General features: G+C 40.7%; 5 protein-coding genes and 1 pseudogene across 6 annotated transcripts; 2 read left to right on the top strand and 4 right to left on the bottom strand.

Moving 5' to 3' along the window:
• Positions 1-3,874: 3,874 nt before the first annotated feature.
• LOC5503934 lies at positions 3,875-16,466 on the bottom strand. The gene is made up of 21 exons (XM_032372176.2): positions 16,314-16,466; positions 15,832-15,977; positions 15,227-15,473; positions 14,068-14,303; positions 12,925-13,034; positions 12,346-12,613; positions 11,583-11,892; positions 11,038-11,312; positions 10,261-10,473; positions 10,022-10,152; positions 9,578-9,738; positions 9,286-9,331; positions 9,024-9,120; positions 8,635-8,825; positions 8,210-8,327; positions 6,820-7,004; positions 6,357-6,506; positions 5,825-6,037; positions 5,580-5,632; positions 4,778-5,326; positions 3,875-4,375 (listed from the first exon to the last, which is right to left on the bottom strand). The coding sequence occupies exons 2-21, from the start codon at positions 15,974-15,976 to the stop codon at positions 4,270-4,272; spliced, it is 3,804 nt and encodes a 1,267-aa protein (XP_032228067.2). The 5' UTR covers position 15,977; positions 16,314-16,466; the 3' UTR covers positions 3,875-4,269.
• Positions 16,467-16,510: 44 nt separating this feature from the next.
• On the top strand, positions 16,511-31,313 carry LOC5503935 (protein MCM10 homolog). Of its 2 annotated transcripts, XM_048720399.1 has the most exons (19): positions 16,511-16,637; positions 16,771-16,959; positions 17,404-17,490; positions 17,653-17,858; positions 17,913-18,004; positions 18,354-18,519; positions 18,912-19,073; positions 19,146-19,276; positions 19,815-19,895; positions 25,305-25,471; positions 25,916-25,979; positions 26,075-26,148; positions 26,300-26,493; positions 26,901-27,027; positions 27,351-27,490; positions 30,038-30,151; positions 30,414-30,565; positions 30,970-31,012; positions 31,086-31,313. In XM_048720399.1, exons 1-19 carry the CDS (start codon positions 16,631-16,633, stop codon positions 31,167-31,169), a joined length of 2,280 nt encoding a protein of 759 aa, XP_048576356.1. In that variant the 5' UTR covers positions 16,511-16,630; the 3' UTR covers positions 31,170-31,313. The 2 variants fall into 2 exon arrangements, with proteins under 2 accessions (XP_048576356.1, XP_048576355.1); XM_048720398.1 differs by having other exon boundaries at positions 17,653-18,004.
• Positions 31,314-38,888: 7,575 nt separating this feature from the next.
• On the bottom strand, positions 38,889-40,448 carry LOC125563061 (melanocyte-stimulating hormone receptor-like). The gene has a single exon (XM_048727766.1). It carries the CDS (start codon positions 40,446-40,448, stop codon positions 38,889-38,891), a length of 1,560 nt encoding a protein of 519 aa, XP_048583723.1.
• A 6,618-nt stretch (positions 40,449-47,066) lies between these two features.
• Positions 47,067-48,052, top strand: LOC5503925 (annotated as a pseudogene).
• Positions 48,053-51,271: 3,219 nt separating this feature from the next.
• LOC5503926 (carboxypeptidase B) lies at positions 51,272-68,876 on the bottom strand. The gene is made up of 11 exons (XM_048725709.1): positions 68,751-68,876; positions 68,125-68,200; positions 67,431-67,646; positions 67,162-67,266; positions 56,550-56,654; positions 56,017-56,130; positions 54,563-54,647; positions 53,371-53,452; positions 52,912-53,032; positions 52,716-52,803; positions 51,272-51,763 (listed from the first exon to the last, which is right to left on the bottom strand). The coding sequence occupies exons 1-11, from the start codon at positions 68,822-68,824 to the stop codon at positions 51,582-51,584; spliced, it is 1,248 nt and encodes a 415-aa protein (XP_048581666.1). The 5' UTR covers positions 68,825-68,876; the 3' UTR covers positions 51,272-51,581.
• On the bottom strand, positions 59,641-62,230 carry LOC125561388. Its single transcript, XM_048725714.1, has 2 exons — positions 61,930-62,230; positions 59,641-61,785 (listed from the first exon to the last, which is right to left on the bottom strand). The coding sequence occupies exon 2, from the start codon at positions 60,782-60,784 to the stop codon at positions 59,759-59,761; it is 1,026 nt and encodes a 341-aa protein (XP_048581671.1). The 5' UTR covers positions 60,785-61,785; positions 61,930-62,230; the 3' UTR covers positions 59,641-59,758.
• Positions 68,877-71,056: the final 2,180 nt, after the last annotated feature.

Below are 71,056 nucleotides of genomic sequence, written 5' to 3'. Positions count from 1 at the left end.
TGGCAAACACTTCCCCTCGCAGATACAGTCACGCTGATGTTTTAGAAAGGTAACTCCTCGAAATTAATTCAAACGATAATTTATTCTATTTTTGTCACTAGACGGGCAATTTTTACAAAAATTCGAAACATTTGAAGAGGTGACAATAGCAAGAGGCGAACAATTAATCAACGTAGGTATAAAATATCACAAGTTAGGCATCGGGCCCAAATGATTCGCGATTGCTATCAGCCGAAGACCGGCTTTGGCATGCCTTCTCCAGCTGGGGAATAAAAATACCGATAGATGACTTTATTTATACTGTGTAATGCGTGCCGAAAGACAAACTGCTTGCAGACGATTCTCCAAATATCCAAGTGGTCTACTTTCCACTTTAAATGGGAATATTTCTAATGACAATTGCCAACAACTGACTGCATTTGACAGCATTTCAGACAAGTCTACATCCGCTGTATCGCAGTAAACTTTTCCATTTATTTTTAGACACGTCCGCTTAGAAGGGATGGGCATATAGAATTACGGGGTGGGAGCTTAGCCCTTTGGTCTTATTGCTGCCCTAAAAATATAGGAAATTCACGGTGTGAATCAGGGTGCTTCAGTACGGTACCCGCAACCAATACTACCATTTTTGTAAGAATGCTAAGCCTGAGATAACACCAAGTTCTAAAAACATGCTAAAGGTATGTCGAGGAAGCGAAATATTTGCGTGTGCGTGTGTGTGATGCGTTTAAAAATTGAAGAACGCCCTGAAGAGCATTTCCAGCTTACCCAAAATGCTCTCAAAACAAGAGAAAAAATATTCTCAAAACAAGAGAATGCTCTCAAAACAAGAAAAAAATGCTTTAAAACATGAGAAAAAATGCTCTTAAAACAAGGGCAAAAATGCTCTCAAAAAACTGTCCAGCCCAACCTGAAATTATGGCTTATTTATATCGTTCTTGCGAATACTTCTGAATTCTTTTTCTCATTTGCAATCGCCTTTTTCTTAATGCTATTTTTTATGGAGTTTGTTTCTGTAAGACATCCTCCATGATAGTGTGTTTTCGCGCTCTATGATTTTTGAAACGTCACTTCGCCCCCTTCATTTTCTTGCACATGAGAGTCTCGTTCAAGCTCAAATAAGTCACAGTATGCGGACGTCGATTAAATGAACTCATGTCTCACGAGCAACTGAGGCAAAATTCTCTTCTGCTTGAACTGTGAGTTTTTGACCTCGCGAGGCACTAAGCAAAGTGCACGCAAGAAATCTTTTTTTACCGTGTGCGCCGCCGAACTTTACCGCGTCTATCGGCAGTGCTGGCATCGGCCATTAAGGTTGAACCCAAGACAAAGGTATTACAGATGAACCACCACTACACTTGCCAGTGCGTTACCAAACAACTCTGCATAATGATCCAAAATGGTGGCACAAACAGCGCGAGCATTGCTGTGTTTTGTTCATACAGCAATACCACTATCTTGGCATCAAAACTGGCCACAAAACTGACTTTTTATTTCCTTGAAGACCCGAGGACGAGCGCGAAGCTGAGGACGACTTCATAATGCCGCGCACAAGTGCTGATCAACTTGAAAACATAAGAAGTAAGACCAACGTCTATACTAATTTCAACCGTTGCGACCGGTCGATATACACATATTACGCACATATATTACTAACGTAGGAAACAGAAAAGACCAGAAAAGCGAGAGATCGGAGAATCCATGTATCGTAACCCGCAGTGCATTATTGGTAATCAAATACATAAGCAAATAAGCGTGAACAAAAACGAATCCAGGTTTTAAAGCTTTAGAATTCTTCCTGTTAACATTCGCATGGCTTTCAGATACCAGGATTCAGTCATTGATATGCTACCCATGAAGTACTGTTGTTTACGTTACACCAACTTCAAAATATAATATATGTTCTGCACCTCTGCACCTTTGGGTTGGTGCTTCTCTCCCCTACACCGATGAGTCTATGGGTTCGAGGCTTGAGCTACTAATATATTTGTATGAATCGTTTTTCCCCAGCTCCTACCGGCGGGATGTCCTTCAAGGACCAGGAAACGGTGCGTGACTCACGTGACTTATTTCTGGCTGTTTGAGCTTGACCTTACAAAGGAAAGGGGGTTATCTCACTGCTGAACATACTGTATTCTCGAGTGTCTAGTTGCGTTGCGAACGATAGGGTTGGCAAGAGGCATAGATGGGGTTGCTTTGGTCCCCGTAGTTGTAGCTTATGGACGGGATTATCTTGCGGGATAACTAAACTTGTTCTTGTTCCTACAGCTTATCCAGGAGTTGAAGAAGGAAAACTTTGATCTCAAACTTCGATTATACATGGAACAAAAGGAACGGGAGGTAGGTATCTGGTAGAGTTCACTTCATTCCACCCTTAAAAACAGGAATATTAGCATAGCCAGGATTTGACAGGGCGAAGGATGGATGTTTGTGTATAATTCGGGCAACCTTTCTAAACGAAACGGGAAGGATGCTTGTTTCCTTAGCACTTAGCCTCGCCAGGGGGGGACTTTGTAATGAGTGGGTAGTCTATTTCCAGGGGTTTTAACCGGGATTTCTTTGTTTGGAAAGTGCGGGGTTCTAAACGCACCATAGGAAACCAGTGGGAGCAGACCGAGCAAAGCAAGGAAACATGCAGCTGTTTTGGCCAACAGAGGTGTTGTGCGTGCGGTGTGCATTAGTTGGTAGTCCGTATAATTTTTTTTCTATTATGTTCTCAGCGCCTGAACGACGACTTTACCCAAAAAGTACTTGTTCTGGAGACGGATTTGACGGAAGCACTAGACGAACTGAGTGACGCTTTGGAACGAGAAAAAGATTATGATATTTCGATCAATAACGCGCGTCGGCGCGAGAAATCCCTCATGACCAAAGTAAGGCGCCTGGAAGAAACCATGAGAGAACAAGACGAGGAAATCAAATATCTCTCAAGGCCCAACCTCAACGAGATCGGGCAAGACGTGGAAACATGTGACGTCATGATTCAGACAGATCGTCCCTCGTCGTCACCGTACTACGAGGAGCGAGGCGTCGATGTCGATAAGGGCTCGTCTCTTAGTCGTGAGATCGATCGAAAAAAGGTGGATTATCGTGATCCGTCGCCAAGTCCTCGGGAGCATCCCGACGGCGTTCCGGACGGTAAGAAGCAGCCTCCCGAAGGCGTTGATCTTCTGAACCACGGCGCTATCTCCCGAAAAGACGAGATTCTCGGGGAGGCGAGAAGAAGACGGACTTTGAAAAAGCAAAAGGATAAGAAAAGGTGGAAGGGTAGCACGATGGCGCTGGATGAGATGCCCGAGGTAGACCAGACGCACCACAAGCAGAAGAAAGACAAGAAGTCGGCGCTGAGTAAATTCTTGTGCTGTTGCGGTTCTAAGAGTGCGCGAGAGGAATCTTATGAATACAATATGCGTACGAAGCGGTAAACTGATACATTCAAGATACTCACTATTCAAAAGATCATAGAAGAGCAGTCGAAAATGAACTTAACTGTTTTAAGTCATTCACTGAGATGATTTATCATTGAGATGCAAAAATGTAAAATAATCAAGGGGGGACTACTTATTCGTTGACCCATACGTCGAGTCGCCATAAACCTAAAGAAAAAGCCAGGAAATGTTAAGATCAGGAGCGCGCTTAAATGAAAAAGTATCAAAGAGTTTATATCTGTACATTATTATGCCTTGATGGCACCTCTTTGATATGACAGAGGCTTGAAACTAGAGTAAAACTAATGGTCGAAGAGGATATTAGACTATAAATCACTTCAATCTAAAGATCGTCGTTACAAAACATCTCCGTATTAATGATCGCTGAGTAGATACGTGATTCCAGACTCGAGCAAAACAAGGACACATCTAGAGTTAGACACTGCTGCTTTGTAGAAATGATTTTATTTGCGTTAGGTGTCCACAACCAGTGCATTAGTCCGTAAATTAACACTTTTAATATTGCACTATCGCCCACAAGTGTTTAACACTTACATGGAAACCATTATTTCTATCCAAACCAGCCTCCCAAGGTGTAAATTATTTTACGCTACATATCCCAAACACGGCTATATGATATAGATTTTTAATGCCCAAAAGAGTTGAAAATTTGAAATACATGCACATGTATAGAAAATTATTTAAAGATAAAATAGTTTTATGTGGAGGTCCACCCAAAACAATTTGTAAATAAAATATGCCATTCGAAATTCTGATTATTGCCATTTGATTGCCGTGAGATGGCCAAGCCCAAGTGCAATTTGGCGCCCCTCCCCTCGTGCTAGCTACAGGGTTTCGCCACGGCGAACAGGTGGTTGTCGCGATCCTCTGTGGTCAGCGGTTGAATCGGTCTCCGGTACAGCATTTCATTATTTCTGAAGTACACCCTGTAGAAAAGATACCGCATCAGACCCTCTTCCATCCTTTCCCTACGTGAAATCTCGGTTACGGATTAAACAGGGATGCAGGCGACATTATTTGGAAAACCTTCTAGCCCCGCCCCCTGACTAAATGGGAAACTTTAGCAAGGACGTGCCTGGACAAACGATGGCGGTAGAAAGCAGAGGGTTGGAGAAGATTAGTTTGCTTTCATTGGGTTGGTGAACCAAAACTTTACAATAACAATAAACTTATTCTTGGTTCAGTTTCTTTATAATAACCTGGCTAGCCAGCCTTTCTGCTTACTATTCGTTCTATTTACCGTGGTAGTTCCCCTCTCCTATTATTAGTTGCTAGCTTGCTCGTGCATATTTTTATCCCATTATAATAAAACACATTTCGCGACTTACCGGAAGTCTTTGCCTTTCAAACTCTCGTACTTCCTATGTTCGGGATCCAATATTGGGATCTTATTCTTCTCCAAGAGCCAGCCTTTATCCTCAAAAGGTCCCGGATTAAAACCGCAATTCTTCTCATTTTTAAAGTCACTGTCCTGTAATTCTAATTTCCCAGTATCCCTAGCGAGCGTGTCCACACTGGGGTTCATGACCACGGAAAGGGGAGGCACCCCACTCAGCGATAACCCAGGTTTTGTGAACGTTATTTTCTTGCCAGCGTCTTTGAGCAGCCCAGTTAGTTTAGCGAGCTGGTTCGAGGCCTTAGGTCCAGAGTCTCGCATTTCGGTCTCCGTGAGACAACGGTGTGTGCGGAATATGGGATCATCTACCACTACCCGGGTTCTCCACCAGTTCGCTTCCTGCTCCTGTGCACGCCGCATCTCTTCCTCCTTGGTGTCTCCCGCAGAGTGGACCGACAGTACGACGTTAGGGTCAAAGAATGGGGGAGGCTTAGTGATCAGGTTCAAGTCCCGGTCCCGGTACGGCCATGTAAAGATATCCCTAAGTAAAAACATAGAAAAAAGAGTCTCTGTTAGCCGCCATTTTGTAATCTTAGCAATATACCATCTCTTTCCATCAGCGGATTTTAGGAAACTATTGCGATAGTTTCCTAAATAGATCAAAAGGGAGGAATACGTTGACTTTGTGCTCTGTATTTTTGCCGCATCTAGAAAGTGTTCACTAGGCCCTTAGGACAGTTAGGACAGTTAGCTGAGCCCCCGCCATACTAAACGAAAGGAAACATTTTTCTTACCGGTCGACCGTTGGCTTTAGAATGTTGGAATGAAGAATGTTCTCTTTCCACGGCTTAAATAAAAAAGCACAAACAAATTTAACTCATATTCACAACCAAATACTCTACTAGTGCTCCCTGACATCATTAATAATTTTACAACGGATCCAGTCATTGAGCTCAAGTGAGTATTCCCAGTAAATGTACATGTAATACCCATACTTTGTCTAACTTGCAAGTATTCCCAGTAAATGTAATCCCCTTACTTTGTTTAACTCGTCGGCTCGTGCGCTGTTTGGTTTCTTTGGATGTACATTAGACGCCAGTGATGTCTTCTTGCCCGGGTATATAAACCCGTCTGCTGTTCTCCAGTTTCTTACTGACTCTAGCTGAGACGCTTTTTTAACGGAATCTGGATCAACAGGAAGGACCGTAGCGGAATGGTACTTGGGGCAGTACGTAAACCGACGCTCTTTTTCCTGTGACATAAGTAGGAAGAGTGATATAACCGTCACACAAGAGATCGAATAGCTTTTAGCAAAAGAGAATAATCTCTTGCTGTGGATTTGGTATAGGTTTGTATCTAGTATTCGTTAATGGCAAAGTACATTTCTAAATGGGAAAGTTAACCGTATTAGTATATGTAACCATTATAACTTTAAAATTAATAGACTGTGCAAAAACCATTGAAATACTAAGAGCAGAGATCTACACTTCAACAACTCGTTCACTTGTAAGCATGAAAAAGTGATGTAATCATTTTTGTATCCAGAAGAAACATATAAAATATAGACCCACCTTTGCGAGTATTTGTCTGAGCTTCTCCCTCGCTAGTTCTGTGGAGTTCAGCGTCTGGATGCTGTAGTTGTGCGACGTTTGGTTATGTAGTTCTGATGTGTCGACTGCTATTGTGTGAGGCCTTTCCCGCGGGACGGTTCGGGTCTTCAGCTACTCGAAACAAACGCCTGTATTAGCAATCTAATATCGCGAGTAATGTTATTATGACCGCAGTTGAACCCCGATATAACGATTTTCTGGGTATACCATCAATTTCTGGTCCCGCCAACCATAAAGTTTATATGGAAAATAATATATAATTGATGATATCCTCGATATATATAACGATGCAATGTTTCAGTCCCTTCCACATAGTAAAAAACAATAATAAGTAATTTAGGACGCAATGAGTCCCCCATTTTCGTAGAACAGGATTCGGATTCTTTCTGAGGTAAGCCTCGAGGCGCTGTTGTGTTACACTCACGATGTTCTCCATGATGAAGTCCCTCTTTTCCTCGCTGGCCACCGCTTCTCGTTTCTTTAGCGTTTCTTCGTAGTTTACATTGTGAGTTTGGATATGCATCCATGGCCGGGAGGTCTTGGGCCCTGGTATCGTAAGTCGGGTACCGGATCCAGCCTCGTCATCATTTGGAGCCTCTGACTCCAACTCTACAAAGACAGCGCAGGTTGAATAAGAGAAGCAGAAGTAAAAGGAAACAATACAGTTTATAGTGTGAAACGTGTTACCTTAGTCAGAGTACGATTCAAGTTTTAAGATAGTCAGCCAATTAGCATATGAAAATCGAGGATTTGACACGATTGATACGATTTTCGCAATTAGGAAGTTACTGTCGTTTTCTGATACAAACTGAGACAACTCTTTACCCACGTTGATTGGCTAGGATATTCCGTGCTAATCAAGTCGTACATTTCTCGTATTCTTATTGGCTAATTTCCTAAAGCTTTCACGGCCACATGTTAACCACGGTAGCACGAGTCTCGTTACAATCCCAGAAAGCGGCGTGATTGGTTATCTTCAGCGTAAAGGAGTAGCAAAGTAAAAGGTATCCACAGGAAGCATTGCAAAGAAAGAGTAAGATAAGAGACAGACTTACACCAAGACGAGTTCGAGAAAGAAGTGACGAAAAGAAAGATTGAAGAGCAGAATCCCTAGACACGAGAGGATAGAATACATAAAGTAGAATACAGGATAGAATACATAAAGTAGAATACAGGATAGAATACATAAAGTAGAATACAGGATAGAATACATGAAGTAGAATACATGATAGAATAGGGTGGAATGCATGAAGTATTTATTACGATATAAGAAGAAGAGAGAAAAGAGATAAAGCATCTTTTGCAGAAGATCTTATTCTCGTGATGTAGTATGGTGACAAAAAAAAATGAGGGAACAGTTAAACATGTTATTTGTAACCATGGAGAGAAAGAGGAACTAAGTTTTTAGTGAAGCGACTTAACCATGTACATTCTTTCCTTTTGAATATACACCTATTTCAATAAAGGTTGTCAGTGCAAATGGCGATTGGCAAATGGAAGTTCTACTACCGAAAGTAACCATGCGTCTCGAAGAATATGGATATATCAAAACAATTACCCATTAAAGGTTACCAATGTTTGGCACTGACATTGCTGTACTTTATTTAACACCTTTTATTTTACGATTAATTAGTACCCATAAAACCATTTGCCATTCGCCATTTGCACTGACAACCTTTGGTGAAATAGGTGTATGTGAGATTCGCATAGAGCCTGATGTTATAAAGGGGGCGGGACAAGGTAAAGGTAACAAAGAGGCAGAGGTCCTCGCGACGTCTGGGGTGCTAGCATGTCTATGATCATGACTTACGAACCGCCAAAGTCTTCTGCAGTGAGTGGGACGCCAAACTCCCGGCTCATAGAGATGACCATGTCAGCTGACGGGAAGAGATCGCTTCTCGTCGCTTCTCGAAGTTTAGTCACCCGCAACATCTACACTTAAACGAAAATGGTTAGTTTGGTGGTCACTATTTTTAGCGAGGCTAACAACAACAATAACTACCATCATCTTCGCGTCGTTTTAACGTTTCCAAAAGCATTGCCACGAACATCAGATATAATCAAAATAATTAATGACCATCATCACCACTGTAATCGTTATCATTAACAATACAAAATATTAACATTATCATCAAGCCATTATCATCAGATCACGTCAAAATATCACATCATTACCATCGACGTCATCATCATTATCCGCAATTCTTATCATTGTGTTATCGACAGAATTTAATCTAACCTTGTCTAGCTTTGACAAGGCGTCGAAGCAGGGTCTCGGCACCAGGTCTCTCACATACAAAAGAGGGTTCTGCACTATCACGGTCAGCGGTTCGTGGAGTCGTACTCGACACAGGTCCACGTCTAACGGCGCGTACAGTCGATTGGAGAACCGCATCTCAGAGTTGTACAACACGTTGAATTTGAGCGAGTCTGCCGAGTAAACGACACAAATGGTAAGAGCACGTGGGACACTTGGTGGGATAACTCAAAGAGCCAAAGTGCCCGCAGGCTCAAAACAAAAACATTCTCAATCATCTGCAACAAAACATTTATCTATCAGAAAGAAAGTGCGCCAAAACTTGATGATTTGCTAGTGGACGTCCTAGAAATATTGGATCGACCTCCTACCTGGTTCTTCTGGTCTTGTTAAACTTCCCCACAACTTTTTGACGCCATGGTCCGCGAGGCCTTCCAGCACAAAGATATGGAATTGACCGTCCAGCACCTACAATGACAAATAAACCATTAGAAACCATTACACCTCAGTCAATTTGGTCAACATGAAAATGACAACGGAGGGTATTTTATGAGAGTCTACCCCGAAATTCCAACAGTAGTTCAATTACAGTGAGAGCACAACTGTAACCTGATTGGTTGGATGGCTTTTTACCTGGAAACCGGTGATGATGTCCAAAGTCTTATTCTTTCTCTGCTCTCTGCAAACAGAACAGGCAAATTAACGAATGCAATGGTATGCGTTGTTTTGTAGCAAATTTATTATACTGTTAATCATCCCAGTTTGATAAAATATTCCATGCAATAATGGAAAAAGACGTGTGTAAATAGCTAATCGGAGATAACCGGGAAATTTGTTTGAAGTAGCCTCCTCATAGAAAAATGACCACCTTTATATAATCTTATCATATATGCTGTTCAACGCGATAGAGATGAAGATGACATACTCTGACAGCTTGTAGGTAGAGAGTGCAGCCTCGATCACATGTTGTGGGAGAGTGCCTAGTTCCAGTGCCTCCGCGTTGATATCGGTCACTTGGTTCTGAAGCTGACGTAAGAACTTGGCGTTTGAATACTCGAAGATGTAGACGATTCTGCCGAATGGACACTACAACAGAGAGTGCGACGGAATGGATAAGAAAAAAGCTGTGACGGAATGGATGTGAAAAAAGCTCCGATAATGGGATCTCGTCTTCACAAAAGTGCGCGTAAAAGTCGGGAAAATGTTAGCGTAATGCTGGGGTCGTTTTGAGCACACAGATGTTGAAATTTGGTATAAAAAGTTACAAAACGTTGATATACTCCACGTAAAAGTAAAAGGCTCGCTTTCGGGCTTTACCACCATCGGTCCCCTATGATCAGGAACTCAGCACACATTCACAGGCCTTTACCTCTGAGGTGGTTCGCTCTGTAATGCTGGTCTTGTCCTGTGTGCTGGCGTTGATGGGATAGGCAAGCTCTACCTTGATTTTTAACTCGCTACCAGCTTCGAGATAGTTAGCCGCAGGGTTAGGAGAATCCTCTGTACAAATAAAACGAAATAATAAGGAATTACTTAGTCGTGCTAAAACCCCCCAGGTTTGATACATCCTACCTAGCAGCTCTACTTATTACAACAGCCTTTACTCACCCGGTCCATCTACGTTTCCAAGTTGTCCGACTATTGGGCCATCTTGCTTCTCATGTCCGATGTTGATTTCAGGTATCGGGCAAGATTGGATGGGGGACCGGAGCTGGAGCATTTTCTGTCCGACAAGCAGACCGGACAAGTCAAACCTGGCGATACCATATGGGTCCCAAGTCTTGCCTCTGCCTTCAAACGGATTATGAGTGGTACGGCGACCTGAAAATGAACATGCGATAAACAGGTTATGTATATTTTCGAGAGTTCTCAGGTTTGCAGAAATGAATATTTATTAAATCACTAGCAATCTGTAATTATCTCGCAATTAAAATGTAGAAAGTCTCCAGGGATAGCCAGCGAGCAGCCGGCTTTCTAGTTGGTTGATTCGGAAAAATGGTTTCGCAAACAGCCTTTCCAAATGAACCCACTGGAGATGATTGAAATAGATGGGATGTCATACCATCCCAGATAAAAAAAAACACCCCATCGCACTAAAATTTGGAACCATTCTCGCTAACAATAAGTTGCAGAATGGACAATAGGATTGCTGCATAAATAGACTGTGAAAGAGCCTGATTTTGAGAAGCATCGACAAAAATCCAGTGAAAAAAGTGATATCACTAGTATAACTAGGTGGCGTGCTTGGGCGTTGTGGAATCAGGGAAACACAACCTTAGCTGTAGTTCCAAGCGTTAGTCCTTCGTTGACGAGGAGCTAACACTCGAAACACTCTTCAACCTTGTGTCGATTTATTTCCCTAATGAAGATGGTGTTTGTATTCACCTGCGATAAGCGCCACATTGTTGATCATCTCGTCTTCTGGATTCTCGCCAAATAGGACAGGCTTTGTTTTCTTGTCTTCAGCTTTACGATCTCTGTCATGAACCTCTATCTCTAATGGCGGCCCTCGCAGATACTCAGCAAGCACCTCTTTGTCTATGGTACCAAGTAGGACGACATTCGTGTCCTGCCAATAGACCTCTCGACCGTGGTCACGACCTCGACTATTGTGGGTTGGTTCCTTGAAGAAATTGTATTGTACTCTCACGGGCTGACATCTGTTAAAATACAATATTGAGTAAAAACATTTGAAATAGTTTGTAATACTGTTGCTTCGACATACAGTCTATCTGTAAGAGAGTCTATATCTCTAAGCCAAATAGCAAAACCACGAATATGAGATGTTTCAAGGACGTTGTTGAAAGAAGTCTACAAGCAATAGAACATAGGGTAAATGTGTTGAAATCCTAAAAAGCACTTCTTCCAAAGAAAAAAACCATACCTTCTGAAGAAAAAACGCTTGAAGCATTTAGGTAAATCACACTTACTTTTCACTGAGCTGCTTGAAGTTCAAGGGCTTGTTTGGCATACTACTAGCAGAGCAGACCTTGATGACCATGGGGTTGAGTTCTTGTTTTTGAGATTGTGACAGCAACTGCTTGTCTAGAGCAACAGAAAGGTAAAGGTCCTGTATCTGCCCTGCGGCCTTTTCCAGTCTGGTTGTCATGGACTTCATTCCAGAGAAGAAAAGAGACATTTTGATAGCAAGGGATGCTGTGCCGTTAGCACGAATCTGAGCAGCAGCTGCTGCAGCTTGCTCACGCTTGGCTTGGCTTTTCCCCCCTGCCTTCTTGGCTTCTGGAACATAAAAAGATATCAAATTACTGTGGATTGAAGATATCAGATTACTGTGGATTGAAGATACCAGATTACTGTGGATTGAAGATATCAGATTACTGTGGATTGAAGATATCAATTACTGTGGATTGAAGATATCAGATTACTGTCAATTGAATAACTACTGGGCGCCTTCCAGATTTATAAAACACAACTGTTTTAGACTTCTTAAGATAACTTTAGGTAGTTACTAAGATAAAAACTGATGGTCTCCAGGTTCGCAAAATAGTTGTTAGAAAGTGAGATAAACTATGCTACTGTAGTATGTTTAGCCATAAATGATGTTTAGCCATTCCAACAGTACTATCGATACAATAGAAGATAGATCTTAGTATCATGCATACGGTAAACATAATCATGCCAACTTGATACTGATTTGGAACTGATATATGATATAACTCAACTTGCACTTACTGCTGCTTCTTTCATGTAAATCATCTGGAGTGATCCTACTACGAACCCGCTTTCTTGATGCACTCTCGTCCACTCTAATCTTAGAAATGCGACTGCTCTCAAGGTCTCTTACTGCTTCTTGGGTCATGGGTGGAGTAACTCCGGCTAAAGTCGCCAGTCGGCCAAATTGTGGAGTCTGTTGATCATCCACTCTGACTTGCACCTTGACTAGACTATGCATACCGAGAGTAGTTGGTGTCTCGGAGGAAAAAGAAGTGGAGCGGAATGTCTGAGGGAGAGGAATTAAAACAAGAAAAATTATAATGTAATCAGAATAAACTATTTATATGTTTTTCTTGCTCTTTCATGGCCTCCCATTGTATAATATAGTACACTTTTGTTATGTACCATTATAAAGGACTAGCCTGCTGATGAGCTTCTTGTTTGATGCACTCAATTCTTTCAAATACAATAGATGGAAAGAATGCCCTTAACCAGGAGCAGATAAGCTAGGCCTAGTTCTATAATGGTGATGACACAGGTAACCATAGAATATTACATCCTGCCACAGTGTTATATGTTTGGATACATTTAACTTACAGATGGAGCTGTAATGGCGCGACTATGCTCTGACTCTTTGCTTTCACATTTCCTGTCAGTCTGAAAGGTACCTGGTGCAGTTTTGGAGTAACGTTTCTCCTCAACATCACCTAGAAATTGATACAAAGGCAAGTAAATCCCCTGGTTTTTGTAGAGTTTTCCAATAGTTAGAGGGGACTGGAAGGTTTTTTTTACAATTGTTAAAAATTTTCAATCAACCTTTAAAGTTTATACTGTTATGACCCTTAATGATATGGAATTCAATGATAACAGGGAACTTGTTTTTAGAAGCTATTTTAATGGGTTAATCTGTTGACCATGCCTAAGGACTTAGGCATGGTCATTAGATGACTAAGCTTACTTTTAATTTATCACAAACCCCTTTTGTTTTGTAAGGATTCCTGGTAGGATGTTAATTAGCCCAGGGTCACATTTAGCGGGGTCCTGCCCCCTTTCCTTTTGTATAAGATTTTTTCCACTCATTTTTTGTTTAAAATACTGAATGAAAAATTTCTGGCTCTGCCCATAAGCCTTATATGTTCATAATGAAGTGTCACCCCTGGGGCTATATAGAATCCTTCTCATGCACCCCTGAATGACATTTGGGGAAGCACGGGTGGCCTAGTGTGTGCCTCTCACCGCTGTGGCCCAGGTTCGAATCCTGGCTCAAACTGGGGATTTTTCCGGGTTTCTGCCTTGAATCGAATTTGTCACAAGTGAGTTGAAGTTATTCTCCCGTGTTTCCAGTCTTCTCGGATAAGGACACTAAACCGGAGGTCCCGTCTCTTCAAGCTGCACTACACTAACCTGAACCGAAGGGACGTAAAAGAACCACTGGGGACGCAATAAACCCTCTGGCAGTGACCACCCCCAGTGAAGTGCTTACTAACCGAGGGCCATATGTTAGAAAACTGTATATTCGGTTAAATATGCTACCCTCGATAAAAACAAATAAAAACAAAGATTACAAATGACAGGCCCAGGTCTAGGGATGATTCTTCACCACCTTTTTGTAGACAAATTCTAGCACACAACATTTCTAGCACACTCACTCTTTTTTCTTGACCCCCTATAACATTAATTTTTTACCCGTCTTTTTTTTAAATCCCCCCCCCTCCTTGTGAAGGTCATTGAAAGTCTTACCAGGGAGGAGGACAGAAGGCTTGGGCTGTAAGTTGTTATAAGCAACTGATTGCCTCATGACGAGGGACCTGACACCGCCATCTTCATCATCATCACCACCAGCAGGTAAACGGAAGGCTTTAGGGCGATCAAACCTAGCCCTGGGTGACACCTTATCCTTCATGTCCCAAATCTTCAATTCCAGTGTGTGGTTAAACATCTTGAGAAGAATCTCTTGAGTGATGACCAGTGTGTGACTGTAAATAGAAAAAAATGACAATAATTATTTCACCAGGGGCTCCATAGTGATGGATCCCAGATCTTAGTACAGTTGAACTCTGGTAATACGGACACCCTAGGGGCTTTCATAAATGTCTGTATTATCGGGGTGTCCGTATAAAGCGGGCTGCCATAAAAAAAATTAAAAAATGCATTTTACACACTCAGAACTCATGCTACAGAAAAACAACATCTTTAAAACTTGTGTATCAAGTAACATTTGGATGAAGTGTACTTCTGCAAACTAGTGACATGTTCCCGTTATTTCTTTATTACTCAAATTCATAGCAATATTTTTATAAACAACAACAACAACAACAAATCGTCCTTGCGATTGCCAATTTCAACTCAATTATTCTAACTGAATCTGTTATACTGTAATTCAACAAAGGTTGTTAAAACTCTGCTCAGAAGGCATTTTGTACACTCTGACTTTTTCTAGTCTATAGTCTGGTACGCTAACTTAGCTTTGTGACTGTTCTACACAGCACTGTTTACTGTGTTCTGTTTTATCTTTTAGCATACTTGATGTGTCTATTTGCTTAAGAGCATTAGGTTAAGAAAAGCTTGATAATATCCGATTAAGAACTCGAGAAATACAGTACCTTATTAAAAAGTGCATCAATCTCCTGAAAGACTCAAATTTCTTTTGTCCTTAAACCGGGGTTATTTTTTTATGAAAAATGTCTTTTGGGTCACGTAAAAGTGTCTGTTATCCGTATTTACGGGTGTCCACATAAAGCGGGTTAAATTATAAGAGAATATATGAGACTTATGTTGGGACTTTGAATACTTTCCAGAAAAACGGGGTGTCCGTATTGAGCAGGTGTCCGTAAAGCGGGGTTCCACTGTAATTAAATTAGTTGTGAGCAAGGAACCCCTTTCCTAAGCATTTATGTACCTGTGTGTCCAGGCTATCCAAGTCTTGTTACCATCTTTCCAGGTTTTAAGAATTTTTGAGTCACTTTCCATGTAGATTTTAGCAGCTACTCCATATGTCACCACATCTGTCTTCATGGTCTCGGCATCATCAGGCATCAGTTTGTACTCAAGATGGTAATAATTATGTGGTTTTGGTGCCTCAAACACCCGACGCTTACCCTTGAGCCCCCCAAGACCTTTGAGATTTGGTTTTGGCTCATCCTCAACTATTCAAACAATGACAAATAAAGGAAATTAAAAAGCAGTGGAATGATTTGAGCCAGGCAAAACTTTCATTGAAGCATCACCAAGTTCAGCAGATATTAAAAAAGTACATTATTCCCTCCCTCCTCTACTGCAAATCCTGGATAGCCAAGTTTATTGAACCCAAGACTGACTAATGAAATGATACAAGTATCAAGACTCAAATTCAAATGTGTAGTATACATACTGTATATGTGTGTGTTTTCTAAATAGGCCAGCGAATAGATAAGCGTTCCTGTAATGATTGTGCATAAAAAACCTAAACCCCTATTGCAGCAGTCTGTACTCTCAAACATGGTTGCGAGAGATACGGTTACATACTTGTCTGGAATGCTTTGGCGATCGTCACGGTGAAAGTCACTCTGTGGTCACCATCAATATCGCCTGAATTCTTGATTTTCAACTTTTTGGGTTTTTCGTTCTTCTCGGGAGACGGTTCATATTTTTGCTCAGCAATGTCTTCCATTCTGTCAAAATAAATGACTTTATTAAACTTTTTCATTCTAGACGAACATACACACAAAGATAAAGTACGATATTTCATGGGTATAGAATTACAGTCAGCGCAAGATTCCACGTAAAACTAAATCAATGATATTAAGAGTGGTATATGATTATGAGAAGTCTATAACAGTATGTTAAGGGATTTTTTGGTCTAAGAGGAAAGCTGTGGATTATAACGAGTGTTTTGATGCTAAACACGCGAACTCAAGGACAGAACATTTGACATTGCAACCCAAAATGACCATCGATCTTACATAGCACCTCAAAAAGAACCAAAAAATAGATTCAAATAACAGTACCTTACTGACTAAAACCCCTTCCTTGCAGTCCTGTGTGTTGAGATAAAGCTGGTGGTTCAAACATAATATCACGGCTTTATTTTTGGTCTTCCATGGCTTTGTTGTAGCATGTTGCTAAGGTTCAACAATCGAGCGCATAAATTAGCCCACGAATATCCTCAGTGGTAACACAATGAAATCATTTATGCGCCTGAATGATCGGCCAGCGGGCTTCCCTCTAAGCGCGGGAAAATCAGATTTGATTCAGGCAAATCAACAAAGAAAATATTTTATTTTCTTAACCCTAAACTCCGTGAAAAGTTCATATTTATACTGAAATGGAAGGTGGGTACGCTATTGATGAAATCATAAAGTTACCGTTGTATGAATTGGATTCTGAAATGCTAAATAATGTGATAATCACAGTCTAAAAACTAACCAGCATAAAATATTTTTGCTTTTCCCCATTTGTTTTCAGGCGAGGACGATCTTGATATCTTAGCTGCTCTGCTAGACAATGACGATGATGATGAGGGGATGCTAGATGCTTCGAGTAGTAGCGATCCTGCTGTAAACGAACCTCAAATCAGTACAAATAACACGGGGCGAGATTCAAACTGCTCTGATTCTAGTACTAGTCCGAAAGACAGTAATGTAGATATGACAGGTATAAAACTTGTCGCGTAAGACGTGTTAGCACTTTATTGTCTTAGTCAATAGATAAATAGATATGGCTGTCATTGCTACTTGTTAAACCATTGTGAGTTCACAGTTCATGGTGGGGTACACCATTGCTGGTACTCTACTGTGGGTGGCTGGGGAAGGGGGATAGTTAAGGAGTTGCCCTCCCTTCCGCCACAACCTTCTGCCCTCTATTTACGTGCAAGCTAGGTGGTAGTGCAATTGTTGTTCAGTATATCTATTCAACAAATAGACTTTTATGAGTCAATAAGCTAATCAAATGTTAACATTGATCCAAATGTCGAAAATCCACGTATCAAAACCAATGAAATCCTCTAGGGAAATCATATCTTCTTCAAATAAAAAAAATATTCCGGCAGCATCAAACCACTGCTTTAACCGCCCTTTGACATCTCTCGTGTTTTAACAGAGCAAATGCAGCTGATGGCAGAAAAAATCAAGCAGCTGGAGGAAGCCTTGAAAGAAAAAACACATAATGAAACACAGAAATTAGATCGTATCCTTGCGTAATTCCAACTGCTAGTTAAAATTCTGAAATAATTACCAGCCCTCACCAGTAATAGACAAACATTATTATTGATTTATATATTTATTGTTTAATTTGCTTAGATTACTTTATTGTGCATGGTATAAATAAAAACCCTTGACACATCACTAGAACCTGCCATCAGGAAACAAAATGAAGTTATCAACTCGAAAAGCATCAGCCATGAGTCAAAAAATACACAGAAGAGAAGTCCTACATTAACAATGACAGAGCATTGTAAACAGAAAACATCAGAACCTATGGAAGCATTAGCATTTTTTGGTGAAAAGACAAGAGTCGCCCGTTCCAGCACTCCATTACAGCAGAGCGGAACAAAGGCATCTGCCAAAAGTAAAGCAGAACCAAAGAAAGCTAAATTGATACAGCCAAAGGCACAAAATTACCTACCAAAGCAGCAGAGACAGCTTCCTGAACATGATGATAAAGATGTCACTAAAGAACGATTTTCTGGGTTGAGGATAATGTAAGTACTAAAACAGGCTTGTAAGCTAAACATGGTTCTATGGATTTCAATTAATCTTAACTAGAAACTCTGCTAAAAACAGACCTTTCCACTCAAAATCCAGGTTATGGGCCAAAAAGAAACACCAAATTGTTTGCAGAAAAGTTAGTTTGCGCATACTGAATTATGAGTGCATTTGTCACAGTTGGTAAGTGGGAAATTCCAGAACTTCAGAAAGAAAAGAAACCTTGGGGGGGGGGTATATGCAAGGTACCAAAATGATTTGTTGTCATTTTTCTGTGATACAGTTGAGTGGTTAAAAGAATACAGAGCTCTTTTTATATGTTACTGTTGATGATATTGCTTTTAGAAACCCTCTGATCTCCTCTACTGTGATGGCTCAGAGAATGGAAGGTCGGAAAATTGTCCCCATATCCCAAATAGAGAGCAAACTTTCAAAAGGAAAAGAGAAGGACATTGACTGGGTGACTATCGGTGCTCTGGCATCAAAACTCCCCCCAAGGACTAGCAGTAATGTAAGTTGAGAAAAATCTAGATAATCAATCAGTCACTCCGTCAACCAATCAATTATCACTCAATCGTGAAATCCATTTAGCAGTGTACACTGAAAACAGGGATGCCAGCTTATAAGCATTGAAAGTAATATGAAATAAAATGTATTTATTGTGATAGGTTCTTGCTACTACTGGGTAAGAAGGAAAGGAACCGGAGGTTTCTACTGGGGATTAATTTCTTTAGACTAGTGTCTCATATCTGTTCGTTGACTGACAAAGTTAGCACATGATTTTTGCCTCATGCGCCCAGGGGTTTTAGGCCAGCAAAAAAAACAGTGTTCCCTGGTACATTGTATCAGCGTGAAAAAACCCTTTAGTGTCTTGTTATAATTAATACTGTGGCCAAATTACAGGGCAATACTTATGGTATTTGGAAGCTGTCCGATCTTGGCCTGACCACTGCTAATAACACTGTTGCACTTTTCCTATTTGGCGAAGTTTACAAGCAACACTGGAAGACGATAGAGGGGAGTGTTATTGCTTTGTTGAATGCTAACATCATGCCAGCTAAAGAGGTAACTTTAGTAGTTTCCTGGTTTACATCTTTGGTTGTATTGTGTATTTGATTTGTTATTATGTTCCCTTAGAAAAATTCTCAAGATGTTGCTCTGAGTCTGGACAATCCCAAGAAGCTGATGTTAATGGGCATTTCGAAGGATTTAGGTCACTGTAAGGGAATAACGCGTAAAGAGAAACCCTGTACAAGTATTGTGAATAGGTATGGTTTATCAAACAGTTACTGCCCATTTTGGAAAGCAATATTTGAAAACAATATTGTTTCTAACCTGTGCTGTAGGTGGTTAGAAGTGCAACAAGGAAGTCACATTGATGATGATTTTGTTATATGTTAAAACCAATTATGTTGTTGTGCAGAATATTAATGGTTGTTAATGCTGTGTTGGGGCGACAGTACTCTGGGGCGATCATACTGCAATTCGAAATTCGCATGATGGGAATTTAATCTATTTACATAGTTTTATAACTCGAGCCAGTCTTATCAAAATGCAAAGTAAGTCCAAAACAAGACTCACCTATGATTTTAACTGATTTTCTACTACCATTTGTGATTCGTATAACATTACCTTGCATAAAAGCGATTTCAAATATAATGGCCCAAACTATTCCAGTTTATGTGAGTTTTACTGTATGTTCTCTGGTACGAGATCGCGACAGTTTGGGCTTTTTGATTCTATTGGAAAACGTCAATATTACACATAGTATAGTATTTTATAGGTAATCTCTTTTAATCTGAACAGAGAATATGGAGACTTCTGTGAATACCATGTTAACGCTGCCTACAAGAAGATTAAGTCCAACAGAATGGAGTTCCAGTCAGGGTGAGTGGGGATAGTGGTCACCATGGCAATTATATCTGCCATGACAACTGAATAATGGCAGTAATACATATAATCATGATCACTATTTACACCTTACCTTTTGGGCAACATCAATAACCAACAACATCACTGCCATGATTACCAGTAACATCATCAATATTTTATAATATTATTTGTCTTTGTCATCCTAGTCATTCCTATCACCATCATTATCACCTTCATCATCAATATCAATACCAGTCATTTATTATCTGCGACCTCGTAAACAGCAATGCCTACATCGTTAACACCATCACCATCTACTTCATCAGCATCAACACCACCACCGTTTTCATTATCATCATCTTGATAATCATTAATTAATTATGGCTGCCAACGAATTGTGCTGCCTGAAAGCAGCACAAGAATCAAGTCGGTGTAATAAAAGGTGTTTACTTCAATATTCGGTTGTTTCTTTTACAATAAAGCTCTACAAAATCAAATCTACCGAGTGAAAAAACTACAACATAAGACAACGAGGAGCCCCATCCTCGGGGGGGCCCATAAGATAAATAAGGGGCCACAGGGGGCCCAAAACAAATAATATTATAACATCTCCCTTCTCAACAAAGTGTTAGGTTAAGTGTTCAATAAATGTTCTTAACAATGTTCAATAAGTCTTTGTGGTTTTTTGATAACCCTGCCAGATGCTGTGCTCATCGGTGTCGTCTCGTGTTGCCTCTCAGAAGACTTTGGTGGTGTAGGCGATGCTGTCACATTATTGCTTAACTGTGTGGGGTTGTTGGTACTTTCTGGTGGTAGTTGAGGAATGGCTGGTATAACAAAAGGACTTGTGCTCATCGATTGATCATTAGGTGTTGAAATGATTTGTCGTCGATTTCTCCTGAAGACACGCCCACGCTCATCTCCTAATAAGTACGATCGGGGCAATACTTCTGCTTTCCTCCACTCAGCCTCCCGGTTTGGACGGATACGCACCTTATCTCCAACTTGTAAAGGAGGGAGATCATGACTATGACTATCATAATACTTTTTTGAAACACTCTGACGATGTTTCAATGTCTTCACAACTTGATTTGGGTCAACAGGCTGAGGCAGTAGCAAACGTCGATGAGTCGGTAGTTGGGCACGTGTTCTCCTACTCATTAGCAGCTGAGCTGGAGACACACCTAAGTCATCAAAGGGTGTATTCCTGTATTTGAGTAATCCTTCAAAAGGATCTTTGTTGTCAGCAGCCGCTTTCTTTAAAATCCGTTTTGCGGTCTGAACTGCTTTCTCGGCAGCTCCATTTGATTGTGGATACTCTGGAGAGCTTGTGGTGTGACGGAAACCCCACTCATCTGCAAACTTTTTGAACTCATGTGAACTATTAAAAAGGTTTCTAGTGTTACTGTACTGGGAGCCATTGTCGCTCAGAACTTCCACCGGGATCCCAAACCTTGCAAAAATCTTCTTTAAGTTATTGATAACACAATTAGCAGTGGTTTGGCGTAACAACTCAATCTCAAAGTACTTTGAATACAAATCGGTAACAAGCAAATAGGAATGTCCGGCATATTCAAAGATGTCAGTACTGATCACTTGCCAAGGCAATCCAGGAACCTCACGTGGTAGTAGGGTCTCTCTTGGCTGTTGGTTTCGGAAGGCATTACATATGGAGCAGGAACTAATCTTGTCTTTGATCTGTGCAGTCATTGAGGGCCAGAAAACATATTCTCTTGCAAAACTGAGACTTTTGTTCTCACCCATGTGTGCGCCATGAATTTCTTCTAGCACCTCTGCCCTCAACGATCTCGGGACAATGATTCTGTCTGCTTTGAATAACAAACCATCTTCTACGCTAAGTTCCTCTCTAAAACTCCAGTATTCTCTCGCTAGCTCATCAAGTTGATGTTTTTCTGCTGGCCAACCTTTAACGACATATTCCATGACCACTTGAGAGGTAACATCGCAGTTTGATGCTTCCTTGAATTTTTGCAAAGTGCTTGAATCTACACCAAGACTGTCAATTAAGTTGATTCCAATCATCTCTTCTGGTTCACTAACTGGTTTAGTGTCACTAACTGGGGCTCTGCTTAAGCAATCTGAGATGAATTGTTTCTTTCCTGGCACATAACGAACATCAAGGTCATACTTTGTCAGCTTTAACAACATCCTCTGCAATCTCGGTGGTGCTTCATTCAAGGGCTTTTTGAAGATGGCTTCTAGTGGTTTGTGGTCGGTTTCAACTACAACACGACGTCCATAAACATAAGTATGGAACTTTTCAGTTCCCCAGACAATTGCCAGAAGCTCTCGCTCGATGTTGGCATACCTTGTCTCAGCAGGTGATAGTGTTTTTGAGCCAAATGCTACAGGTCTTTCGTCCTGCAGAATCACAGCACCTAATCCCGTGCCACTTGCATCAACATTAAGCACTGTCTCTTTGGTGTTGTCAAAATAGGCTAAAACTGGCGCTGAGGTAATGACTGCTTTGAGCTTGTCAAATGCATGCTGTTGAGGTGTCTCCCATACGAATGCGGTATCATTCCTTGTTAGCTGCGAGATAGGGCCCTGGAGATCAGCTTTATGTTCAATAAATTTATCCAGATAGTTTACAGTTCCTAGGAAACGTAGTATGCCATCTTTATCGGTCGGGGCAGGCATCTCGTTGATAGCTCTTACCTTTTCAGGATCAGGCTTTAAACCGTCTGCAGTAAATAGGTGTCCAACGTAGCTGACTTCAGGAACTCGAAGTTTGGCTTTACGTGGATTGAACTTTAGACCTATCTCACGGCTCCTCTTCAATACTGCAATCATCTTGTGATCTAGCTCACATTGATTTCCACCATGTATCAAAAAGTCGTCAACGATTATTTCTACTGGTACTCCTGCGAAGAGTCGGTCCATCTCTCGTTGGTAAATCTCGGGCGCGGAACTTATGCCGAATGGGAGCCGCAGGAATCTGTATCGACCCCAGGGGGTATTGAAAGTCAGGAGCTTCGAGCTTTCTTCGTCTACTGGTAGTTGCCAAAAACCGCTGCATGCATCCAACGTTGAGAATATTTCAGCACCGGTGAGTTTGTTGGCAACCTGTTCCACTGTGGCCATCGGATAATGGGGTCTCTTGAGGGCTCTATTGAGGTCACGTGGGTCTATACATATTCTGATGTTGTCTTTGGTTGGTGGGCTTTTCTTTTCTTTGTCTTTTCGTTTATCGATTACTAACATCGAAGAGACCCAAGGGGTATGTTCTTCTTCTTTAACAATGATCCCATCTTCTTCCATCTCTCTCAGCTTCTGTTGAGTTGGGTCTAACATGGATACTGGGATCTTTCTGGGTGCGTGTATAACTGGAGTTACTGCAGAGTCTACCTCTAGGTGTACTTTGTTGGGTAACATTCCTGGTTTGTTACTGAAGCAATCAAGGTAATCTTTCAGAACAGGGTCACTTGTGAGGGTTGTGGTACTTTTGCTTTGTTCTCTGGACAAGTCGATGTTTGATGTTTGTGCTGATGGTGAATCTAGCAATGTGAGATCCATGAACTGTAGGACTTCAAGATCAAGGCAAGCCTCACAACTTAGTAGTGGGGTGAACTCTCCATCAACTACAAGATATAACAGATCTATCTTTCGATCTTTGTACTGTGTTGGAAGGCGGACACATCCTTTAGGGTAGATGGGCTTAGTCGCAAGCCAGCCCTTCAAAGGCTGGTGTACACGTTTCAACGGCTTGTTGGTGATGCTCTTGTACAAGTTGTAGGGGATGACAGTAGCCTCCGCACCCGTGTCTGCTTTCAGTTTGACCTCTTTTCCTGCTATCATGACTTTTATCAGGCTCTTTTTGGGTTGCTGGTTCTGTAACACGCTTCCGACTTCAATGGATCCAAAGTATGTGTGGGTTTCGTTGCTGTCACTTGAGTCATACTCCTGTTCCACCACATGCACTTCTGGATCTTTTTTCTGTTTGTTTTTACACATCTTTGCAAAATGGCCTGTTTTGCTACAAATCTTGCAATTCCTTTTAAAGGCTGGGCATCGTGTTGGGTGTGCAAATGAATGGCGATATCCACAGAACTTACAAGACGGCTGTTCTTTCTTAACTTGGACTGGTTGTACAGACACTGTTTTACTTGGGACTACTGTCTGTGGAACAAACTTATACTTCTGCAGCTCAGTCGCCTAATAAGTTCTGCAGTAATCATGCGCGGTTTGTAGGGTAAGGTCTGGCTTTTTCAACAACTCCCCTCGCAATTCATCGCTGGTTACTCCCCCCACAATACGGTCTCGTATCAATGAATCTCTAAGTGCTCCAAAGTCACAGTTTAATGAAAGCCGTTTTAGCTCACTAACAAAGTTGTCAATTCGTTCACCCTCCTTTTGGTTTCTAAGATTGAAGAGCAGTCGCTCATAAATGACATTCTTAGCTCCTCGACAAAGTTCATGGAACTTTCGGCACACATCACCATAAGATTCATTACTCTCGCCTGCAGTATACACAAAGTGGCTATACTCTTCAATTGCACTCGGTCCAGCACAGTTAAGTAACAAATTAACTTTTAACTTATCTCCCTTGTCGTCCTTTCCTTTTGCAACCAAGTAAATTTCGAACTGCATTAGGAACTTTCTCCAATTTTCTGATGCATTCGCATCCAACACCAAAGGTCCCGGAGCTCGATGATACATTTCCCCACTTTCGGGCATCGTTTCCTTGTTTTGTCGACTTTTCTTTAACAATTAATATTCTCCAGTGGTTAACCACTTCTGACACCATGTAATAAAAGGTGTTTACTTCAATATTCGGTTGTTTCTTTTACAATAAAGCTCTACAAAATCAAATCTACCGAGTGAAAAAACTACAACATAAGACAACGAGGAGCCCCATCCTCGGGGGGGCCCATAAGATAAATAAGGGGCCACAGGGGGCCCAAAACAAATAATATTATAACAGTCGGTTGTCTTCATTTTTATTGATAATACGACGTTTGAACTTAGCCTATGCTGTAATCCATCTAGCTCTCAGGCAGCACAATGTGTGTATTCTCCTTCGTATACACTAATTTTAAAAAACTTTGCCTTAATTAAAAGTTTTTTACTTGATTTTTCCCTCTATTTAACTGTTTCAATTTCCTAGCCAAAGGGCAGACAAATTGCCAATCCTGTTAGCATCAGAACCTTTTTTCAAAAACTTTGTCAGTGCAAGCGGCATTTCCCTGGTACCATGCGTCTCGTGTTTTTTAACTGAATGCAGGACATCAAATCAAACGAAAATCTAAGGCCATTGATGTATAGCTCTGACAGCTTATTTATAAGCTCCTTTCCGAAATGCCATTCGCCGTTTGCACTAACAACGTGTATCGGCTACTTGAACGTTTACGAAAAAGCAAATAATACAGCATATATCTAATCATTGCTTCAACTTTTATGTAGCTATGGCGCTCCCAACAAAGGTGCCCTAATGAACAAGCTTCAGAAGAACATGTCCTCCTCATCATTCATGTATCAGGGAAAAACGTTAACACTAGGAGCACCTGCGCCACAGAAAAGCAAAAACGTGTCTCTGAAAAGTCTAGGTATTGCTGGAGATTCTGAACAAGGTATGATAACTAAATAGATTTAGTTTCCCATTACTTGGGCTTGTTGTGTGAAAACGCCGAAAACTGAAATGACTGATAAAATATGGCATAAAACTGCTGCTTTTTATACATATTTTTACATCAGTATAGTGGGAAACATTTGGAGAAAATAGTATGAAAAGGCGATGAAACGGTTTAAAGTTTGCACAACTTTGGCAAAAAAGCTAACCCGTTTTCTGACACTACGGTACTACGTACTTTTCACACCATTCGTTATATCACATATATTTTAGACTTATTTTAACACCTTATACCTCAGTAGTGCCATTTCCTATCCAGAAATAAACAGAGGTTCATTTTCCAACTCTCCAGCAACTCCATACAGTGCCAACGTGGGTCTCTGCACATGCGCCCACACTTCGTCGTCATTGAAAGCCTTCTAAAGAGTATTTTTGTAATGTTTAGATACCTCCATCAAGAAGACGAAGACAGCGAAGCCCAAGCAAAGTGAAGCTGCTTCTGATTTCTTGTGAGTGATCTACGATGTTATGGTGCAGCTTTTCTGTTTGAATGGCAATTCAACTTGAAACATTAATTACACTCGGTGTTGTTGTTTTTGGTCAGGCGTGATCTTTTAGCACTACCAACTCCAGGAACTCGAAACCTGATCAAGCATTTGCACAAGGACGAGGAAGAAAGTATGTCACAACCTTATTCGCAACTAGTTTCATTTGTAAGAAAAAACAAATTGTAATTCGCTTACACAAGCGAATCTTTATAAACCAGCCATCATCTAAGTCCTACCTAACCGTAGCACTAGCCCTAACCTTAGCCCGTGTTTTCAAACAGGAAAGCCCAAAGAGGAGAAGACCCCTGCAGCGTCTGCATCCCAGCTGCTACGAAACCATCACAAGGAAGTGAATAACTCAAAAAGGCCAGCGACAACAAGCAGTGAACCAAAGCTGGGGCGAGGCATTTACCCAGGGCTAGACATCGTGTTTGATGCACCAACTCCACCACCGAAAACGACTTCGTCTGCCAAGGTATAAAGGGAGACCAACATTTGCTGAGTTGATGTTACAGGTTAGGGGTGGAAATAGAGGTGGAAATAGATTAGTTTTGTGTTTTTACGTTCCCACATAGATAGTGCTGGTGTCTTGTTTAAACCCGAGCGCGTACGTCCACCTCCATTGAGTTGAGAGCAAAACTTAACAAAAAAGGAATTTCTAATTGCCGTCCGTCTTCCAGAAACAAGTCCCCTCATTCACTGTAAAATGAGGCCCACTGAGGCTAAATCATGCTACACATACTTTTCGCACAAGGGGTATATCGCGGGGAAAAAACTCTGTTTTGCGTTACCTTTATCACCAAGCTCTACACCCTGAGAATAACGTATGCATGTTTCCGTGAGATACCCATGGAAGCTAACAGTGCTTTGTTACTCTTTCAGCTCCGTGCCCTGTCGGTTGTAAAACAGAAAGGACCGATTGAAAAAGAGGATCCCAATGCTGTAAGGAAAAAACGTTCACCATCAGCAATCCAAACAGTAGGAAAGCGAGTTGACAAGGACCAATCAGGTATTTGCTGCAGGGGGGGAAGTAGAGGACAGCATTTAACAAATAATTGCGATCGCAATGAGACATGCGATACCTCGGCGCTCAGATAAACCTTCCAAGAAAGCTAGCAAACAGCAAAATAAGGAAATCGCATAAATAGGTCTACCATAAATGCTGGTTTTCCCGCCCTTGGTGCTTTTAAGTTAAATTAAAATTTTTGAGGTCATCGAGAGAGCGCTTATTTCTACACATGTTACTCACACCCTGTTTGCAATGCTAACTGGCTGTTTTCCCACGCAATGCTGTTACTGTTTTGAACAGGCCTTTATGATATTATATTCCAGATGGTGAATCCGACATCGGTGAAAACACCCCTAAAAGACGGCGACTTCTTGGACCTGAGTTTAGCGGGATTGACTTGAATTCAGCTGAGGGCAAGAGGTTGTTGTGCGCAAGATCACTTCATGTGGGACAAGTGGAAGAGGTGCGTCTTGTTCCATGTCTAGTGTAGTTAGGGGGTTGTTGGTATGCATGGTGCGTCTTATTCCATGTCTAGTGTAGTTAGGGGGTTGTTGGTATGCATGGTGCGTCTTGTTCCATGTGTAGTGTAGTTACGGGGTTGTTGGTATGCATGGTGCGTCTCGTTCCATGTGTAGTGTAGTTAGGGGGTTGTTGGTATGTATGGTGCGTTTTGTTCCATGTCTAGTGTAATTAGGCGGTTGTTGGTATGCATGGTGCGTCTTGTTCCATGTCTAGTGTAGTTTGGGGGTTGTTGGTATGCATGGTGCGTCTTGTTCCATGTGTAGTGTAGTTAGGGGGTTGTTGGTATGCATGGTGCGTCTTGTTCCATGTCTAGTGTAGTTAGGGGGTTGTTGGTATGCATGGTGCGTCTTGTTCCATGTCTAGTGTAGTTAGGGGGTTGTTGGTATGCATGGTGCGTCTTGTTCCATGTGTAGTGTAGTTTGGGGGTTGTTGGTATGCATGGTGCGTCTTGTTCCATGTCTAGTGTAGTTAGGGGGTTGTTGGTATGCATGGTGCGTCTTGTTCCATGTGTAGTGTAGTTTGGGGGTTGTTGGTATGCATGGTGCGTCTTGTTCCATGTCTAGTGTAGTTAGGATGTTGTTGGTATGCATGGTGCGTCTTGTTCCATGTGTAGTGTAGTTTGGGGGTTGTTGGTATGCATGGTGCGTCTTGTTCCATGTCTAGTGTAGTTAGGATGTTGTTGGTATGCATGGTGCGTCTTGTTCCATGTGTAGTGCAGTTAGGGGGTTGTTGGTATGTATGGTGCGTCTTGTTCCATGTCTAGTGTAGTTAGCGTGTTGTTGGTATGCATGGTGCGTCTTGTTCCATGTCTAGTGTAGTTAGGGGGGTGTTGGTATGCATGGTGCGTCTTGTTCCATGTGTAGTGTAGTTAGGGGGTTGTTGGTATGCATGGTGCGTCTTGTTCCATGTCTAGTGTAGTTAGGGGGTTGTTGGTATGCATGGTGCGTCTTGTTCCATGTCTAGTGTAGTTAGGGGGTTGTTGGTATGCATGGTGCGTCTTGTTCCATGTGTAGTGTAGTTTGGGGGTTGTTGGTATGTATGGTGCGTCTTGTTCCATGTCTAGTGTAGTTAGGGGGTTGTTGGTATGCATGGTGCGTTTTGTTCCATGTCTAGTGTAATTAGGCGGTTGTTGGTATGCATGGTGCGTCTTGTTCCATGTCTAGTGTAGTTAGGGGGTTGTTGGTATGCATGGTGCGTCTTGTTCCATGTCTAGTGTAGTTTGGGGGTTGTTGGTATGCATGGTGCGTCTTGTTCCATGTCTAGTGTAGTTAGGGGGTTGTTGGTATGCATGGTGCGTCTTGTTCCATGTCTAGTGTAGTTAGGGGGTTGTTGGTATGCATGGTGCGTCTTGTTCCATGTCTAGTGTAGTTAGGGGGTTGTTGGTATGCATGGTGCGTCTTGTTCCATGTGTAGTGCAGTTAGGGGGTTGTTGGTATGTATGGTGCGTCTTGTTCCATGTCTAGTGTAGTTAGCGTGTTGTTGGTATGCATGGTGCGTCTTGTTCCATGTCTAGTGTAGTTAGGCGGTTGTTGGTATGCATGGTGCGTCTTGTTCCATGTGTAGTGTAGTTAGGGGGTTGTTGGTATGCATGGTGCGTCTTGTTCCATGTCTAGTGTAGTTAGGCGGTTGTTGGTATGCATGGTGCGTCTCGTTCCATGTGTAGTGTAGTTAGGGGGTTGTTGGTATGCATGGTGCGTCTTGTTCCATGTGTAGTGTAGTTAGGGGGTTGTTGGTATGCATGGTACGTCTTGTTCCATGTCTAGTGTAGTTAGGGGGTTGTTGGTATGCATGGTGCGTCTTGTTCCATGTGTAGTGTAGTTAGGGGGTTGTTGGTATGCATGGTGCGTCTTGTTCCATGTCTAGTGTAGTTAGCGTGTTGTTGGTATGCATGGTGCGTCTTGTTCCATGTCTAGTGTAGTTAGGCGGTTGTTGGTATGCATGGTGCGTCTTGTTCCATGTGTAGTGTAGTTAGGGGGTTGTTGGTATGCATGGTGCGTCTTGTTCCATGTCTAGTGTAGTTAGGGGGTTGTTGGTATGCATGGTGCGTCTTGTTCCATGTGTAGTGCAGTTAGGGGGTTGTTGGTATGTATGGTGCGTCTTGTTCCATGTCTAGTGTAGTTAGCGTGTTGTTGGTATGCATGGTGCGTCTTGTTCCATGTCTAGTGTAGTTAGGGGGGTGTTGGTATGCATGGTGCGTCTTGTTCCATGTCTAGTGTAGTTAGGGGGTTGTTGGTATGCATGGTGCGTCTTGTTCCATGTCTAGTGTAGTTACGGGGTTGTTGGTATGCATGGGTGTTTATGCTCATTTAGGGCTGAAGCAAAACCCATATATTCTGGGTAGTGATCTTTCCTAGCTGCTCCGCTCCCTCCCCCCTTCATCTTGCCAACCCGATTGCTTATTGGTTATTGGTTATTGATATTCATTTCAATTATGTTTGAAGCATCTTATGCCTTTTGTCAATGTGAGGTGATTATTGGTACCCATCAGGCACAAGCAGAGAGGCAGGAACAGTACTTCAGCTCACTGGAGAAGAAAGAACAGTTGGAAGACAAGCTCAAGTCTATCAAAGAGATTATTGTCAAAGTCTACTGTTGCAAGAAGGTAGAGGTGGTAATTTAAATAAGACAGCTCTTTCCCAATTACCCCTTTTATGGCAAAAAGCCACAGTCTAACTGAGAAATTGGCAACGATTTTTACCTTAAGTTATACCGCGTTATCAGCTTGTTATTTTTGAGCCAGTCCATTATCTCCTGAATCACAAATTTGTCCTACTTGGCCATTTTTTCTTGTCAGCATCTTATTTGTCTGTCTGGTTACTTTCTACCCTCGCTTATACATCCATCTAAATTTGTTTGTTCTTTAGTGTGATTACGTAGCTGAAAGTGCTTCTGACATCTGCTTCAAAGAGAACCATCCTCTGAAGCAGACCAAAGCTCCAAAACGTTTCTTCTCCTGCAAGAACTGCAAGCAGAGAACCATCAGTTATGGGGCTCGGATGCCAAAGCTAACTTGCAAGTACGAGTAGCACTGTTAGACGACGATCAACATGAAAATACGTGCAAATAAGCCTTGACGTTTGTTTATGTTTATTTGCTTGCATTTGTTTTTAAAACTTTACATGAAAAGAAAGGCGTGTGCCCAAGGCTTTGCATATCGCAGACTTCCCTCTATTTTCTAAAAATGTCCAATTTTACCACACAGCCTGGCCCTTCCAAATTTTTCAGAATTTCCAGACTAAAATGTTGTCATACTCATTATTTTTGTATAACTGCGTTGGTGGTATAGAAGGTGCCTAGCCAAGAAAGTTGCGGATTGGGCCCGTTTCTCACAAAACAGCAGAAACTCTTTTTTGCATTTGAAAGAATAGAGTAATCCAGAAAAAAAAACATTGACAATGACTCTAACTCTTTCTTTTCTAGGAACTGCGGTGAAATGAACTACGAGCGAACATCCATGTTTATGGTTAGTGGCGGTCAGGACGTTTTTTTTACGGTAGCAAGAAGGTTTTTTAAACAGTTTTTGTTTGTCTTTGTAGGAGAAGCAAGGACCGAAGATCGCAGGGGAAACCTTGTTGGTGAGAGGGGAAGAACATAGCAAATTCATGAATTCCTTGAGATAGAACTTTGACTTTAAAACAAAGTAATAGTATAAGCCCTCGGTTTTATATTTTCTCTATGTAGAATATATAAAATGTAGAATTTTAAGAATGTAACATTGATTGAATTTTTAGATTTTATTAAATAAAAAGCACATTTCACATACATCCAATTGGTATTTATTGAAAAGGGGTCTTTAACAAAACAATGGCTGATGGGCATTTGCCCTTCTATCCTACTAGACTCAAAACGTTTTTTACCACTGGTGACAACAACTGGTGACAACCACTCGTGACAACCACTGGTGACAAAACCACTGGTGACAACCACTCGTGACAACCACTGGTGACAACCACTGGTGACAACCACTGGTGACAACCACTGGTGACAACCACTGGTGACAACCACTGGTGACAACCACTGGTGACAACCACTCGTGACAACCACTCGTGACAACCACTGGTGACAACCACTGGTGACAACCACTGGTGACAACCACTGGTGACAACCACTCGTGACAAAACCACTGGTGACAACAACTCGTGACAACCACTCGTGACAACCACTGGTGACAACCACTCGTGACAAAATCTCTCGTGTGACAGCTACTATTTGAAGACCGTTCGTGACAATAATTTTCTTCCATTACACATAGGCTTTTTCTCAATCGCTTATTAGATACAAACGTACAATTTAATTCAATACTTTAGCACTATAAAAAATTGCGTAATTATTAATTTGCTTCATTGTTTAACAATTATTAGTTTGTTGTCGGCATTTATCAGCAGCTTAGATTTTTCGAAGCAGGAAAGAAATGTCATACCATAAACATAAAAAGTATTTGTGTAATAAAATCCTTAGATCAAATCCTTATACGCAACTTCGTGTTCAATTCTATATTCTGAAAAACATGAAAGTAAATGTTCATTTCATACTATTTCATTCCGGTTACCTAAGTCACTTGGTAACGAGGTTTGAGACCCCGAGGGGAAATAAAAAATACTTAAAAATAATGTTTTTTTGTAAAAAAAAAAAAAAAAAAAAAAACTAAACCTCGCTGCGGGTTAAAACTCCACGGGTTTCTTTGGTATTCTGTTTAGTATCGCGGTGTTATTTACATACATTTAGGGCGCCTGTCAGGGAATGCGGCGCTTATTCATTCATACTAAGATATGGTGGGGGTGCTAAAAAATTTATTTCTAATGAGGCTGTCAATACATACTACAGTGTATTGCCCCAATTACGGACAGTTGCTGCATTTAAGACCATAACTTTATAGCAATAAATAGAACACTTTTGATATTTTGCCATTAACAAGATTAGAGGTTAACCTAAAAAATACTTATAATATATATACATATTTTTCAAGTTTAGGGCGCCGTGCTCGAAAAGTATGTGTCACTGATTTGCCCTAATCCCGGTCTTGGTAAGATCTTTAATCCACATTAATTACATTGAGATCGCACCAATTTCCAGGAAGAAATTAACAGAATACCACTCGTGACAATTGGCTTTTATTCGATAGCAATCAATCCGAATCAAGCCAAACTCATACAGATGAAGGGTCTTAGTAAGATCTTTCATCCACTTTGATTACATTGAGATCGCACCAATTTCCAGAAAGAAATTAACAGAATACCACTCGTGACAATCGGCTTTAATTCGATAGCAATTGATCCGAATCAAACCAAACTCATACAGATGAAGGATCTTAGTAAGATCTTTCATCCACACTAATTACATTGAGATCGCACCAATTTCCAGAAAGAAATTAACAGAATACCACTCGTGACAATCGGCTTTAATTCGATAGCAATTGATTCGAATCAAACCAAACTCATACAGATGAAGGGTCTTAGTAAGATCTTTCATTCACACTAATTACATTGAGATCGCACCAATTTCCAGGAAGAAATTAACAGAATACCACTCGTGACAATTGGCTTTTATTCGATAGCAATTGATCCGAATCGAACTAAACTCATGCAGATGAAGGGTCTTAGTAAGATCTTTCATCCACTTTGATTACATTGAGATCGCACCAATTTCCAGGAAGAAATTAACAGAATACCACTCGTGACAATTGGCTTTTATTTGATAGCAATTGATCCGAATCAAACCAAACTTATTTCAGATAAAGGAACTTTATCGTCTTGCCCATTTACCGCCATGACAGGTTATTTACGGAGAGGGGAGGGATGGCATGTGTCGGACAAGGTAACTGATCTCTTATAGTCTAGTTACGAATGTAGTACGAAAAAATGCTTTTAAGCACTGAAGAAAAGATATGAACAACGCTACTAACAAGACGCGCTTCTAAACAAGGATTATTTTTTTTCGTTTATTATTCGGAACTTTCAACGGAAATCGGAACGCTAAACCTACGAAGGCTAAAACTACGAACGCTTGCATGTCTTACCTCTAACAAGACGCGCTTCTAAAACAAGGTTTTTTTGTTACTAATCCGATACAAATGGATACAAATTGCATATGACAGAATGTCAAATATGCGTGAAATAACGTAGCACATCTGCGCTTAGTGATGTTGTCTTAGCTTTTCTTAACGGAGTGGGGTTTTTTTTGTTCAGATTAGAAAGGAAATAAATGGTGATCCTAGTATGACATCCCTACCCCTATAACTAAGCGAAATATACTGGTTCCGCCGTTTCCGCCGATTCCTCTTTTTAGTAACGCCGACATTCACGTGCTCTGCTGCTAAACGGAGCTGTGCACATGAGAATCTATCTTCTACAAAAGGTCAAATTACGCAGTGCGTGCAATCGCTTTCACAAATGAATCTAGGAGAAAAGAGGAAATCTACCTCACATCTAATAAATGTATTTGTATATTGGACATCCCTTCTAAACGCATTAATATGTTTAGAGGAGAAATATTTACGCTTTACTTGACTACGTGTGTCGTAGGAATTTGACCTAACTAACAAAACCACAATTTGACAGATAGTGCTTGTTGTCAATTAATACCTTGGCTACTTAGATAATTCCCTGCTAGCAGAGGCCTCTTTTCTCTGTATTTCGCTGGGCTGGGGTTCGCGAGGAAAAGATACCTCTGCCATGGGTCGCAAGTTCGTTTGATCAAACCGCCGTCCACGATTGTGGACGAGATCCAGAGCGCATGCCCCGTTCATTAATTACTGGCCACTATTTGAGCCCACAATGACTAGCGCATGCATGAAACGTATATCTGCTGCGGGATAATAAGCCCGCATTCGAAACGGCGTCCTCCGTAGAAATATCACGCGACGAATTATAAAAGAAGCCATTCAATGCCTTATCTTCATTCAGAATTTTCCCTCTTTTGACTAACGAGTCAATCTTCCGTTTACAGGTTTTGCATATTCTTCTGGGAATAGCTGATCTAAGTTTACCAAAAAGTTTTGTAACATTTTCTTCGAATCCAACTGTGCGATATTTACATTGAAGAAACTCGCCTGCCCAGATGTCTTGAAATTAATCCCACAAACAAGACAAAACTCGTCTTTGCTGCGTTTGTTGTTCAATCTTTTTAGTGACGTTTTAGGTGATTGAAATTGAACAGTTGTTTTCTTTTTTCGAAGAGGAGAACTAACCGGAGTTTGATTCATGATTTTCGACTAAACCCATGCAAAGCATATTAGCATATTGACAGCTTTCGCGCGATGGTACGGGTTTTGGCACGTCGGTCGCTTATTAACGCTCACGCATGCGCAACAGAAACAGTTTCGACCCATGGCAGAGGTATCTTTTCCTCGCGAACTCCAGCCCAGCGAAATACAGAGAAAAGAGGCCTCTGCTAGCAGGGAACTTAGATAAGGCTCTGATAAAACAAATAGATTAGTGCAGAGACACGAGTAGGCAACTTATTCAAGTAAGTTTTCGCGAATAAGTAAATGGAATCTCGCGATTTCGTTTTACGACTTATCCTTCTACACGCGTACTCAAGTAAAGCGTGAATATTTATCCTCTAAATACTGTATATTAATGCGTTTGGAAGAAAAGCCCAATATACAAATACATTTATTAGGAATTAACGTGGATGAAAGATCTTACTAAGACCCTTCATCTGTATGAGTTTGGTTTGATTCGGATCAATTGCTATCGAATAAAAGCCAATTGTCACGAGTGGTATTCTGTTGATTTCTTCCTGGAAAATAGTGCGATCTCAATGTAATTAACGTGGATGAAAGATCTCACTAACACTCTTCATCTGTATGAGTTTGGTTTGATTCGGATCAATTGCTATTGAATTAAAGCCAATTGTCACGAGTGGTATTCTGTTAATTTCTTCCTGGAAATTGGTGCGATCTCAATGTAATTAATGTCGATGAAAGATCTTACTAAGACCCTTCATCTGTATGAGTTTGGTTTGATTCGGACCAATTGCTATCGAATTAAAGCCAATTGTCACGAGTGGTATTCTGTTGATTTCTTCCTGGAAAATAGTGCGATCTCAATGTGGTAAACGTGGAGGAAAGATCTTACCAACACCCGAACAATGTCTCTATTACACTTCGAATTTATGATCAAGCGTTGAGTTAAATTGTACGTATTTTTCTTTCTTTTTTAATGGCCTCTTATAGCCAAATTTGTTGTTGCGCGACCTTCTAGAATCCATAATTTGCGCGTTAGTCAACCAAACCAAAAAATCAAAACCAGAAAAACCGCCCCCAAAGCTTTTGTCGGACTACGCGCTATTCCCAAACGAGATAAGGATTTTGGATTCACCGTGGTCGCGCAAAAACAAATTTGGCTGTAACTTATCAACGTTAATTATTGTTACGAAAAGTTTTCAAGACGCTTGTGTTCTTCACGAGTGGTTGTCACGAGTGTTTTTTACAAGTGTTTGTCACCAGTGGTTTTGTCACGAGTGGTTGTCATGAGTGGTTGTCACGATTGGTTGTCACGAGTGTTTGTCACCAGTGGTTGTCATGAGTGGTTGTCACGAGTGGTTGTCACGAGTGGTTGTCATGAGTGGTTGTCACGAGTGGTTGTCATGAGTGGTTGTCACCAGTGGTTGTCACGAGTGGTTGTCACGAGTTGTTGTCATGAGTGGTTGTCATGAGTGGTTGTCACGAGTGGTTGTCACGAGTGGTTGTCACGAGTGGTTGTCACCAGTGGTTTTGTCACGAGTGGTTGTCACAAGTGGTTTTGTCACCAGTGGTTGTCACGAGTGGTTGTCACCAGTGGTTTTGTCACCAGTGGTTGTGACGAGTGGTTGTCACGAGTGTTTGTCATGAGTGGTTGTCACGAGTGGTTGTCACCAGTGGTTGTCACCAGTGGTAAAAAACGTTTTGAACCCTGCTCCTTCTATCGCCAATCCACTGAAGCTTTCTTATTAATAGGCAAATTCGTTGATGCGCCACCACCCAGACTTTAAATATATATTGTCTGGGAGTATCGCGTAGTCAATCATACGACCTTGATCAATCAGTTTCCTTGCTGTGTGCAGTAAAATGGCCTTGACGCGACAGCGAAAACAAAAGCCATCGATTGGTTTAGACGGTTGTTTTGGCTACAAGCATGCTTATACCAGGCAGTGTGTTTTGCTTTTGTGCGTTTCAAATAAACGTGCAAACCAGTGTAGATAACCCCCTCAACCGGCCATAAGAAATATCCACAACCCCCAAAAAACACATAAATGACAAATAAACATACCACACAAGGGAAAAAAAACAAATAGATACCTTCATTATGATCCTCCGGGTCCATTTCGGCATGGAATGACCAGCCAACACGCCTCTCACTACGGTTGGTCAGACAAAAGTCTTGTCACCTCAAACCCAAACAAATCGATACAGACCTAGAATAGCAGTGAAAAAATTTTTTGCAGACAGAAAAAAACCCATGAATCCACCTTAGCTCGCAAACATCCATAAGCACAGCACGCAGTTATGCACTAATAGACTTAGTAATGTTCTAGGGCACTCTCCCAATATGCTAATAGCTGTATTTTTGGAAAAAAAAAATCCCAAGCATCAATTTGTGATAACATTAGCATAGCGACGAGAGATTGAAGATGAAGCACTGTGGAAAGCCTGAATACCGCTGACTAGGTTAGGCTATTCAGTTCAAAACTAACCTTAAACAACAATTTACCATTTTTCCCAGTTACCCATCATACATTTTAATACCATGATACCCAGTTACCCATGATACATTTTGATTCTCAACCTTCTGAAACACGTGTATAAATATTAAAACTACCAAATAAAGTATATTGTTTTATTAATATACGTGGTGTACAAGTTTCTTTTTACACTTTCTGATGCAAGCAGAGTATAATATAATTCATATAGATTAATAAAAGCATATAGATTAATAAAGGTATAGTATTTGAAGATTCCATAATAAGAAATTAACCGCTTTTTGGCCGCCAAGGGGGGTGAGCGCGCACCCTGCGCACCCCCCTGTGTACGCGCCTGAGCCTTAGCCCCCCTACATCCCAAATTCCCTTCCCCAGAACAACGTACCCTTTTTCATAAAATCCTGTACTTACACTCAAATGCCTGGTTCAATATCAATACCCAAAGCAAATCTAAGTGAAATGGATGGATGGAAGTGATTGGGTCCCAACCGTATTCTTTTCGAGTGTTTTACCTCCCCCTGTCTCCCTCCCCCTATGTTATATGCGATGCCCTGGTCCCAACCGTATTTCTTTCGAGTGTTTTTACTCCCCCTGTCTCCCTCCCCCTAAGTTATATGTGATGCCCTGGTCCCAACCGTATTTCTTTCGAGTGTTTTACCTCCCCCTGTCTCCCTTCCCCTAAGTTATATGTGATGCCCTGGTCCCAACCGTATTCTTTTCGAGTGTTTTTACTCCCCCTGTCTCCCTCCCCTATGTTATATGTGATGCCCTGGTCTCAACCGTATTCTTTTCGAGTGTTTTCACTTCCCCTGTCTCCCTCCCCCTATGTTATATGCGATGCCCTGGTCCCAACCGTATTCTTTTCGAGTGTTTTTACTCCCCCTGTCTCCCTCCCCCTATGTTATATGTGATGCCCTGGTCTCAACCGTATTCTTTTCGAGTGTTTTTACTCCCCCTGTCTCCCTCCCCCTAAGTTATATGTGATGCCCTGGTCCCAACCGTATTCCTTTCGAGTGTTTTTACTCCCCCGGTCTCCCTCCCCCTATGTTATATGTGATGCCCTGGTCCCAACCGTATTCTTTTCGAGTGTTTTTACTCCCCCTGTCTCCCTCCCCCTATGTTATATGTGATGCCCTGGTCCCAACCGTATTCTTTTCGGGTGTTTTTACTCCCCCTGTCTCCCTCCCCCTATGTTATATGTGATGCCCTGGTCCCAACCGTATTCTTTTCGAGTGTTTTTACTCCCCCTGTCTCCCTCCCCCTAAGTTATATGTGATGCCCTGGTCCCAACGGTATTCTTTTCGAGTGTTTTCACTTCCCCTGTCTCCCTCCCCCTAAGTTATATGTGATGCCCTGGTCCCAACCGTATTCTTTTCGAGTGTTTTTACTCCCCCTGTCTCCCTCCCCCTAAGTTATATGTGATGCCCTGGTCCCAACCGTATTCTTTTCGGGTGTTTTTACTCCCCCTGTCTCCCTCCCCCTATGTTATATGTGATGCCCTGGTCCCAACCGTATTCTTTTCGGGTGTTTTTACTCCCCCTGTCTCAATTCCCCTTAGTTGGGCGTAATGTCTCATTTTATCATGTTGTGTGTGATGTTTGTCAATCCTTCCATGTTGCAATTCATGGGATAGATGATACGGGTATCGATGTAGAAGTTTAATGTGGTGGTTTAGATGTGCCGGGTATCGGTGAGGCTGTTCGGCTTGGTTGCTCACATGTGCCGGGTATCGGTGAAGCCGTTATGTGTGTTTGTAAACACGTGCCGAGTATCGGTGAAGCCGTTTGGTGTGATCGCACAAACGTGCCGGGTATCGGTGAAGCCGTTTGGTGTGGTCGTACAAACGTGCCGGTTATCGGTGAAACCGTTTGGTGTCGTTGTTCACATGTGCCGGGTATCGGTGAAGCCGTTTGGTATGGTCGTACAAACGTGCTGGGTATCGGTGAAGCCGTTTGGTGTGGTTGTTCACATGTGCCGGTTATCGGTGAAGCCGTTTGGTGTGGTTGTTCACATGTGCCGGTTATCGGTAAAGCCGTTTGGTGTGATTGTTCACATGTGCCGGGTATCGGTAAAGCCGTTTGGTGTGGTTGTTCACATGTGCCGGTTATCGGTAAAGCCGTTTGGTGTGGTTGTTCACATGTGCCGGGTATCGGTAAAGCCGTTTGGTGTGGTTGTTCACATGTGCCGGGTATCGGTGAAGCCGGTTGCTGGGATGGCTTAGACGTTCCGGGTTTCAGTGAAGTCGTTTGGTTAGATTGTTTAGACGTACCCGACATCGCAGTCTCGGGGTTGGCGTTGGTGGGTTTCAAAAAGCAAGCAGAACAAGGCAAAGATTTGATCACTCTTCTACACGCAGCACTGATATCTCTTAATCTGAATAGATACAAGAGTGGGTTGATGACGGCGTTCAAGTATACTATAGTCTCAGATAGCCGGTACACCTCCAACTCGTAAAGAGACGTCAAGATCTCTGTCTTCCCTTTCTTCAGGATGGTATATACTGTCGTTACGCCCAGGTGTTGGAAAAAGACTCCAAACAGGATCGCTGCCGTTAAAACCATCGTGATCATGGCATGGCGGTACTTGGCCAAATCCGCAGCTTCTGTTGCGGCATTACTCGTGTCTGCAATTCTCTGCTTGTGTTTTCGTATGGCCGTGAAACATTTTCCGTAGCTCACACAAACTACCACTAAACTCACAATGATCGTAGCCATAAGGATGCAATATAAGGGTAATAAATTTTTATTGTCGTAGGTGAGCGTGACCAGGGAATAAAGCCATATGGCAGCTATGGTTGCAAAAACTCTTTTCTTTGTTACAACAAAAAGGTACGAGTTCTTCAAATAAATCGCTAAAAACCGATCGATACTGATGGCTGCTGATGTAGCGAGCGAAGCAACGCCGAAAAGGAAATTCGCGATGGGTGCGGCGCTGAATTGCCGTTTCAGATCGAGGCAGCTTACGTTGAACCACGAGGCTTTTATCACGCCCACTATTGATATAGGCTGGGACACAAGTCCAGTGCCGAGGTCTGTTAGGCAGGCGTTGGCAAGAAGTATGTATGAAGGCGTTCGTAGTGTCTCACTCTTCGCGATGGTGATGATGATGATGGTGTTAAACACCACTGACATCGCCGCCGTGACGGAATTCAGACCAACGTATGCTACCCAGTGCGCAGTGTTGTCCAACTTGTAATAGCTTACGGTGCAGTTTATCATGGTTATATTTTACCCACTTTGATTCACAGGACTCAAATTACGCGAACTTCTTGTAAGTTTTTCCCTCTTTAGTCGTCGGACCCTGCAAAAAAATGTCTGTTAATAATGATAATGATTATGATGATAACTTATTTACTTCTAGCGCGCTTAATTGCTCATAATAAAAATGTTCACATTTGCATCAAAACTACATCTTATATGAAAATTAAACTGTTTAATAAGGTTGCAAACTTATGGCACCACCCCAATAATTTGCAAATAATTTTCTTGGAAGACAAACTAAATTTGTTCCCCCCCCTCCCCCAATATATTTTGCCTCCACCGCCAAATATGGAAATGAGCAAATTCCACAAGAGCATAGAAGCAGTTTAGGTTGATAGAGTACCGCAGTGATCATAGTTCCTTATTTATTTGTTCTCAGTTTCTAATTGGTTTGTTCTCAGTTTCTAATTGGTTTGTTCTCAGTTTCTAATTGGTTTGTTCTCAGTTCCTAATTGGTTTGTTCTCAGTTCCTAATCGGGGTCAGGGGTGACTTTATTTGAAGTGAAATAAGCAGTAGCTCTAATGTCACCAGGTAAAAACCCAATAAACTTTTTCGAGTGCTTCTCTCAAAGCCTTTATCTTCGGGCTCGAAAAAAATCCAGGTAAAGGTCCGTAACCAGGATTTTTCCGGGTGAGGGGGGAGGGTTGGGGAGGGAATGAGTTTTCTCATAAAAAAAATCAGACCACCCCCGAAGGAACAAAAAGGGATTATTTTTATGCCATTGCAGTATCTCCACGGGACGTTCATTATGGGATGTGGCTACAAAAAGGTTTAACTTGTAGATTCAAGACATAACAGAGTGATCTCGAATGCCTTGTTTTTTTTAATCTAATTCGCTTACGCTTTATAGTTTTCTCTACAAATAGCACGCTTTATAGTTTTCTCTACAAATAGCACGTCTATTGCAACCCGGAAGTGAACTTTCCGTCGTTGCGGGAGGCGGGGAAGAGCTGCAAACAACCCCCCCCCCCCCCTGTGATTCTAAGCTAACTCACGAAACGGTTATAGTCGAAATATTTTTAAGTTGATGATTTTAAAACTAAATTTTCCGAAAAAAAGAATTTCCACCCGTCGTGAAACATTCGTTAAACAGCTAAAAAGAAAATGTGAATACCAAAGAAGATCTTTTCCTGCTGATGAAACACAAAGTGTATTCCATAAAATGAATAATTATTTATTTGAGCGTTTGCCTACTATCCCACTCAGGAGAATTCGAAAATTCGCAAAAAAAAAAAAAAAAAAGAGAGAAGGAATACCAATACCCCGAAAACAGTAATTCTCGAATGAACCCATGAGAGCCGGCTACGGCATACGAGCGTCAAAAACTCAAATTCAGTCCTTCTATATTAGTGTTCGGTATAATGTTGAATATCAATATCATCAAAATCATTTGACACAAATTGGACTGGATTTTCTGCGTATTCCTGAGCTTTTTCCAGACGATTCGACACCCACCAGCAGCTGCATTTAGATTTTGAATTATAAAGAATAACTAAGTTCAATAGTCTGAATCATGATTTCCCACTATTGGATGGATGGAGCTAGATCTAAATAGTACAAAAGAAAACGGTTCTTTCTCAACCGTTCCTTATCCGGCATATTGGTTAAAATGATGTACAACAAGTTTTTTCTTATCTAAAGTTCAGTCCATCTTGAGTAACTGTTCTCCTTCTCAACGGGACTTGTTTTTCGCTTCATAAAAGTCGGGGTCGACCGCCGGAACTGGACTATATCGCTAAGTGTTTTGTCAAGTGTCCCCTAGTGTGAGTTCAGTATATCAAAGGCGGTTAGTGGTTTTTCACACCGTTCTCATTTTCGCATATCAGAGTAAAAGATGACTAATAATCGCTAGAGCAAGTGAATTTTTTGTTATTTTATAAATATTGTCTAATAGCAATAATTATGGTATAATACAAAATTCTATGAAATATCAATGGGAAGATCATTCATGTAGTTCGACCCCTTTCCTCCACCCAAACACACACATACAAAAACTATAAAACAACAAGATATTATCTTAGAACCGTGAGTATAGAATAAATGTAGAAAAAAATAACAACTTATAATAATAAAACTAGAAAACGGATCAGTTTTTTTAACGTATAAACGAATGTCTTTCTTGTGACAAAAAAAGTGAGGTTTAGTTCCAAAATATAATTGAAGTAATACCGAACAGACTATTTGATTTCTGGGATGGAGGTAACATTTTATCCCGTTCGATATTTTTTCCTTAAACAGTTGGTTTATTCTTTTCTCTGGAATGTTGAGTTGATTATATTCGTCTTTTTTTCTCTTACATATAGCTGGATGATTTTTGGGGGATATTCGTTCCCGGCCCGTCAGATATAAAGGGACGGTTCCTTGTTTACTGTCGGGTACCGTTGCGCTTAGGTCTCAAATGAGCAGCGGCTCTAAGAACGAACGCGATGGGAGCACCGCGAAGGGAAAGACTATGAGTTTACAGGAGATAATAAAAGATACTGTTTTTTTGCTAGCTGTCTTACCTGCCTGAATACTTCCGCCGACTGCTAGTAGCAATGTTTCTTCGCAAAAACAATATGGCTCGTTCGCCTAACCTGATTTTCAGACGCGTAACAGAATATGGAGTGGGGCGAACTTCCTCTAACTATGCGTCTTTTAAAACAGCCATATTATTCGCCAAGACTATCTGATAATCCTGGCTAAAGTTGTTTTGTATTGATCACCACAGGAACAAAGGACAGATGGCTCTAGGCACAGCAAGCGGAACTCAGTCATATAAAAAAGACGATTCAGAGTCGGTTTGATATGGAAATCTATTTCATTTTCTTCTAAATCACTTCTCTTGAGTATGATTTTAAATAACTTTAGGCAGCCCAGGTCCCTGTCCTCTGGGAGATGAAGAAATCCTCTTCATCCAAATGAAAGGGTGTTCACAGTGTCCTATTACAATACTATGATATATTTTGAGCATTATTTACTGGCGTATTTTTGGTATACCCCAACTAGGAGCTTGGAGTTTGTATTTTAGGGGGGTTGTGTTTGTTTCTAAGTTTTAATTGGTCAAGGGAAACATATTTTGAGGGTTGTGTTTTCTTTGCTTATTTTTGGTTCCCCTTTCTCCACAGTCAGTCTTACCTTGGTGGCGCCAAAGAAAAAATACCTTTGTGACTTTCAAACACAGGCTGCGCTTAGTGCCAATTACACAAAATTGTCCATGAAAATCAAACATACAAATACTAAGATGTGGTTGAGACTAAGCAAAAAAAACATTGAATAGATAGCACTATTTTACTTTCATCATTAGATTTAGAATGTTACGCTTTTCATTTTTTCAGAGCGCATAAGAAAACTGTATTAATGACTTAGCGCCAATTACACAAATTTCTCCAAGTAAACCCACCATACAAATGCTAAGATGTAGTTGAGACTATATTGTTTCTATTTCCTGGTCCGCTGCACGAATTTTGCCCTAAATAACAAGAGCTTTTTTTTTTGACAAAGAGGACCTAATTTTTCCGGAACGGGGGGGGGGGGGGGGGGGGGGGGGGTTTGTTCTGATATAAATCTGACAACAGAATAGTCCCTTTTTCTTTTTGGGGAGGGTCACCATTTTTAACTCGGTTATTGTTATATTGTTATAAGCGGAGCTCCCAACCTAAGAAAAAGTGGTATATAAGGAAAAAAAGGTAACAAATATCGGTAACCCATGGACTCGAGTTTTGGTGACGTGATGTCTGTCCGTCCGTCCTTCCCCAAAAAGCATTGTATGACAACCAAACTTGGTAGATGTCATGTAGGTGTCAAGGGGGGTGCAACAATATGGTCACGTGTTCTGTGACGTAATTGATGACGTCACATAACGCAAAAAAGGTGATTAAAAGCAAAAACATTTATATCCCTTGAAAGAAACATTGTTTCACAACCAATCTCGGTAGGTGTCATGTTGGTGTCAAGGGGGTCAAGGGGGGGGGGGGTGCAACACTATGGTCACGTGTTGTGTGAGTCATCGATGACGTCACTAAAAGCAAAAAAGGTGATGAAAAGCAAAAACATTCATATTTCTTAACAGAAACATTTTTTCAAAAACAAACTTGGCAGGTGTCATGTTGGTGTCAAGGGGGGTGCACAGATATGGTCACGTGATATGTGACGTCATCGATGTAGAAAACATTCATATCTCGTGAAAGAAACATGTACAACAACCAAACTTGGTAGGTGTTATGTATGTGTCAAGAGGGCTGCCAAGATGTGGTCAAGTGATGCGTGACGTCATTGATGACGTCAATAAAAGAAAAACTACCCTGACGCCGAAACATCGTATGACAGCTAAAGTTGTTATGTGGGGGGAAGGGGGTTTAACAAATTGGGCGCGTGATTTGTGAGATCGTTGAAATCGTCAAAAACAGAAATATAAAAATATTTAAAATTTCTAAAATTATTAAGCGAAAATGAAGCAAAGATTTGGTTGTTTGGAGCTCCGCTTTTAGGCAATGCCTAAATCTGTATATTATTGTTATACGAGTTATTGTGGGGACTCCGATGTCACTCCATCATTGAATGATCATTGGAACGATTTGTGGTCTTTTCTGTGCTTTTGCAACACAGCAATCTTTAGGTCATCCTGTAAACTTCCGGTACTATAAAAATGGCTTTGGCATCGACCTGTGACCGCTATGATCATTTGTCTGTATAGCCGTAAAATATATATATAAGCTTGTATTTTCAAAAAAGTCTTCCATGTGGGTTTAGCGTGCGCATGCGCCTTCGTCACCGACGTCAATCGATCTTTTACGGTTCAGTCCAATTCAAGTTGTAATTTTGAAAACAAAACAACTAAAATGCCAGCAAAGCTTTTAATTCTCGTTCTTTTAGTACTTGCCGATTCGCGTCTCTGGGTTTTCGCGTTGTTTGTTTGAATTTGTGCTGGAAGAGCGACTAGTAAAAGTGCGACTTTAGTCCGAGAAACATAAAGTATAAGGATCTGTTAGCTGGGACTATGGTCGCAGGGTAATAAGAAAAGAGCCTCTGTCCAAAGGACAAAATAAAAGAGGATAGATTTCCACAAATTATTTTTTCACTATTCTTCCCAATCAACTGAACTAAATATCAAACAAACATATGGACCCCGCTTCTTCATCCAATATCGATTTTTCGCTGGTCTAGAATGTTAATAGCATAAAAATAGCTAAAAGTAGCGTGATCAATTATCGCGGATATTTTATTTTGTTTCCGGAAAGAATATGCTGAAATTTGACATGCTAGCAAAAAGCTTTTCGATCATTACGATACCAATAGTAATAAAAATAACTTTAGTTACTGGTCAACTCAGTGATGGCACGTTAGTCTAGCGGTGCGAACACTGGTCTATGACCGCAGCTACCCGGGTTCGATTCCCACTGAGGGCGCAATTTTTTGTTTGTTTTACTTTTTATGATAATAATTAATTATACTGTTCTTGGTGTGTCATGACATCGAAAAGAAAAAAAAAGGTATAAGGATATTTTTTAGCGGAGCCCCTTAGCGGAGCCCCATTGTCATAGAAAAGTGGTATCGCTATACGATAAAGTTTCCGTGGTCACGATGGGATGCCTGTGTTTTCCGTATGTCCTTTCTCATCTCGTCTCTGATTGGTCGAAAATTGAATGGCGCGAAAATGGGAACGCGCGCGTACTCCTTCAGCCGTCGTTAGGGACTTTAAGAACCGAGAACGCGGCGGGTCTAAGACGCGACCGGAAGTGTTTTTTTCACATTTTGCCCAACAGCGCATGCGCATGAAGTTCTCTCTTCTTGGCGGGAACGCGACGAATCGAGTTTTGAAGTGCTGTAGAAAACCTGAGTATTCAGCGATACTTTTAATAGAAAGGAAGCGTATTCCAAATATTTTTTTATTATGTATGTGAAGTTTATTGCTTTTTCTAGAGGTAGAGGTTTTACAGAAGTCAAGGGAATCGATTTTTGATTAAAAATGAACGTTTTTTTTCTTAGCAGGTGTGTTCAACCATGGCATCAAACGTGCGAGATGCAAAGGACAAACCTTTAAAGTATGTCATCTCATTATCTTTGAATCTATAGTGTATTTTCTACGTTCTTCTGTCATAACTTCTCGTGGATTTCTAAATAACGTAGGCTATACTGTTTAGCTTATTACATAACGGAGCGTAAAATACCCATTTGAAAAGCCATCCTTTTTTTATAAGTAAGATATTTTAAAGTTTAATTAACTTAAGTAAAGTAAATTTTTTATCGGGTTTATTAGACTAATTTTATCGGAAAATAACTTCTATTTATACGTGAATGTACTGATGTTTTGGGTTCTGATTTTGTTGTTTTACCTTGATTCAATTTGTCAATAATTTCATTTTCATACAAATGGAATACATTGGTCTTGTAATGTATTACTTATAAGTAATACACATGGATAATCTCTTACATGTCTGTAAAAAAAGGTTCAAGCATCCATGTTGTCAACACTCATGTGCAACACTGATAGCTTGGACAAAAAAGTTTACACTTTATTTTGCTTTTATTTAATTATCTAAATCTTACCATCATGGCCCACATTAATTAAAAGCTTAATTATGTATTTAGATCTATCTTTATTGTCTTGCAAACTTTGTTTTCATTTTTCTCAGTCATATTTGATTGTGTTTGGAAAGTCACACAAGTTCGCTGTAGGGCTTTTTATTCAATATTTAAACATTCTATCAGGGATATAATGGTGTGCATGTTGCAATAACAATTTTTTTTACACTGCAATGTGATCATGTACTGGTCGACCTCCCACAACATAATGTACTGTAGGGAAGTCCTGTTTACCAACCCCTTCCAGTTCAAAAAATCTTCAACTGGGAGAACGGAAGCGTGGAAAAGCCTTGCTGACACTCTAAATAAGTGTGACACTCCAATGTTTAATGTGGACTCAAGAGCAGTAAGGGATCACTTGGGAAACTTGATTAAGAAGTACAAAAAGCAGATGAGGGCCGAGGAGAGGGCATCAGGTATCGCCCCAGATGAGCCCAGTGAGCTGGACCAATTGATCGAACAGATTATTGAACTGGAAGAAACTACAGTACCAGAGGATAGTCAGCGTCAGGTGAAAGAAAAGGCTGATAAAGCCAAAGCTGAGGATGTCAGACTGACAGCTATGGAAAGGCTGTCACAGACAAAGAAGAGAGATTTCAGAGAGGGTGATGTTGATGTAAAACCTAAGTGACAAAGAAGGAAGGGAGGAGATGCAATTGAGTTTTTGAAAGAGAGAGCTGACAAAAACAGTGAACTTAGAGAAAAGGAGCTCAACATGAAAAAGGAAATGCAACAACAACAACTACAATTGCAGCAAAAGAATACAGAAATGATGCAAGCTATGGTACAGCAACAACAACAACAACAACAACAGCAGCAACAACAACTCCAGCAGCAACAAATGCTCATGATGCAACAGTTCATAGGAGTGATGGGGAAAATGTTGAACAAATAAGTATTTGATATATGACATGAAGAAACTGTATACTTTCCAGTTTTTAAATTTTACAAGAGCATAGTTTAACCTGTTTTACAATAAATGCACTGTATTGTATGAGAAGGTGATATTTAGACATATTTTTTGCAAATTTAATTTATTCATCTAAGTCAAATATCAAGATACAAGAACCTATTTTGAGAAACCTTGGTAGCTTAAATTTCCTTGAATTATAAAAAAAAACTATTTAGGCTAAATTGAAAAATTCAGGTTCTCATGCGCGGGGAACTACTGTACAGTATAGTGTCTATTTGTTCTTGATTTGCACAAAAATGTTATTTTTATTTAAAAACAAAAGTTAAAATTTTTATTATCATACAAGATTATATATCTTTAAATACATTTTGTATAAAACATAATATATTTTACAGGAAATGTGCACCATTATAAAAGTGATGTGCACATTTTTGTTGTATTGTTTTGTTGCCCCACCCATCACTTGTTTAAATAGTTTGTCACTGTACTACCTGCATTATACAAACTCAATTTGATTGTTTATTTTCTTTAGTTGAAATAGTCAACCAGTGTAGGAGGATCAAGTCCAAAATATTCAGAGGTTGTGTTGGAGTAAAGGCATGTTAAGCCATTTCTCAGAAGGGCACAGACCATGTACATCTTTCCAACATGACTGAGTCCAATCTTGAGATTTTTCTTGAAGTCAAGAAATTTGAAATAGTTTATAATGTCAGCAAAAAGCCATTCAACTAAAATACGGACTGTAATCATGGATTCGTTGAAGTCTTGCATTGGCCCATTGAGTACACCCATTCTAAAAGGAGCTTGCAGATGGTTGCGTAGGGGGTATGCTGGATCCTCATAGATGCACATTTCTTGACCAGCTGGAGAAAAAGCATGTTGTGCCAAGCTGTCATACAATCCTGAGATTGCCAACATTCTTGCATCATGCATCCTCCCTTCTAAAAAAAAAAAGAAAAGTTAACATTAGTAAACTGCATACTTATGAATGCATAAATCACCCTTTACCCTCTAAAAACAGAGGATTGGACATCAAACACCCCTGTATCCACCCCTTCCAAAGTTGTTGTAAAAAGGGAGTGGGTGGGTTCTTTGTTTTTCGTGCTGTGTTTTTTTCTAAACTTGATATACCATTCACTGATAAAACATAGGGATAAATATCTCACCTACTGGACCAAATAGTTGGCCGAGCCCATGAGCCCATTGGGCAATGCAACAGACTGGTATTTGAGAGCGTGTACACGCTTGTGTCCGTTGTAAACAACTCTCTGATTCAATCCTGGTCTTGTTATTGGGCGAACTGTCCCATCTACAAAGCCAAAGCAATTATCCAAGGCTGCACCTTTGTTGTGAATTGCATCAGCATATGTTTGCAATGAATTGGGGGACAGGATAAAGTTGTTCCACTCTGTTATACGGTGGTGGTGAGCATTGTAGATCCATTCAGTCACTTTATTGCAAATCATGTTGAGCTCTGGCACTGATCTACCGAATATGGAAATCATGTCTGACAATCTGCAAGGATAAGCAAACCGCTTCAGCACGACACACAGCCCTTCTGTTGCATCACAAACCGTGCCGTTAGCACATGTAAACGTATCAGGCATTTGTAAAGCATCTACGAGCAAAGGAATATCTCTCTTTTGAGATGGTTGCGTAGGGGGTATGCTGGATCCTCATAGATGCACATTTCTTGACCAGCTGGAGAAAAAGCATGTTGTGCCAAGCTGTCATACAATCCTGAGATTGCCAACATTCTTGCATCATGCATCCTCCCTTCTAAAAAAAAAAAGAAAAGTTAACATTAGTAAACTGCGTAAACTGAGTGCCTTGCACTCAGCGGGATCTTTATTTTCCAGACAAAATTCTTCGTAGTCCCAGTGGCAAAAAGGCAGGTTTTGCGGCGTGTATTCTTCGAAAAAGACAGCAAACTCCTCTTTGTCTATAATTCGTTCTTCCAGGGAGAAGAGCAAAGATTCTTGTACAGCTTTAAACGAGTTTTTTGACATTTTTTGAAGCTACCGGAAAAGCAGCTTTTTGTTGACGTAGAGTAGCGGGCGCGTCGCCTGTTGCATCTAAACTTCAAGTTTCCCGCGTTTGAGACGCGGTCCTCGCTCCATGCCTCCGACGGTCCTGGGGTTTTCCACGTCGCTGCGTTTTCGTTTCTTAAAGTCCCTAACAGGGACTGGGAAAATACACAAATACGAACATGGAAAACGGAGCGATTTTGCGAAAAGGAATGGGAACTTAAAAGGCGAGAGCATTCAAGAAGCCCTGGTATCTGATAACTTACAGAACTACGAATTGGAATTGTTGGTTTCGAATGCTGAATGGGAAACCGAAAGACATAAAACTTTAGAAGGACTTGTCGATGAAGTAGCATAGGTTACTAAAATATGGACTCGCCTGAATCTGGCGTGAAGAAGTGTTTTCAGGTAAATACAAATATTTTTACCGGCAGAAATCTTTCGTCCATTCTGTTCGCTGTAGAGATTGCCAAAATAATTCGTACGACAGAATTTGAGTCTTCTGTTCCCTATATTTCTTATTTTATTTTGGATTAAATCAGATTTAAACTTGGCCTAACATGTAAATAACAGAGGAAAATCCTGTATCATGTGAGAAGGTTAAATTAATGACACATTAAATTATTTGAAATTGATTTTACGGCAAACGTTTCTTCAGCCAACGCGCTCCTTTTTTTAATGTCATTGATTAATTGATTCGTATATATGTATAATTGCACCGTGTTCAAAGTTTTTGCACTGAATAACATCTGCACTGCTCTTAGCCAATCAGAATCGAGGAATTTGTGCATGTATATTATTATATAATTAACAATTTTTGTTGTTGTTAAATTTTACTCGATGTAAATTGTGCAGTTTGGCATTTTCCCTGCAAGCAATACAACAATTTTGAAATAAATCAAAGTTGTGGTAGTTTCGCAATATGTATAAATAAATGCCCCTGCATATCTAACTGTCAACGGCTGTACTTTATAGATACGAACAATATGTGATATGTTGGGCTCCGCTATAGGTATTGCCTTAATATATCTAGTATGTATACTCTCAGCATCTTGGGTGTATTCAGGCTTTGTTCACTATCCTGTATATCTTTTATGCACACAAGAACATAAATAGGAAAATACATTTACATTCACGAGTTTGCTTAAAGAGCCTTTGATTGGGCTTTAGATTGGGGGAGGGGCGAACCAACCAGAAAAAAATAAACTTAGCAGACCTACCCCCTGATTAATAATGACCTTTTTCCTTATACCTTTGACACCTATCATGCAACGACTTTGATTTTATATCCTTTTTTATTTGTTATCGCTTTTTTTCACTTTTGGATCAATAGACCTCGCGGTTAGATATACAATACTTGTTAGGCCTTTATTTTACCCCAAAGGGAGGCTTAAATGACCATATCTTGGCGGGAATGCAATGAAGTATTAAATAACTTTTATAAACTGTTGCTGTCTCGTGTGTGGTGTTGTTTACTTGCTTTTGGCGGGAAAAAGAGAGGCGCACGCAAGGCCGTTTGAGCCGTAAAACCACAGTCCTCCCAAGTATTATAATTTAACTGCGAAAACGTCTATTATTATCGCTTGTTACACTTTCATATGGCGGACCAATGCTTTAACGCCCTCCAGTGTCTCATGGCCTGTGGGAATGATTTGATCCTCCGGTAACAAGAAACCGTAGCTTCCGGTGTCTCTAAGCTCCACGGAGAACGAGTACATTACGCGTAGTTTACCATAGACCCAGTCCTCGCAGCCACCCGCAGCAGGATCTACGTGCAGAACGGCAAAATGCGTAAGGGTAGTATTATATGACAGTATGAAAGCACAGAAAGGGCGGGATCTACGTAACATAACGGCATAATGCGTAAGGGTAGTATTCTATGACAGTATGTAAGCACAGAAAGGGCGGGGTCTACGTAGCATAACGGCGTAATGCGTAAGGGTAGTATTATATGACAGTATGTAAGCACAGAAAGGGCGAGATCTACTTGCAGAACGGCATAATGTGTAAGGGTAGTATTATATGACAGTATGAAAGCACAGAAAGGGCGGGATCTACGTTACATAACGGCATAATGCGTAAGGGTAGTATTCTATGACAGTATGTAAGCACAGAAAGGGCGGGGTCTACGTAGCATAACGGCGTAATGCGTAAGGGTAGTATTATATGACAGTATGTAAGCACAGAAAGGGCGAGATCTACTTGCAGAACGGCATAATGTGTAAGGGTAGTATTATATGACAGTATGTAAGCACAGAAAGGGCGGGGTCTACGTGCAAAACGGTATAATGTGTAAGGGTAGTATTATATGACAGTATGTAAGCACAGAATGGGCGGGATCTACGTAACATAACGGCATAATGCGTAAGGGTAGTATTATATGACAGTATGTAAGCACATAATGGGCGGGATCTACGTAGCATAACGGCATAATGTGTAAGGGTAGTATTATATGACAGTATGTAAGCACAGAATGGGCGGGATCTACGTAGCATAACGGCATAATGCGTAAGGGTAGTATTATATGACAGTATGTAAGCACAGAAAGGGCGGGATCTACGTAACATAACGGCATAATGCGTAAGGGTAGTATTATATGACAGTATGTAAGCACAGAAAGGACGAGATCTAGTTAGTAGTTCGTTATGGTGATTTATGTGGATTGTGGTTTGTTTCTCTGTGGAGAAAGAAGAGCTAGCCTTCGAATAAGTATTACTTACACAGAATCTTAGCGGAGGACCCGTATGTGTACCTCGTGTTGTAGCCCGCCCTCCTTATCCCATATACAGCAGCTTTTGCGGCTTGTTTCTACAAATACACACTTTATTAGTGGGATTCAGTGGCTGGACTCGGTGTTTCACTTCTATTTCTTCATAATGTAGTTTTGAGTTTTTATATGTACTTTAAAACAAGTACCTGTTCGTCGTAGTGTTTGGGAAGAACAGAGCTGGTGTAGCCCCAGGGAGTGAACCACATCTGAGAGTAGGCGTGCATGTCGATAAACCCCTTGAGGTTACTCACGCTCTGCAAGTAATCCCTATGGGCATAATCATAATCGCCATCTTCAGTATTATCATCATCAACAACCTCATAATCATCAACATTTTCATCAACAATATCATAACAACCACCGTAACCATTTTCAGATTACCCAAGCTCTTCTTGTAGTGGTCATGGGCATCACCATCACCATACCATCATCATCATTATCATTATCATCATCATCATCATCATTATCATCATCATCATTATCATCATCATCACTATCATCATCAACATAACCACTTGATCCTCTATAACAAGACAATACTACGTCACTACATTATCTTAATTCATCATTCACCCTTGCCTCTTGCTTGAAATCCTTCTTGTTACCTGATATTTTTTGTTTCAGCCTCTGAAAAGGGATGGGGCCCCCTGTACACTGAATTTTGACCATCACCACTCGTTCCAGCTCCTGAACAAAATCTCACAGTCAGCACAAACTAGACCCCCTTCCTTTTAGTTAAACCTTTATCCAGAGAGAGGAGAACATGTTCTGAATATGATTAAGTTCTGGGCACAAAAACGTTATATTAGTAGATAAATACATCTCAGTTTTGGGTAATATACCGAGTAGAGCTTCTTTCAATTCATAGAGAGGCAGTTACATACTCGTGCCTAACAGAATATACAAAAATCATCATCTTGTCGTGGAAAATTCATCGAAAATTTTGTTTAACACACTGACCCCTCAACCGGCCTGTACCCACAAACCCAAAAATTCAAGAATGCGAAATAAACGCAACAAGATGAAGATACTCAGGCATCAGTCTAAGGGCTAAATGGTTTTAAAGATATGCATCCATCCAAGGTGATATCAACTACTCTTTAGCCAAATAACAGCTAAGGTTCTTTGACAAATTAGAAAATACAACGAGGAAAAACAGTAGAATCTACCCTCTCAACAAAAAGCTAAATTAAATCCCCAAAGCCAAACAAATCAATTCCAGGTCATACAGACCCAAAATAGAGGTGTAAACAATGTTGGAATCAATTTGGTTTCAGAAAAGACAGCATTTATGAGAGCTGTGGTGATACATTGATAGCTGTGGTGAGAATTTTTTCTTCTCATCCAGGCAAAGCCAAACAAGAAAACATTCCCATGAATCCACCTTTGCTTGCAAATAACCATAAGTACAGCCCCAATAGACTTAAAGATGTCCTAAGGCACTCTCCCAATATGCTAATAGCTGTATTTTTTTATGAAAAATACAAGCAACCATCAACTTGTACTCACATATTAGCATTAGAGATGGGACCGCAAAACATCTTTGGAAAGCTAGGATACCACTGACTAGGTGCAGCGGTGTTTGAATTTGACGGGCTGTAGAAAACTCAGAATAGAGGGGGGGAGGCATCTGTTTTCAGTGTGTTTGTAAATTTAGCAAAAAATAACCAGGATTCAATGGGTTAAGTGTATTCGTCTCGCTGTCATCCTACTATGGTAGGATGTTCATAGTACTGTCGTCATTCATCGATTGGTTAAAAATTATGCTACTACCGTAGCATAGTCATGCTAGATTACCTCCCCACATATAGTCCCAGTTTCTATTCAGGTCTGTTCCATAGTCAGCATTATTTGGATTGCGGTTCTTTCGCCAGAGTCGATTCTACATTAAAAAAAGAAGAAAGAGGCATAAATTATTTCCCCATTTTAGCTGCATTCTTTGTTCTGCTAACCGTGTTCCCTAACCCTAACCCTGGATACCCGAGGCCTATCCCTCTACCCCACGTGTCCATGTTCCCCTTGTCCCTCTACCCCACGTGTCCATGTTCTCCTTGTCCCTCTATTCCACATGTCCATGTTCCCCCCGTCCCTCTACCCCACGTGTTCATGTTCCCCCCGTCCCTCTACCCCACGTGTCCATGTTCCCCTTGTCCCTCTACCCCACGTGTCCATATTCCCCTTGTCCCTCTACCCCACGTGTCCATGTTCCCCTTGTCCATCTACCCACGTGTCCATGTTCTCCTTGTCCCTCTAACCACGTGTCCATGTTCCCCTTGTCCCTCTACCCACGTGTCCATGTTCCCCTTGTCCCTCTACCCCACGTGTCCATATTCCCCTTGTCCCTCTACCCCACGTGTCCATATTCCCCTTGTCCCTCTACCCCACGTGTCCATGTTCCCCCCGTCCCTCTACCCCACGTGTCCATGTTCTCCTTGTCCCTCTAACCACGTGTCCATGTTCCCCTTGTCCCTCTACCCCACGTGTCCATGTTCCCCTTGTCCATCTACCCACGTGTCCATGTTCCCCTTGTCCTTCTACCCACGTGTCCATGTTCCTCTTGTCCCTCTATTCCACGTGTCCATGTTACCCTTGTCCCTTTACCCCACGTGTCCATATTCCCCTTGTCCCTCTACCCCACGTGTCCATATTCCCCTTGTCCCTCTACCCACGTGCCCATGTTCCCCTTGTCCCTCTACCCACGCGTCCATGTTCCCCCTGTCCCCCTGCCCACGTGTCCATGTTCCCCTTGTCCCTCTACCCCACGTGTCCATGTTCTCCTTGTCCCTCTATTCCACATGTCCATGTCCCAACCGTCCCTCTACCCACGTGTCCATGTTCCCCCCGTCCCTCTACCCCACGTGTTCATGTTCCCCTTGTCCCTTTACCCCACGTGTCCATGTTCTCCTTGTCCCTCTACCCCACGCGTCCATGTTCCCCTTGTCCCTTTACCCCACGCGTCCATGTTCCCCTTGTCCCTCTACCCCACGATTCCATGTTCCCCCCGTCCCTCTACCCCACGTGTCCATGTTCCCCCCGTCCCTCTACCCCACGTGTCCATGTTCCCCCCGTCCCTCTACCCCACGTGTCCATGTTCCCCTTGTCCCTCTACCCCACGTGTCCATGTTCCCCTTGTCCCTCTACCCCACGAGTCCATGTTCCCCCCGTCCCTCTACCCCACGTGTCCATGTTCACCCCGTCCCTCTACCCCACGTGTCGGTGTAGCCCCCACTTGTTCATATCCCTATCTTTACCCCTTTTGTCCACGTGTACTCGTATCCGTCCGGATTGACTACTGGGAGAATAACGAAGTCCATTTTGTCTAACATGCTGGTTATACCCGAGTCTTTACCGTACTTTGTCACCATCTGAAAAAAAAGCGATCACACATTCTCGTTGGAACTCAAACTGTAACTAGCATACCAAGAACGTCATACCTTGTTTATAGCGTACATGCGTGTCGTCATACTTTGTCTATGGCTTACATCTGTGATGTCATACCTTGTCTATAGCTTACATTTGTGACGCCATACCTGTTATAAGGTTAAATGCATGATGTCATACCTGATCTGTGGCGTACATGCGTGACATCTTACCTTTCTATGACGTAAATGTGTGACGATATACCTTGTTTTTGGTGTACTTGTGTGAAGTCATTTCTGGTCTATAGCGTACATGTGTGACGTCAACCCTGGTCTATGGCGTACCTGTGTGACGTCATATCTGGTCTATGGCGTACATGTGTGACGTCATATCTGGTCTATGGCATACATATGTTAAGTCATACCTGGTCTATGGCGTACATGCATGTTGCAGGAGAGATCCACTCACGCGCGTGAATTCCACATTGCCAGTAGAATACTGGCTTGTTGGGCTTGTAAGCTCCTTTCACCTGAAACAAGGAAGACGGCACAAGACAGGTAAGAGCTTGAAAGCTCCATTCACCTTGTATAGAGCCTCGATCTAACGGAAATGACAGCCGAGGGTTGTGATCAAACAACATTTCGTTCTTTCAGGTACTGTTTGCTATTGGGTAGGTGCTATTTGTTATTGGGTAGGTACTATTTGCTATTAGATAGGTACTTTTACTATTGGGTAGGTACTATTTGCTATTGGGTAGGTACTATTTGTTTGGTAGGTAGGTACTATTTGCTATTGGGTAGGTGCTATTTGCTATTGGATAGGTACTATTTACTATTGGGTAGGTACTATTTGCTATTGGGTAGGTGCTATTTGCTATTGGGTAGGTACTATTCGCTATTGGGTAGGTACTATTTGCTATTGGGTAGGTACTATTTACTATTGGGTAGGTACTATTTGCTATTGGGTAGGTGCTATTTGCTATTGGGTAGGTGCTATTTGCTATTGGGTAGGTACTATTTGCTATTGGGTAGGTGCTATTTGCTATTGGGTAGGTACTATTTGCTATTGGGTAGGTACTATTTGCTATTGGGTAGGTGCTATTTGCTATTGGGTAGGTGCTATTTGCTATTGGGTAGGTACTATTTGCTATTGGGTAGGTGCTATTTGCTATTGGGTAGGTACTATTTGCTATTGGGTAGGTACTATTTGCTATTGGGTAGGTACTATTTGCTATTGGATAGGCGCTTTTGCTATTGGGTAGGTGCTCTACATCTACATCTACATTGTTAATCCACAAAGGGGTTACCATCACTGTGGATATAAATTAATTGTATAAATAAATACATTAATTAATTAATTAACTAAAATAAATAAAAATAAATAAATAAATAAATTAAAAAATAAAAATAAAAAAAATAAAAAAAAATAAAAAAATAAAAAATAAAAAACATAAAATAAAATAATAATAGAAATAATAATAATAATAAATAAAAAATAAATAATACTACAAATAATAATAAGGCAGAATAAAAATAATAATAAGGCAGAATAAAAAAAAGATTAAATAAAGTAAAAAGATAAAAATCGTTTAAACAGCATTATTGGTATTAATATAATTTTATTGATTTAATTTTATTTTATTCGTTCTCTAAAAATATCTGCACTAGTGGAATCCAGGGTAAGGCGGGGCAGCTTGTTCCATTCTTTTATTGTCCTACAGAAAAACGAGTTCTTATAAGCTTCTGTTCTTGGACATAACTCAATAAATTTATCTGGATGAGAGCTGCGTAATTGGCGGGTGCGTCTATCAATATTGTCTGGTATCTCAAGTGCTGATTTTTTGTTAACAGCCTTGTAAAATAATGTAAGCCTGGCATCCTGGCGCCTTTTAGAGAGAGGGGGCCACTCCAAATCGTTTAGGATGTTTGTGACTGTGCCAGGAGTCCTATCCCAGCAACTTTTAACAAAACGACCCGCCCTCCTTTGAACCTTCTCAATCTGTTTGACGTGTTTCTTCAACCATGGATCCCAGGCAGAGCTGGCATACTCTAAGTGTGGAAGAACGAGCGATTTATAAGCAGCTTCCTTAATGTTCTCTGGGCAGTTGCTTAGGTTGCGCCTAAGAAAACCTAAGGTCTGGTTGGCTTTGGACACTTTGTTGTTTATATGCCAGCTCCAGTCAAGTGTGTTCGAGAGCTCGACGCCTAGGTATGGATGGTATTCAACTGGTTTAAGGATGTGGTTCATCAATGTGTAGTTAAATACTATAGGTTCCCTATTTCTCGTGACTCTCATGACAAAACAATTTGGTGGGTTAAAGGACATGAGCCATTTCTCTGCCCATTTCTCGATGGAGGTAAGATCAGACTGGAGCTGATGTGCATCAAAAGTTGCCTCGATGACACTGTATAAAAGAGTATCATCAGCAAACAGTCTTATGGTAGAAGATTTACAATCATTGCCGATGTCATTTATGTAGAGTAAAAACATCAGTGGGCCGAGAACGGTCCCCTGCGGCACACCAGATGACACACTTATAGGGGCAGATGAGACTCCATCAACAAGAACGGATTGTTCCCTATGTGTTAACCAGGTTGTAAGCCAGGTCTTTAGGAGACCCCGAATTCCATAAAAATCGAGCTTGGAAATAAGCCGCTGGTGGGGAACAATATCAAAGGCTTTACTAAAATCCATGATGGTCAGATCAGTTTGTCTGCCGAGATCTAGAGCTTTCCCCACATCCTCTAGGGTGGTTATTAATTGCGTTTCACAGGAAAAGAACCTGCGAAAACCATGTTGGAACTTGACGAGGATATTATGGGTATCAAGATGATTCATTATGTCATGGAAAATAATGTGCTCAAGTATTTTACAAGGTACAGCAGTCAGTGAAATAGGACGGTAGTTGGAAGGGATATTCTTATTTCCCTTTTTGAACACTGGGGTCACATTTGCACTGAGCCAGTCATTCGGGAGAGTACCGGTCTCTAAAGATTGCGTGAACAAGAACGTCAGAGCTGGGGCGATTTCATGGGCAGCTTCTTGTAAATTTTTACAGGGGATTAAATCAGGGCCATTAGCTTTCTTCGGGTTAACATTTTGAAGTAGTTTGATAACACCGTCTATAGATATTAAAGTAGACGCTATAGTCGGATAAGGACTTGGTCCAAGTGTAGGTATAGAACTATTATTTTCATGAGTAAAAACGGACTGGAAGTGTGAACTCAGAGCACGTGCCTTACCAAGACTGTCACTGACTAATTCACCCTTATCATCGCGTAGGGGAGCAACACCAACATCATGGGTCTTTTTGGACTTGATATAAGTCCAGAACCGTTTGGTTATGGTATGGTTCGCTGTTTCACTACCCTCTGGGACTGTTAAGAGCTGGGACACATACTCGCTGTGTGCCTTAGCGAGATTTTTCTTTACGAGTTTACGCAAGTCTTTAATTTTTTTCCAGGCAGCATGGTTGTTACAGTGTTTGGCATGGTTATATAGACGTTGCTTTTTTCGGATTAACCTTTTAATGGAACTAGTGATCCATGGCAAGTTCCATCTACCACTGATGTTTTTTTGTGGGATATGTTTTTTCATGATCTCAGTGATTGTGGTTTTAAAGAAATCATAGTTTTAATTGATCAATTTATGATAGGCCTCATTGTTGAAGTAATTATCAAGATGTTTTTTAAGGTCAGTTTTCACTGCACCCATATTACCTTTCCTAAATACAAAGACTTTACGAGGCTTTTTCTTGTTGAAGGAGGGCTTCAAGTTTAGATCAAATAACACCAGATCATGATCACTCATGCCGGGCTCAACCACTAGGTCTAATACCATCTCTGGGCAAGTGGTGAGAACAAGATCGAGGGTGTTCTCCCCTCTAGTTGGCTCCATAACATGTTGAGTCAGTGAGTGGTCGTTCACAATGTCCAAAAACTTGTGGTTTACTTCAAGCCCATAAGTAGGATTAGGTCTTACAGCGTAGTTATCATCTTCCCATGATATACTAGGCAGGTTCAGGTCACCGGTAATGAGGATGTTTGGAATTGGATTTTTAACCAGCTTGCATAATGCACCATCGAGAGCTACAAGGGGGTCAACATTTGAGTCTGGGGTCCTATAGACTGAGCCAACAAAAAGTGATTTGCTTCCTGCAATATTTATCTTTGACCAGATGCCTTCATAATTACCATCCATTTGCTCCTCGTGAGTCACCACAAGATGGTTGGAGAAAGCAGACAACACCCCTCCACCAAATTCGTTTCTATCCTTACAAAAAGTGGTGTAACCTTTCTCCAGAATTTCAGCCGAAAAGACAGTGTCATTAATGTGGGTCTCATTTACATTAACAATATCAGGTTTGTAGTTGTCAATCAGGCTTTGAAATTCAAGGCGTTTATCTTTACCCTTTAAGCTACAAGCATTCAGTGTTAACACTCTCAATTTGTGGGGGTCTTTCATTTTATTTGATGCAGGAGATCTTTGCCTGGGGGAGGATGTTAGTGGCTGGGGCGATTCTGAGCCGGATGATTGTACTGATGTTGATAAAGATAAATAATATGTCAGGACCACTTGATGACTTTTTGAAATTGGCCACATCACAGGCACAGCAGATCCAAGAACAAGAACTGTTAGCAAGTGTATTGTAACTTTCATTGCTTATTGAGCAGCATTTTGTGTGATACCATGCATCGCAGTAGTCGCACTGAATACCCTTCTGGTTGCATTTAACTGGTTTTGAGCATGCTCCACAGGGATACCGGTAGGTGGGACCGGGATTGAGAGGGATGTCCCCACTAAGAATGAGTAGGCGAAAGGCGAGTAAGCTTGGGTTACTCCTTGGAGCGATCAATTTTCTACGATTGGGATGAATATTGTTCATGAAAATTTTAACTTTGTCCAGGCTCATTTCGAAAAGTGCTGGTGAAATGAAGGGTCTGGCCTTAGACTCAATTAGTGGGCTCTGCCACCGTAATAAGAAATTCTGGAGATGTAGAGCAAATAGGAGTACTATCAAGGGGGCCATGAGGTGGCCTGCCATTATGCCAGATATAATTATTATATATATATTTTTTGAAAAAGAATTACAGAAATAGTATTGTAGGTTATTTTCCGGTTATTCCGGTTAAATAATTGTTTGATTGTATATAATTATTTGATTAGTTTCCCTTTCTTTTATTTAACTAGATCAATTAATTATTAATAATCAATAATCAAGGTAAAATTAAGTAGAATAAAATAGTTAAAAGACTACAATGAAAATCAGAAAAATATGCAAATCCTTCGCAGAATTTACAGGCGACTGATTTCGGAGCTGAATAAATTATTGTTTGTAAGTGAAGAATTATCCAAAATATCACTTAAGCTTATGGTGAAAACACAAAGTACAGTTTCAAACACAAGAAAACTAAGCCGGAAAAACAGGAGACAACGTGGGAAGTCAGTTTTTGTCGTAGGACAAAACGGCGGACAAAACAGTGTGACAGAGTCACAACAGTAAAAATATAGAAATGGCGGGAAAGACTCACGAAGTGCAACCAGTTTAGTCAAGAAAGGCTACAGGAGAAACCTTATGGCAAAAGAAAACCCTCTTGTATTACCTTATGACCCTTCGCCTGTGATATTTGTGACACTCATGTGACTTCAATGATGCAACGCTGCATTCAAGAAATCCAAAAAAATTCAATTTTCAATACGCGAATTTCTGCCTTAAAATAAACTAATATTGCTATTCTTCAACTCTTCTATATAGTCAGTAAATGAGAATGAATGTTGTAATGGTTTGATGTCTGGCGAAATACCTTGAAGGCTCCACAACTCTCCACCTCGTGCTAACAGTCAGCAGTTCACATTTATGTATACATTTATGTATGGCAGCATAAAGCTTTACGGCTAAGCTGGAGATTTCGGCCCCAACACCGCTATCTAGCAAACTGTACAACACAAAGGAACCTGAGGTACCCGCGCATTAATGGGGAGGCAATAACCAGGATCCCAGCCCTGTCTTAGTCCTCTTAGTCCTATTTGCTATTGGGTAAGTGCTATTTGCTATTGGATAGTACCAACCCAATACCTAACCTATAGCAAAAGTACCTATCCAATAGCAAATAGCACCTACCCAATAGCAAATAGCACCTACCCAATAGCAAATAGCACCTACCCAATAGCAAAAGTACCTATCCAATAGCAAATAGCACCTACCCAATAGCAAAAGTACCTATCCAATAGCAAAAGTACCTATCCAATAGCAAATAGCACCTACCCAATAGCAAAAGTACCAACCCAATACCTAACCTATAGCAAAAGTACCTAATTGCTATTGGGTAGGTACTATTTGCTATTGGGTAGGTACTATTTGCTATTGGATAGGTACTTTTGCTATTGGGTTTAGTTTAGTTTAGTTTATTGTTTTGTCACTTAATACATTTTTTAAATAAAGATAATTATAATAATTTACATAGTGTGACAAGGAGGACCGTAAGAAACCGCAAGGCTTATACGAGACGGACCTCCTAAATCTTAACAGAAAATACATATTTGATAGTTCGGACAGTCAGATTAATCATATAAATATTTGGTAGGAGAGCTTTCATATTTTTTTTTCATACTTATATAAAAAAACACACACACACAAACACAAATCGAGAAAGAAAAAAAATTAAGAGTTAATAAGAGAAGTCTTTAACTTATTACAAAAAGAGTTAAGTGTTTTGGCAGACTGAATATCAGAAGACAATGAATTGAAATATTTAGGTCCCTGATGTCTTAACGCAAACTTATGTATATTTGTTCTAAACTTTGAAATATGGAACAAGTTAGAGCTTCTCGTGTAATAATCGTGAATTTGAGAGTTCAATTGAAATATCCTGTTAAATGTTTGGGGAAGTAACCTATTTTTAAATTGATACATTAACTTACCTATTTGAAATAAAAATAAATAATTGAATTTCAATATGTTTAGATTCCTATATATCGGATCAGTGTGTGCATCATAGGATGCTCCGACAATTATACGTATTGCTCGTTTTTGGAGCATAAGAATACGATTTAAATTAGATGGATAAGTGGATCCCCAAACACTAACACAGTATTGCAAGTATGGATATAACAAAGAATAATACAACGTCAATAGTGATTGCTTTGAAAGGCAAAAACTTGCTTTATACATAATTCCTACAGCTTTTGAAACCTTACGCGCGACATTGGTAATATATGGTAACCATGTCAAGTGTTCGTCAAGAATAACACCTAAAAATACTGTTTCTTTGACTCGCTTTATATTCTGACCACCTAAGGTGACCTTTATATCAAGGTTTTGCCTTTTTTGCCGTGGCCTAAAGATAATATATTTTGATTTTTTTATAAGAGAGAGAGTTTATGGCTCACATGAACTCTATACATAGAACTATAAAATTTACGTTTGAGTGGTCCACTAGTCAGGTAAATTTTTTGGATGTTTCACTTACTCTTAGGGATGGGTTAATATCTACAGATTTGTATAGTAAGCCTACTGATAAGCATCAATATCTTTTTCATACGTCCTGTCATCCGTCTGCTTGTAAGAAAGGCATTCCTTTTGGACAGGCACTACGTATTCGTAGGATATGTTCGGAAGACTCTTCTTTCGAAAAGAGGGTATTAGAGTTACAAGGTTATTTAGTTGATAGGGGTTATGACAGCAGGTTTGTGGGGAGGGAAGTTGACCGGGTTAGACGTATTCCTAGGAACGACACATTGAAAGACAGGCGTAAAGGTAAGAATGATCGTGTACCTTTTGTAGTCACTTTTCATCCAGATTTACCTGATTTACCTGGTATTCTTTGTAATTTACAGCCAGTTCTAGAGTCTTCTAGTAGATGTAGGGGTGCTATTGGTAGGGTACCTATGGTGGCTTATAGGAAACCTAGGAGTTTAAAGGATATGTTGGTGCACTCCTCTCTTAAAGAGGATAGTACTCAGGTTAGAGGTTGTGGTAAGTGTGGCGGTAAAAGGTGTAGGGTGTGTAACTTTCTTAAGACAGGGCGGGAGTTTCGCAGTACAGTTACTAATAAGAAATATGTCATTAATTTTGACTTGGACTGTAACTCAGATTTTGTTGTTTATCTAATTACTTGATCTATGTGTAGCAAGCAATACATAGGGTCTACTATCAGTAGTTTTAGGAAGCGTTTTAATAATCATAAAAGTAGGTTAAATAAGCACCCTAGTTTACCGGTTAGTGAAAAAGTTAAGGATGACCTTATCTATCAACATTTTCATTGCGACAATCATTTAGGTCTTAATAATGTTATGGTACAACTTATAGATAAGTGTAACTCTGAGGCTCAGCTTAGGGAAAGGGAAGGCCAGTGGGCTTATCGGCTTAGGTCTATCTACCCGCGGGGTCTTAATAGTGATGACTTTTTTTGTAGTAGGAACCCACGTAGAGATGTGTAAATTCTTTTTATCCATAGCGCGCGCTATTCTAGAAAATGCGCGTTTTTGTCAGTTGTAATTTTTTTACGTCTCGCGCCACTATTCTGATGTAAATAAGCTTGTAACGATTCACCTTCTTCAGTCTGCCCTGAAGAAGTCTTATTAAAGACGAAAATTTGGCAGAGTCGATTTCCAGTTTTTGTGTATTGATTTTTTTATATTTATAGATAACTTGTTTGCACAAAACCAATCTGTTAATTTGGTAAGTTCATTATTGATTGCGAGACATAATGAGTCTAAGTTTTTATGGGAGAAAAATATACTTGTATCATCAGCAAATAAAAGTATGTCTAAGGCGGTTGAAACGCTACATATATCATTGATATAAATCAGAAAGAGAAGCGGCCCGAGCACGCTGCCTTGTGGGACACCGCACTTCACTAATTTACGACAAGAAGAAACGCCATTAAAATTTACAAACTGCTCTCTATCTGAAAGATAACTTTCAAACCATTTGAGAGGAGTTCCACGTATTCCATAGTTATGCGATTTCGCTAGTAAAATGCCATGATTGACCGTGTCAAACGCCTTTGACAGATCAATAAAAACGCCTAGAGTATATTTTTTATAATCAATAGCACTAGATAGAGTATCGTATAAATGAAGAAGTGCAAGAACTGTCGAATGGTTCTTTCTAAAACCATATTGGTTATTTGATAGAATATCATATTTAATCAGGAAATTATATAACCGTTTATATACAACTTTCTCGAAAAATTTCGAAAAAACTGGTAAGACGGACACAGGTCTATAGTTTGCATAAAAAGCCTGATCACCAGTCTTAAACAGTGGTAAAACGCCTGCCACTTTTAACTTCTTTGGGACTATACCAGACCGAGTAGATAAATTAATAATATCAGCTATTGGTTTGGAAATTATATCAATATTTGGCTTTATAATATCAATGTGAATATTATCAAACCCAGCAGCTGTGCCAGGACGAAGGCTTGAGCAGATCTCAATGATTTCTTGGTGATCAGTATCAGAAAAAAATATTGAATTAAGAATATCATTGTTCAGAAAACTAGAGAAACATTTATCAGAAGATGGTACTTTTTCCGCTAAAGAGGGACCAAGATTTGTGAAATAATCACAAAAACCATTTGCAATCTCCATCGGATCGCTGACTTCACGGCCGGCAACCTTAAATGTAGAAGGCAAACGTGAATTACTTTGACGACGATTAATAACTTCATTAAGAATTCTCCACGTTTTTTTAACGTCGGATTTGTATTCGGATAGTTTTTTGTCATAATAATCACGCTTTGCTATTTTAAGTATGTGATTAAGCTTATTTCTAAACTTCTTATATTGATGTTCGTGACGTAATGTTGGAGAGCATAAGAATTGTCTATATAAGTTATTTTTTTTTCTTGATTGATCTCAGGAGACCTTTAGTTAACCAAGGCGTCCTTGTAATGCTTTTCTTTGTTTTTACTTTTTTTAATGGAAAACAATTGTTATAAATCGTCGTAAACGTATCTAAGAAATTGCTATAAGCACTACAAGGATCATCATCAGGGATATGATCCCAACTGTGCATTTCTAGTTCAGATCTAAATTTCGCCTTGCTGGTGGCGGATTTTTCTCTATAAAATGTCCATTGTTTGTGATCAACAACATTAATATTTTCTGAAAGTAAAGTAAAAACTGGTAAGTGATCAGATACATCCGAAAACAATACCCCGCTTTTACTGAAACTATCGTGGTCGTTAATGAAGATATTGTCAAGAAGTGTAGCGGTATGAGAAGTTATTCTTGTTGGGCGCGTTATCAAAGGAAAAAACATTTTAGAATACATTATGTCCAAAAATTCAGCAGTTAAACGATGGGTATCATGCTTCATTAGGTCCAAATTCCAATCGGCCATTAATATACACAACTTGTTATTTTTAGAGATGGCTAAAAGAATTTGATCTAGTTCATCACAAAATTCTTGTACGTCTTTTTCTGGCGGTCTATAGACAACGCCAACAATAATGTTTCTTTCCTTTTGACGAGTTATTTCAACAAATAAGGATTCCGCGCAGGTATCAGAAAAGCATATTTCCGGGCGGCATTTAAACTCGAATTCCTGTTTTAGATACAAGCCAACACCTCCCCCAGTTCTGCCTTTGCGTGGTTCATGAACATAATTGTAGCCTGGAATGTCACAAGAATGACAAACATTTTTTAGCCAAGTCTCACTAATTCCTATCATTGAGAAAGTTAAATTCAGTGTTGACAGTAAATTGGTTACCTTATCAAAATTACCGGACAAACTTCGGGTATTCAAATGTAAAATAGACAACCCCTTTTCCGTCTTACTATTCACTAATTCGTTAAATTGATCCTCGATGTAGTAGTCACATGAAAACGACGAATAGAAATTTGCATCGGGATCATTATTAACGCATAAGCTAAGTTGCTTGTTTGTTTCAGAAAGTAAGGGGTTGAATTTAAGATAGGTGGGTAGGTGCTATTTGCTATCAAGTAGGTACTTTTGCTATAGGTAAGGTATTGGATAGGTACTATTTAATATTGGTAGGTACTATTGGGTTTTGAAAAGACGAGCATACCTTTATTGCTCGCAAATAGCGCCCTTGGTATGTTCGTCGACGCCCGATAGTAAGGACTTGAGCATTTCCATACTTTGATTCTAGGCTTTTCAGCTTGTCGTTAATCTGTCAGGAAAGGCGAAACAGAACAATCATTTCATTCTTGATAAGAAAAATAAAGCAAGTATGAGAGAACGAAAGGGGGAAACAAAACGTGCTTGTGTAATATGAATGGGTCGTATCAGCAGTGGATCCAGTCTTGCCCCCCTTCAAGATGACCTTTTTTTTACCTCGCTAAGTCTGTTGTAATCTGTGTGTGAGAAAGATGCCGCGCGCTTCACGCGTCTACTCTCGAACTGCTCCACCAGTTTATGCACATCCGGGATATTGACAGTGAATGGGATTCCCTTGTCACTCATCTGACGCGAGACGGTGTTGAAGTCTTTCTCTGGGATCATTATATCAACAGGTTTGCCGACATGGCTTACATGGGTCCAAAAGTCAAACTGCAAGAAATAAAATTACCTAAACTTAAAGGAAAACGAAATTTTTTTTTGGAAAAATCAAATCGCAGAGTCGCACAAAGCATCCATTTTCATCGGCTGATTGACCTGATTCAAACAAGTAATAGAGAAATCTCAATAAAATCTAGAACTCAGTTGTTTGGGGTTGTTCTGGAAAATAACCTGCCAAATTCATTCAAGAAAATATTGTAAAATAAGATATGTATTGTGAATCGTTTGCCCCAAAAAGAAATAGCACGATTTGCAAGATCCCCCCCTAATCACAATACCGCAATTAGGCGACTATTCATAAATTACAAAGCAACCTGTGCAGGATTCATGTAAGACGTTAGGCAAATAGTCTCACATATAAATCCTGCTAGCGGCGCAGTAGCTTTAAACAAAAAACCTCTACGCCCAGTTGCCGCCTGTCGTCAGGAAACGTGTTTCTTCAAGTCCCCTATTTTTCCCGCTCTCTCACCTTGTCGGTGGACTCTAAGTCCCGGATGACACGCATGTGCTCGTGGTTCTTAGGAATCACACGAATCACTTTGTCACTAGAAAACAATATGATATATTATCAGACTTCTATGGAACTGCCTCAATTGCATCGCGCCTTTATAACTAGGACCTTTCAAACCATGGATTCGGGTCATGTACAGTACAAGCTAACAGGAGATTTCACCACATTGGATTGGTGCACCACAGACAAAGAGCGAGAAAACAATGAGGTGATCTAGCCAATCCTGTTAGGCCTACGAGCGGACATCTGCACTTCTCGTGGATTCTCGCATTTCCGGTAGCAAAATAAGATGGTCTGAAACACATCACGTGACTTTTTGAACGGCAAACTCACGCCAACATAAACACAGAAATGGCTGGGCCCGTCACGTCAAAAAGCGACAACAACTAAAATGTTTTAATGGAAATAAGCACTTTCCTGACAAAGAAACACTCTGGCTGATCCGTAAGCCCTGAAAAAGTTGCTTTTTTTCAGTTGTTTTTGTTATTTTGCCGCCAAAGGCCGAGGCGCGTGTAAGTTTCCCGCCCAAAAAGTCACGTGATTTTTTAGTGCAAGTGGCTCATTGTGTCCCATATTCTACTCACCTTTCCGCATACTGTAGTAAGCATAGCAAAAAGGGAAGGGCGAGCATTGGGAGAATCATTGTCGCCGCGAACATGGACTAACCAACTCAGCACAAAACGTAAGGTGATATACCGAGCGAGTGGGTACATCTGCAAGGTGCGTCAACATCCTGCATAGCAGATGCAAATCAAACTGGCGTTTGAAATGAAACGATGCCTGAAATCTAGAAACTTAGCTGACACTTGTATTAAAGTTTTTTGTCAGGGCTTGTATAGCTGGCCCGCTGGCTGAAACGGAAGATCAGAGGGTAAGCATTTTATACCGCGATGATTCAAGTGTCCAATGCTAACTTTCAGCTCAAAACGGTGTAAAGCTCTTACCGGTTTTTTTTTTTCTTTAGATACGCGTGGCTTATGCTGTCATAAGCCAGGCGTTTTTTTTTTTTTGCCTTCAGCACTACCATGACTGTACTTACACCCACTTTTTCCCTAAGGGGTCGAAAAAAACATTCATGCATGGCTTTCGAGTGTAAACAATCGTTTCTAAAGAAAAAAGCCCCACCGCATTAAAACAAACCCTGCACACCAGTTCCGTTAAAAAAATTCCTCCTCAACAAAAATACCCCCCTCCCAATAAAAGTTCAATCGAATCCTTATCACGGCTGAGTTTTTGTTAGGGGAAGGGGAGGGGATGCTCACCCATGTTTGGGCTTATTCTATGCACATCACGTTTTATTTTACGGCAGCCTACAAACTACCCATAGATCTCAAAGTTACGTTTTCCTGACGTAAACCATTTGCTACTAAGTTAACGAGAAAATCGTTCAAAAAATTTACTAAATGTGATAAATCGTGGATCATTTATAATATATAAGAATCTTAAGCGGCTACTTCCTTTGTCGCCAAAAATCACACGGCCGATAGAATGACTTTAAGTAAAAAAATGCCTTTAATCCAATAATTTTCAATATTGAGCTCTCGTCAATAATTTCCACCTGCTAACATGCGGTTTCGAATGTCATCTGAATTGATTTGATGTTTTTTTTAAATTTCTGTAATTAATGACGACAGTCCCGATTTAAAAAAATATATTTTTGATATTACATTATTAAAATTCGTAATTGAGTCACTGACATACTAATTCCAATTAAAAAACATAATTGCTTTTTTAAATATTATCTGGGACTAAATAATGAGAAAATTAATGATAAACAGTATTAGTTTTGTGATATGTTCTTGCGATATTGAAAACAATTGGAAAAGGAGTTTAACCCTGAGCATCTGACTTACGCGACCAGCTCTTCAACCGCTGGCCTAAAAGGGCCTGTTCGCATGTTCGCTTGAACTTCGTAACAAGACAATTATCGCCTTCTGGGGCGCTTTTGAGAGTCATCGGTTGATTGGATACGGATAAAACCATAGCATACAGATATCTCACTCTTCTCTTTTGTAAGCGGTTCAATAGCTCAGTTGGTAGAGCGCCGGGTATCTTTCCCGGGTTCGTTCCATGGCCTCACGGTAGAGTTGGGGAGTAGCATGGTTCACGCTGTCGATTGGTTCATCGCGCGTAATGTTTCATATCTATGGGTCGTTTGTGTGGTATGGTATACAGGTATCAAGGATAGTGGTTTCCGAGATCACATGTTCTTCAGGTAAAACAAGGAAGGGTTTGTTCAAGTTCTTGCGATGCAGGTGCATGCTAGCGGTCTACAGTCAGAAGATAGACGGTTCTGTTCGAGATCTTCTAGTAAAAAGGCGTGTATGGAGAAAATGGTGGGTGAAACTCAGAGATGTCTAATTGACGATCATACAAGCTATTAAATAAACTCAGGTTGATACTAGCAATAATGTTGTTATTCTGTATTTCCCGCGCAACCGAAGCATGAGCTATCATTCTCCTCCAAACTCTCACGGGCATAACTGTAAGTTGAACTGTACTTTTTGTGAGTCAAATCTCATATTTTTGTTTAAAAAATTAAAATACTGCTAAAAAATGAAACAATTTTTTATTTGCAAACTAGTACGGGCCCGTAGCCAGTTTTTTTAGCGTTGGGGGGGGGGGGGGGGGAAGGGGTTAGTTTACCCATATAGTGGACCATTTTTCTCTTAGGTTGCTCGCCCTAGCTGGCAGTACGGGCCTGAGCTAGACCTAGCTCGCAATACGGGCCTGAGCTAGACCTAGCTTGCATTACGGGCCTGAGCTAGACCTAGCTGGCAGTACGGGCCTGAGCTAGACCTAGCCTGCAGTACGGGCCTGAGCTAGACCTAGCTGGCAGTACGGGCCTGAGCTAGACCTAGCTTGCAGTACGGGCCTGAGCTAGACCTAG

This window comes from Nematostella vectensis, chromosome 1 (genome assembly GCF_932526225.1).
Source record: "Nematostella vectensis chromosome 1, jaNemVect1.1, whole genome shotgun sequence".
In the NCBI taxonomy this organism is placed as follows: Eukaryota; Metazoa; Cnidaria; class Anthozoa; order Actiniaria; family Edwardsiidae; genus Nematostella; species Nematostella vectensis.
Note: the sequence above shows the minus strand (reverse complement) of the source record. Positions and strands in the feature narration are given on the sequence as shown.

Bases quoted from the DNA above. Each gene is read 5' to 3' on its own strand.
- LOC5503934 (XM_032372176.2), bottom strand. From the start codon at position 15,976: ATGGAAGACATTGCTGAGCAAAAATATGAACCGTCTCCCGAGAAGAAC. The intron at 9,739-10,021 runs GTAAAGGCCTGT...TCTCTGTTGTAG, and splicing joins CAGAGCGAACCACCTCAGAG to TGTCCATTCGGCAGAATCGT. The intron at 5,633-5,824 runs GTAAGGGGATTA...TTTTTATTTAAG, and splicing joins GAGCCGACGAGTTAAACAAA to CCGTGGAAAGAGAACATTCT.
- LOC5503935 (XM_048720398.1), top strand. The intron at 17,491-17,652 runs GTATCCTTGCGT...ACACATCACTAG, and splicing joins TGAAACACAGAAATTAGATC to AACCTGCCATCAGGAAACAA. The intron at 25,472-25,915 runs GTATGATAACTA...TGTAATGTTTAG, and splicing joins TGCTGGAGATTCTGAACAAG to ATACCTCCATCAAGAAGACG.
- LOC125563061 (XM_048727766.1), bottom strand. From the start codon at position 40,448: ATGATAAACTGCACCGTAAGCTATTACAAGTTGGACAACACTGCGCAC.
- LOC125561388 (XM_048725714.1), bottom strand. From the start codon at position 60,784: ATGAAAGTTACAATACACTTGCTAACAGTTCTTGTTCTTGGATCTGCT.
- LOC5503926 (XM_048725709.1), bottom strand. From the start codon at position 68,824: ATGTTCGCGGCGACAATGATTCTCCCAATGCTCGCCCTTCCCTTTTTG. The intron at 56,131-56,549 runs GTATGACTTAAC...CTTTTTTTTCAG, and splicing joins GCATGTACGCCATAGACCAG to ATGGTGACAAAGTACGGTAA. The intron at 54,648-56,016 runs GTAAAGATAGGG...TTTTTAATGTAG, and splicing joins AGTACACGTGGACAAAAGGG to AATCGACTCTGGCGAAAGAA.